Source organism: Rhinatrema bivittatum, chromosome 2 (assembly GCF_901001135.1).
Source record: "Rhinatrema bivittatum chromosome 2, aRhiBiv1.1, whole genome shotgun sequence".
Classification (NCBI taxonomy): domain Eukaryota; kingdom Metazoa; phylum Chordata; class Amphibia; order Gymnophiona; family Rhinatrematidae; genus Rhinatrema; species Rhinatrema bivittatum.
The window spans coordinates 323,322,594-323,394,682 of NC_042616.1; positions in this window are offsets into that span (position 1 = coordinate 323,322,594).

Here is a 72,089-nt window from a genome sequence, read left to right on the forward strand (position 1 = left end):
TCTTACTTAGCATATTTCCTCCCGACATGTATCCATCAAGAAAACTGGGGCCTGTCACACCCTGCTGTATCCTGACTTGTCCCCATCAACAAGACAGTGGCCTGCCACACTCTGCTGCTTCCTGAATTGTTCCTATCAATGAAACTGAGGCTTATCACTCCCTACTGCATCCTTATTTATCACCATCATCAAAACTGGTACCTGTCACACTCTACTGCCTCCCGACTTACCCCATCAACAAACTTGGGACTGTCATACTCTGCTGTCCCCTAAATTTTCCCCATCAACTACTCTGGAGCAGGACCCAGCCTGCTGCCTGCTGTCATGTTCCAAATGACTGCGCAGGGCTCTGACCAATCCTTCTACCTCCTGTGACATCCCCAATGACAACACTGGGGTCTGACTAATTGTGATGTCTCCGGTCACATTCTCAAGAATAACACTGTTATCTGACCAATCCTGCTACCTCCTTTCATGTCTCCTATGAAAACACTGGGGCCTGTCTCATGCTGCTGCCTCCTGTCATGTCCCCAGTAATAACACTGTGGTCTGAAACATCTTGCTGCTTCCTGTCACATCCCCAACAAAAACAATGGAGGCTGACCAGACCTGCTGCCTTCTGTGATTTCTCTAATGACAACACTGGGGAGAGACCAATCTTTCTTCCTCCTGACAAGTCCCCTATGACAACTCTGGGGCTTACCTCAGCCTTCAGCCACCTCTCATGTCCCCAATGACAACACTGGTATCTGACCAATCCTGCTGCCTCCTGACATGCCCCCTATGATAATATTAGGATCTGACTCAGCCTGCTTCTCCTGACATATCCCCAACAACACTGGAGTCTGACCAATCCTGCTGTCTCTTATCATGTCCTTTATGACAATACTAGTGCATTACATCACTAGGGTTTGACCAATCCTACTGTTTTCTGACATGTCCCCTACAACATCACTGAGGCCTGACTCAGCCTGCTGCCTCCTGTCATATTCCCAATGACTGTTGTGTCCATTGGTCTTAGACGGCTTCAACCTCTGTGCCTCACCTTTCTTCCTTCTCTCTCCTCAAGCCTTGGGAAGATGGCTGCTCTCTTCGGTGTCCCTGGATTGGCAACAGTGACGGTGTTTGCCATGATTTTCCTGAGGGCCTCCTAGGGTGCGCGCCCGCATGCATGCCACCCACGTCTTTATCCATGTCATGGTGGGAACCTCGGGGGCATCCCCTCCAAGTGACGTCATCACATCCTGGTATTTATCCTGCCCTTCGTTTGCTATCAATCTGCTCTACCACTTCCCAGCTGCCGCAGGAAGCTCTCTCTGCCCTTCGGGGTATTTCTTCACTAACCTGGGTACCTGCTCCTCAGGGGCCCTTCTGCTTTATTTCAGGTACCTATCTTGGGATACCAGGTACTCGCTTCTCGAGGGCCTGCTCTCCCTAATCTGGTGCCTGCCACTGAACAACTTCTGCCTGCCAGGACTTTCAACAATACAGCTTTCTACTTCAGTGAGTACTAACCCTTTCAGTCTGTCTCACCTTCAGCTCCAGCACTCTTTGTCTACATCTGGGACCTTTCCCTGCTATGCTGCGCTGCCTATCACCTACTCGAGTGTGAGACTGGTCTCCTCTGCTGAGGACCTCTAGACTACTTCTGCTGGGTTACCTTAACTGCTGCCCACTCCTCGGGCAGTACCATCAAGCTGTACAATAAATACAACTTCTCTGTGTCTGCGTGTATAGAGTCTAGCCTAGTAGTGCGGTTCCTCACAGGGCTCCTCCCTGTGGGAGTGGCCATCACCGCAGTACCCAAGAATCCACTCCAACACCTCATAACCATAACAGATTGCTAGCTCCATGGATTCGGCTGAGCTCACCGCTTTGCAGGCCATTCCGGGCCTGGCCCAGAATTCATTAGACAACGTGACTGTTGCCTTTAATCAGCTGCACGCACAGATGAATGCACCAGCTGCCGCAGGTAAAGATGTTATACCGCCAGAAGTGACGGTCAAGTCTATAGTGCCTCTCTCTACTCCGACACGCTTTGCGGGTGAAGTTTGGAAGTGTAGAGGATTTATTAACCAATGTTGCATGCCCTTTTCTCTGCATCTAACCAGTTCCCTACAGCGTATGCCAAGACCACCTATATCCTTTCATATCAGGATGGAAGAGTGCTGGCTTGGGCCTCACCACTGTGGGAGCACAATGACCCTATCCTGAATTATCTTGCCGGGTTTCTTGAACTGTTTAAGTCAGTGTTGACCCTGCCCGGTACTCGATAGCAGGGTCAGCTTTGGTTCATCTAAAACAAGGTAACAAACCTTTACCAGACTTCACCATTGAATTCAAGATGTTGGCTTCTAAATTACATTGGGACCCTAAGTGCCTGAAAACCCTATTTTTTGAACTCCCGGTTGAAAGATGAACTGGTGACTTGTGAAATGCCCGAGATCTTAGCAGAACTTATGAAGTTGTCAGCAAAGATTGATTGCCAAATTTGCGACAAAGTTCAAGAGGTCAAGAATCCCAGAAGACCACTCCAGGGAGAGATTTGTGTCAAGTCTGTACCCAGGCCTACACTCCCAGGGACATCTGCTGGCAAAGAAGAACCAATGCAATTGGGCCACAGTCAGTTGACTTCTAAAGAGAGACGATTCCGAAAGAGGTTGGGACTATGCATGTATTGTGGACAAGCTGGACATGCTGTACAAACATGCCCTATATGTCCGGGAAATTGGCAGACTTAAGTCCTATGGGAGGACTCTTCTTAGGTCTAACTGCGCCCTCTCCTCCACTCTCTCTTCTAGTATCTTTAATCTGCGGGCCTTTGGAATATCAGACCCTTGCCTTAGTAGACTCTGGGGCAAAGAGAAATTTCATTTTGAAGTGTCTAGTGGAACATTTGCGGATGTCTATCACTACTATGATGCCTCCATTAATATTGTCCTCTATTCATGGAGAGCCCTTACCGGGTGAAGTAACTCTGCTTACAGAACCAATGAGCTTGCGTACCGGTGCTCTTAATGCAGACTATTTCCTTCTTTGTGCTAGAGAAGGCCATGCACCCTTTGGTACTTGGCTACAGTGGCTGCAGAAACACATGCCATAATTCAACTGGACTACTTTGGAGCTTTCATGTTGGGTCCAGATTGTCATGGCAAATGCTTAATGGAAGACTCTCCAATACCATGCATGCCAACTACCCCATTGTTGCCTGGGTTGCTGCCTCAATATGCATCTTACCAAGATGTATTCTCAAAAGAAGCTGCTGATGTGTTACCTCCACACAGATCATAAGACTGTGCAATTAATTTGAAGCCAAATATGGAACCACCCAAAGGAGGGGTCTACCCCCTCTCCGTAGTGGAGAATAAGGTGATGTCAGAGTACATCCAGGAGAATCTCCAGAAAGGCTTCATAAGACCTTCTATGTGTCCTGCTGGCACAGGATTTTTCTTCGTGGGGAAAAAGGATGGTATGTTACATTCATGCATTGACTCCAGAGGTCTGAATGAGATCACCCTAAAGGACCGCTACCCTTTACCACTCATCTCGGAGCTATTTGATAGGTTACAGGGAGCCAATATATTCTCCAAGCTTGACATCAAAGGAGCGTATAATTTAGTTTGCATCCGCACTGGCGATGAATGGAAGATGGCTTTTAATACCCGGGATGGACACTTTGAATACCTGATGATGCCCTTCGGCTTCTGCAATGCCCCGGCTGTCTTCCAAAACATGATGAATGATATTCTGCATGATTTACTCTAACAATGTGTCGTTGTCTACTTAGACAACATCTTGATATTTTCTCAGTACCTGCAATCTCATCAGGAAGATGTCAAAAGAGTTCTGCAGAGACTTTGCGAGAACCGCTTGTATGCCAAATTGTCTAAATGTGAATTTCATAAAGAATCCGTGCCCTTCTTAGGTTACATTGTCTCAAACAATGGTTTCCAAATGGACCCTCAGAAGCTTGAGAGTATTCAAAAATGGCCAGAACCCAGGGGCCTAAAAGCTCTAAGACGATTTTTGGGATTTACCAATTACTATCGGACCTTTATTAAAAATTACTCTTCATTGACTGTTCCATTAACAGCAATGACTAAAAAGGGAGCCAACGCTGCTACTTGGTCTATGGAAGCTGTGACTGCATTCCAGAAGTTAAAAGATGCCTTTCAAAGCAAGCCATGTCTCCGCCTGTGATTTCTAATTGGTTCACTTGAGTATCTGAGGTCTTTTCCTCCATTCGAATCATTATAGCACTATTGTGTTACATTTGGAGATACACTTTGTTTCATTATTATATGCTTCATTTTGCCTTCTTTTGCACTTGCACATTTTTCACGGCATCCAATTGCCTCTTACTGGCACTAAAATCCTGGCTAAGGACACAAACACACACACACATACATAAAGGCATCTTTCATACTATTCTCCTCTTCTGCTGCCCTCCCACCCCCATAGCCCATGATTGCAAGAAGTGAAGCATAGTTTGCACTCAGTATGAAATGTATGAACCTTATCACCCCCTTCTACAAATCTTTGTTGTGGATAGCATTCTGGAAGCCCTGCCTCTGCATGCTTCCCCACTTCCTCAGTGAGAGGCAGTCACAGTATGAACCTCCAAGGGATTAGACTCGAGCATAATATCATAAAATATTTCTTCTTGTAATGGATGGTTGTATGCATGTAAAAGCCTTCTGGTGTACACGGTGATGCAAAAGCAGCAATGGAATTGTAGAAAGCATGGGATAAGTACAGCTCATCGCTAGTTGTGGAAAAAATTAAGGGGAAATTAGAGAATAACTGGAATTTAAGGCATTATACTGGGAATTAAAATTATGCGGAGTAGATGGGCCTTACTGTTACTTGCTATTATATTTTATGTTTTACAATGTTTTGTAATGTGTGCCCAAAGGAATCAGAAATGTATATGCTTCTGTTTTCAGAAACTGCTAAAGGAAATGTTAGAGTTAAGCTTAGTTATCTTTATGTATAAAACAGCACCTATTGTTCTTGCTGTCATTTTCATCTCTGGAAAGAGAGAATGTCTTATATAAATTCTTTATTCTAATTTGAAACTCCAGAATCTTATTACAGTAGGTTAGGTTTGCATTCATGTTCTCCAATGCAACCCTTTCAAAAGAAGTATCCAGTGCACTTGTTTTTTAGCACTGTTGGACTGTGTGCTCTTTAATCAAAAGGCTCATTCCTCTGATGCAGAAAGAACAAGATGTCAGTATATAGGGTTTTTAACTTTCATAGGGAATTAATCTATTTCATATGTCATAAAATCAATACTAAAATGATAGAATCTAAAAGCCCTATAATTATTCTTTACAAGTCTAGCAAACTGTGCAGTGAGCACATTTAACATATCTGTATCATATTGAATTTCTTCTCTCCTTTGATGTCACACAGTCAATGTCAACAATGTTAAATTTATAAGAATCCATTCAGTTTTGAGATGTGTGCAGAAAGAACCTGAACCCATGACATTTGCAATTGTTCATTTCTGCTGATATGTGCAATAGGTAAAACCACATAGTGAAAACACATTTGTTTAAAAGGAAAAAAAAAAATATAAAGTTCATAACAGATAAATCAGTTACACTAAATTAATGGAGGTAAGAAAATTACAAACACCTTCCATGCCATCATTCATAACAATGTCATGTCTGTTTTATCTATACTGTAGATACACTGATCGTTATACATATCCTGTAATGTTATTTTAAATATCCTAGATGCTCACTTATGAAGTTAAGCGCCATTGCTGATCATTGTCAGGCTAAGGACCTGTGTTTGATTCTCAGGTCAGGTCTTATGTTCCCTGGACAGGCTTGGAGGAAAGGGCGAGCTACAGCCATCCTGCAGTGGTGTCAACTAGTGGCTGAATAAAAGTTCCATGTCAGCTATATTCTGGAAGGAGCCCTAGTTTGTGGCCTCTGGATTGTCACTCCAAAGACTGAGCTGAGCTGAGCTGGGGAAGTTATGAAAAAAACAATGAAAACATCCTTGGATAGTTAGAAATGAAAGTTCAGAGTACAACAGCACAATAGAGGTGCTTTGGTTGAACTGAAAGTCCAGTGAAGATGGAGGAAACTGGTGAGGGGGGGGGGGGGGCGGGAAATAAAGAAGTGGGTTTATACTGTAAATCTGCACGGGGAAAAAGAGTCATGTCTACTCCTCAACTGCAGTCTACCCCATTGGATGTTTCCAACTTTTCCCCTGAGCCACAGAGTGAGTCTCTTTACTTGCTGTCAAGCATGCTGAGAAGGCCTGCATATCTGCTTTCACCCAGTGCCTGTTGGGGGGGGGGGGGGGCACTGAAGACAGCAGTCAAACCATATTGGACACTATGACTGAGGGGATTGCTGAAGCCATGCCAAACCCTAAGGTCAAGGAGGGCATTCCAGCCATTGCTGAAACTATGCTAACAAGGCCTGCTTCTATTCCAGGGTCATGCCAGACCCTGATCCCATTCCTTTCTCTGTGCTAGTCTTCCATACTGTGGCTTGCAACTTCACAAAAGCACTGATTTTTAAAAAGAATATGGCAAAGGCAATTGTAATCAAGGAAGGGGGAGGGGATTATGGCTGCTATCCCATCTCTCCATCTCTTGTTTTCAATCACTCACTCACTCACTCACTGGAATCCACTACAGCTTCCCTTCTATTCTCTCATCCCCTCCTCTTCCCCTCCCTTCTCTTACTCCCCTCTCTCACCCCCTTTCCCTGCACTTCCTTCTTCTCTCACTCTTCTCTCACCCATTCCCTTCTCTTACCCCTTTTCCCTTTCCTTTCACCTAAACTCCACTTCTTTAGATTTGTCCGCCTCTGCATGTAGGCAACCCCCCCCAAAAACAAACAAACAAACAAACAAACACCAACTTGTGGCTGAGAAACACCTCGAGCTGCAGACAGGAAAATCTGGTGATCCAGAAAGACTTGGTCTGCAGGCCATATCTGACCCACAGACCATAATTTGGAGACCCCAGTTTAAGGCATATGTTTGAGCATGCATTCCAGTCTGACATCATCCCATGCCAGCTCCATGACTGCATGATGCAGGTGACTGGACAGGCACTATTATTTTATTTGTATGTATCAGAGATTTGTAACATTGGGCCTCATTTTCCAAGCACTTTACCGCGTGCGATAAATTCGCAAATCGCGTTAACAGCTGTTAACGCGATTTGCGAATGCAAATTAGTAATTTGGCATGCAGGGGACGGAGTTGGGGCGGAGCATATGTAAAGCGGGAACCTGTTTATCGTGTGCGGCGAAACAACCCTCAAATTTGCGTTATGGACTGCACTACGGGCCAGAAAAGGATTATCGCCATCTCTCTCTCTCTCTCTCTCTCTGAGCCTATCGTGGCCCGCGATGATTGAAGTGCAAAAACCGGCAAATATCATGCACTGCGATGAAACACTGAAAGAATCATCGCACACTGGGAAAACATCACGTGCGGTGCTAATATTTTCGCGAATGGTGGAAACATCGCGTGCGGCGATGTTTCCCCACTGCACGAACGAAGCCTCATTTGCATTGGTAACGCCCCCTACTGCGTTACCAATGCGATATTGGAAAATGAGGCCCATTGTTAGTTAGTAATAAACTGATGTGCTTTAGGGGTGGGAAGAAGAAAACATTTAGTTCTGTTTTTCGTTATGTGTTTTGTTTTGTTTTGTTTTTTTTGGGTTTTTTTGGGGGGGGGTTCCCCACAAATTTCATTTTGTTTAATCTTTATTTCAATTATTTACAAAAAAAGAAATAAACATTTTAAAAAATGGAAGAAAAAAAAAAAAAAGAAACGGGGTCTTCTGACCCACCCCACCGTTCAAAAAAATGCCAGGGCCAGGAATCTCCAGGGCCCTCACTTATCTGGTTTGGGGGCTCCAATGCCAAGGTCTAGGCCCAGGCCAAAGCCTAGACCTTGCGTAGGGCCTAGGCCAAGATCACGACAACCTAATGCAACCTAGGCCTGTGCAGACCAAGGCTTCGGCCTGGGCCTAGGCATCAGGACCAGGCCTCAAAGTTTGGTCCCTGATGTTTATTTTTTTTGTTAACCTTTATTTCTGTGCATTCAGGTAGAGTAACAAAGCAGCTACTGTACTTTGTCCACAGTCTAAGAGGACAGTGTGTATTCAAAACGTTGCATGGATGACCATATAATTTTATTTAGTTCTCTTTATCTAAAATTTCATCTGAACCTAACCAATTATTTGTTTAGTTGAAAAATCAGTGAAATCTAGTCATTCTGCTATAGGAGATCCAACATCTGCAATTTGCATACAATTGTAGCTATTCTGCTATCACCATTGAGATGTAGATCAAGCACATGCCCATCTGGAAAGGAAAGCACAAGCCACTTCACAACCCCTATTGTTAAGACTGATGGTAATTGTGAGAAATTAGTACAGAATGAATCTTAGCTGTTTCAAATGATCAAAAACATAATTGTCTACTGAATTAGCTCTGATTTGCTGCCCTTGTACTGGCACTGTACATTATAAAACAGCTGGTTTCAGATGCTGCTTTCTTGACTGAGCAAGGGCCCTGGAGAAAAAAAAACAGATCCAGTGCCACTGTCAGTCCTCGATCTTTCTTGCAACTAGGACTCCTGGATCATTACTGGTGTGAATGCTATAAAGGGAAAAAAAAAAAAAAAAGCAGCTGGAAAGATTGCCAAAATGGAGCTTTGGGGATCTCTGTGCTTAAATGTTCTTAATTTATTCCCTTCAGCTGGGATATGAAAAAAATAAAAGGGCAGAATGTGGCATGATTCAGCTCCCATAAATGTTCACGGGAGGAACAGAAAATAAATGTGGTAAATGTCTTCCAAATGAACATAATGGGAACTGTGTGTGTGTGGGGGGGGGGGAGGAAACAGTTTTAAGGCCCATTTCATGACCGAGAACTCCAAGAGGCAGATAGAAGCCATGTTTGTGAGGGTTTGACAGCTTGGGGTGATGGTATGGGGGGATTCTCACTACTGAATCAGGAGGCTCCTAATGGACCATCTTTGGTTCTTACCTCTTGCATACCACTAATGCCTTCTTATTTGTAGGTGTTTATCAGTGTCAAATATTTCCCCAAAATTCCTTTTATGATGAATGTTTTTCTGACAATTTCAAATATCTGCCCAAGAAAGGCCCACAAGATTAGAGATGAGTTAACCCTTTTGAGTTTCAGTCTTTATTTCCAGGCCTGTTCATCCTAAATTTGTTAAATTAATTTATGCTTAAATAAGATAGAAAAAGGTAATTTTCCAACGGCCCGCAGAGACCCAAGTCTGCAGGTACTTTTTAACTTGCAGACTTTAAGTCCAATTTTCAAAGTGGATTTTGGTGCACAAAAATTTGTGGGTGAGCGCAAAACCTCCTTTTGACATCCATGAACAGAGTTGTACCTGCCTGAGCAGATGCAACGCTGTGCATCTGGATTTGCACGCAAACCTTTGAAAATCAAAAATATGTGTGAAAACCCTTAGCCCCCCACCACCACCACCACCAAATTAACCTATTTAGCATATTCATTAAAGCACAAACAAACTTGTGTTCTGCATTTTCTTTTCTGCACACACTCTCTAGGCCTGTTTTCAGAGAGCCACATACATGCATAACACTGAATAAAAGCCTTTGAAAATTACCCCAATGTGTTCTGATTTTGTAATTGCATCTCTAGAACTAGATTCCTAAAGATACAACTTTCCACTGGGCACTTGCACATGGTATGCATGCTCTGTTCTCACAATGCAGTAAACATAAACACTATTAATCCAGGATTTAAAAAAAAAAAGTACTGATATTATAAATAATCCCAGTGGCTCATGGAACTTTTAACTTGCTTAACCCATGTAGTGTCAAGGCACAAACATATTTTTCAATGACAGCAAAATGTGATTACTTTCCCAACTGGCATTTATTGTAGTTTATACTTTGCAACTGCTCATTTTTCTATGTATAATCTAGTTCCTTTGCTTCCCTCCTTTGAAGGAAACTTCAAGATTGTTCACTTTATCAATGCAAAGGTTATTGGAATCAGTTTTCACATTCCTAGCAATGGAATATCAGGTATATCCATGCAGAACATAATACCAATTATGTTATCTTGATTGATGTTCTTCTTTGTTTAAAAAAAAAATCTAATTTCAGATTGGAATCATCCTTCTTCAAGAACTTCAATATACAATTTAATCTAATAAGTTTAAAAAGGAACAAAAAAAAACAAAACATTGAGGGGAGACAATTTTCAAGCTGTCCGCATTGGGTCAAAGTCAACAGATACTTCTAACCAGCAAACTTTCCACAAATTATAAAGAAAAATCCAGTGGGCACATCTACTTTGAAACTTTCTGTGGATGCACAATATTGGTGAACATTTAAACCAGCTTTCACCTAAATTTTAAAAAGGTCCTGCACGTAAAATCCGGTGGATACACACTAGGGATGTGAATCGTTTTTTGATGATTTAAAACAATCGTCAGATATTTTTAAATCATCAAAAATCGTTAGAGCCGCGATACAATAGCAATTCCCCCGATTTATCGTCAAAAAATCGTAAATCGAGGGCGGGAAAACCGGCACATCAAAACAACCGTAAAACCAACCCCGACCCTTTAAAACAAATCCCCCACCCTCCCGAACCCCCCCAAAATGTTTTAAATTACCTGGGGTCCAGTGGGGGGGGGTCTCGGCGCGATCTCCCGCTCTCTGGCCATGGCTGCGTTAATAGAAATGGCGCCGGTGGCCCTTTGCCCTTATCGTGTGACAGGGCAAAGGTAGCGCCGGCGCCATTTTGGTTCCTGGCTTCCGACATCACGAGTGCAGGAGATCGCTCCCGGACCCCCGCTGGACCCCCAGGGACTTTTGGCCAGCTTGGGGGGGCCTCCTGACCCCCACAAGACTTGCCAAAAGTCCAGCGGGGGTCCAGGAGCGACCTCCTGCACGTGGGCCATATTGCCAATATTCAAAATGGCGCCGGGGCTACCTTTGCCCTCACTATGTCATACGAGCCAACGTCGCCCGTATGACATAGTGAGGGCAAAGGTAGCGCCGGCGCAACCTGTTAGTTTACCGCTACCCTCTACTTGGTGTTAGTGTGGTGTTAGTGTGGTGTTCGAAAATTAAAACGGGAATAAAGTGTAAAAATTACAAAAAACATGCACATTAAAATTGATACATAAAATAAATAAAACAGTAAACGGCAATTTTCCTAGAACAAAAATAGCAGTAAAACATGTAAAAACTAATACTAATAAACTTGATTAAACAAAGCTGCTTTTGCTTTCTTTTGAAACTTCAAAAAATCCTGCTCACTATCAGGTCGATACTGTAACGTGCGGTTGAAGATTTCCCGTCTGTAACGTGCTGGGAGCGCACAATTCAGAGCGTAAGGCAATTCAGCGATACAGTCTCCAGTTTCACGCGTCCTTAGCGCTTCTTAAAACAGACGCATAACCCTTTCCGCACACAGCATGTATATGATATGTAAATGAACGAATTAGCTATATAATGAAGGAATTAGCTATTCCCCTACGATACTGTGACGCGCGCTCAGATTATCTCCTTTGTAACCCGCTATTTTGCCGCGTCCTTAACCTGTTAGTTTACCGCTACCCTCTACTTGGTGTTAGTGTGGTGTTAGTGTGGTGTTCGAAAATTAAAATGGGAATAAAGTGTAAAAAATGGTGTAAAAAAAGTGTAAAAACATTGCTTACCTGCCCTGGCCCCGTCCAGTCTCCGGTGCAGCCCCAGTCCTGTCCCCTCCTCCCGAAGCAAAAAAAAAAAAAAAACCGAAAAAGTAGCAAGGCTCGGGCCTGCTACGGTAGTCCCTTCTCCCTTCTCCTCTCCTCCCGATTTCGGCGCTCAAGGCGGCCGGGTGGGCGTGCATTCATCCAGGCAGAGGGAGCCGGCAGCCTCCGGCTCCCTCTGCCTGGATGAATGTATGGCCCCCGCCGGCAGTACATGAATGCCCGTGCGATTTCGGCGCTCATGCCTTGAGAGCCGAAATCGCACGGGCGTTCATTCGCTGCCGGCGGGGGCCGTGCATTCATCCAGGCAGAGGGAGCCGGAGGCTGCTTTCGCCGCCGGCTCCCTCTGCCTGGATGAATGCACGCCCACCCGGCCGCCTTGAGCGCCAAAATCGGGAGGAGAGGAGAAGGGAGAAGGGATTATCGTAGCAGGCCCGAGCCTTGCTACTTTTTCAGTTTTGTTTTTGTTTTTTTTTGCTTCGGGAGGAGGAGACAGGACTGGGGCTGCACCGGAGACCAGACGGGGCCAGGGCAGGTGAGCGGGGGCTGGGGGATAGTTTGCCGAGCATCGGGGAACATAACAGTCAACTTCCTGGTACCTGTCATTTCAAATGTCATTTGAAATGACATTTGAAATGACAGATACCAGCGCGGCCGTGAAGCGTTAGGCCCGCGAACCCAGGATACTGTATAGGCGCTCTATACAGTAAAATGGGTTGCGCGGGCCTAACGCTTGCTTAAGGCTTCGCAGCCGCGGCATGCATTTGCATGCAATTAGAAGAGAGTATAGAGCGGTAGGTGAAGAGAACTGTGCGTGCGGGGAACGAGGGTGCGCCTGACACTGCCGCACTGTTTCTACCGCGGCCTTAGAGTATCGACCCGTATGTACCTCATAAGCGGGTCGATACTCTAAGGCCGCGGTAGAAACAGTGCGGCAGTGTCAGGCGCACCCTCGTTCCCCGCACGCACAGTTCTCTTCACCTACCGCTCTATACTCTCTTCTAATTGCATGCAAATGCATGCCACGGCTGTGAAGCCTTAGGCAAGCGTTAGGCCCGCGCAACACATTTTACTGTATAGAGCGCCTATACAGTATCCTGGGTTCGCGGGCCTAACGCTTCACGGCCGCGCTGGTATCTGTCATTTCAAATGGACAGTTATGTTCCCCGATGCTCGGCAAACTATCCCCCAGCCCCCGCTCACCTGCCCTGGCCCCGTCTGGTCTCCGGTGCAGCCCCAGTCCTGTCTCCTCCTCCCGAAGCAAAAAAACAAAACAAAACTGAAAAAGTAGCAAGGCTCGGGCCTGCTACGATAGTCCCTTCTCCCTTCTCCTCTCCTCCCGATTTCGGCGCTCGAGTCGGCCGGGTGGGCGTGCATTCATCCAGGCAGAGGGAGCCGGCGGCGAAAGCGGCCTCCGGCTCCCTCTGCCTGGATGAATGCACGGCCCCCGCCGGCAGCGAATGAATGCCCGTGCGATTTTGGCGCTCAAGGCGTGACGTCACGTCATGTGACTGCCTTGAGCGCCGAAATCGCACGGGCATTCATTCGCTGCCGGCGGGGGCCGCTGGAAGAATGCACGGCCCCCGCCGGCAGTAAATGAATGCCCTTGCGATTTCGGCGCTCATGCCTTGAGCGCCGAAATCGCACGGGCATTCATTCACTGCCGGCGGGGGCCGTGCATTCATCCAGGCAGAGGGAGCCGGAGGCCGCTTTCGCTGCTGGCTCCCTCTGCCTGGATGAATGCACGCCCACCCGGCCGCCTTGAGAGCCGAAATCGGGAGGAGAGGAGAAGGAAGAAGGGACTACCATAGCAGGCCCGAGCCTTGCTACTTTTTCAGTTTTTTTTTTTTTTTGCTTCGGGAGGAGGGGACAGGACTGGGGCTGCACCGGAGACCGGACGGGGCCAGGGCAGGTAAGCAATGTTTTTACACTTTTTTTACACCATTTTTTACACTTTATTCCCTTTTAATTTTCGAACACCACACTAACACCACACTAACACCAAGTAGAGGGTAGCGGTAAACTAACAGGTTAAGTACGCGGCAAAATAGCGGGTTACAAAGGAGATAATCTGAGCATGCATCACAATATTGGAGGGGAATAGCTAATTCCTTCATTATACAGCTAATTCGTTCATTTACATATCATATACATGCTGCGTGTGGAAAGGGTTATGCGTCTGTTTTAAGAAGCGCTAAGGACGCGTGAAACTGGAGACTGTATCGCTGAATCACCTTACGCGTCCGAATTGTGCGCTCCCATCACGTTACAGACGGGAAATCTTCAACCGCACGTTACAGTATCGACCTGAAGGTAAGGAATTCCACAGTTGAGGTGCAACTATTGAAAATGCTTTATTTCTTGCTTCCTGAAACTTTAATTGAGACATTGAAGGAACCACTAACAAATTTTGGTTCTGAGATCTCAAAGAATGTTACAAAGTATATTTTGAAAGCCTTGGTTTTAAACAACAATCTTCTTTGAAAAATGCCTTCTGAATCAATGATAAAACTTTGAATTTAATCCCTTCAGCCATTAGAAGCCAATGCAACTCTTTTTTATAAGGGTTAATTCTAGTACCCCATGGCAATTCAGAAATTGCTCTACAGCTACATTTTGAACCAAATCAAGAATATGGATAAGACATTTAGGTAAACACATATAAAATGAATTGCAATAATCAAGATTGCAAGTGACCAATGATTGAATTAAAACATTAAAACCCTGAAATGGTCCATACCTTCATTAAAGGTAAACTTAGGGAAGTTTAAAAAATATATATTTTGACGTCTTTCTGATTTGAGACTTTAACATTAGATGGGGATTCAGGAGCTACCTAAATTTCACACGTCTTCTTTTAATACTATTGGCACCCCATCAAATACAACATGCGGTTTCTTCAATGTTGCTCCAGCTTTTCCTAACTGAAGAATCAATGTTTTATTACATTTCAACACTAATTTGTTCATGGCCATCAATAACTTGATCATATTCCTTCCCTTAAAAAATATTTTCGCTGGAAAGGAAGTAGCTTCACAACTAGGAACATAAAACTGCACATTGTCAGCATATAAAAAACCTAAAGAAGATAAAAGCTGCCCTAGCAAATACACACACACACACACGCATATATATATATATATAATTATATATATATAATTATATATATATATATATATATATATATATATATATATATATATAATAGGCCTAATGGGAGATTTCAATTACCCCAATATTGACTGCGTAAATGTAAGATCAGGACTTGCTAGAGACATAAAGTTCCTGGATGTAATAAATGACTGCTTCGTGGAGCAATTGGTTCAAGAACCAACAAGAGAGGAAGCTATTTTAGATTTAATTCTTAGTGGAACACAGGATTTGCTGAGAGAGGTAATGGTGGTGGGGCCACTTGGCAACAGTGATCATAACATGATCAAATTTAAACTAATAACTGGAAGGGGGACAATAAGTAAATCTGCAGCTCTAACACTAAACTTTCAAAAGGGAAACTTTGATAAAATGAGGAAAATATAAAAAAAACTGAAAGGTGCAGCTGCAAAGGTTAAAAGTATTCAACAGGAATGGACATTGTTTAAAAATACAATCCTAGAGGCGCAGTCCATATGTATTCCACACATTAAGAAAGGTGGAAGGGAGGCAAAACGATTACTGTCATGGTTAAAAGGTGAGGTGAAAGAGGCTATTTTAGCCAAAAAAAATCCTTCAAAAATTGGAAGAAGGATCCATCTGAAGAAAATAGGATAAAACATAAGCATTGTCAAGTTAAGTGATAAGACAGGCGAAGAGAGAATTTGAATTGAAGTTGGCCATAGAGGCAAAAACTCATAATAAAAACTTTTTAAAATATATCCGAAGCAAGAAACCTGTGAGGGAGTCGGTTGGACCATTAGATGACAGAGGGTTTAAAGGGGCTCTTAGGTAAGATAAGGCCATTGCCGAAAGACTAAATGAATTCTTTGCTTCCATGTTTATTAATGAGGATGTTAGGGAGATACCAGTTCCAGAGATGGTTTTCAGGGGTGATGAGTCAGATGAACTGAACAAAATCACTGTGAACCTGGAAGATGTAGTAGGCCAGATTGACAAACTAAAGAGTAGCAAATCACCTGGAGCAGATGGTATGCAGCCTAGGGTACTGAAGGAACTAAAAAATGAAATTTCTGATCTATTAGTTAAAATTTGTAACATATCATTAAAATCATCCATTGTACCTGAAGACTGGAGGGTGGCCAATGTAACCCCAATATTTAAAAAAGGATCCCGGGGTGATCCGGGTAACTATAGACCAGTGAGCCTGACTTCAGTGCCGGGAAAAATAGTGGAAACTATTCTCAAGATCAAAATCATAGAGCAAATAGAAAGACATGGCTTAATGGCACACAGTCAACATGGATTTACCCAAGGGAAGTCTTGCCTAACAAATCTCCTTTATTTTTTTTTATTTTTATTTTTTTAATTATTTATTTATGCATTTCAATATAATAACAAACCAAAACCCATAATGAATATAGATAGTCTTCAAATAGGAATCAGGTAACAATAAACTATTATTAGTCCTATCTAATATTCATAAGTCATTATTTAATGAAGAAACATCTCATAAAGTTATTCTTATTAAGAGCAATATCAGAGGAAATTGAACAATTGAAATAATGAGTATTGGATTTGCAGAAGACGTTTGACAAAGTCCCTCATGAGAGGCTTCTAAGAAAACTAAAAAGTCATGGGATAGGAGGTGATGTTCTTTCATGGATTACAAACTGGTTAAAAGACAGGAAACAGAGAGTAGGATTAAATGTTCAATTTTCTCAGTGGAAAAGGGTAAACAGTGGAGTGCCTCAGGGATCTGTACTTGGACCGGTGCTATTTTTACCTTGGAAAATTATGAATATCTTTTTTCATGTACAATCTGTTGTTATAAATGCACAGTTTTTAATTCTGTGGGGTGAGGGTTAGCGTGTAAAGTTCACCTAGTCCACCTGATATCTCCTTTCACCGACTTGCGAAGAGTGTGGCACACACTGAACCCCCCACTATTCAACCATTTCCCACTTCCCCAAGGGGAAAATGCTGTGGAAATGTGGGAGGCAGGTCGTAGTGTTCCTGGAAGTGTAGCAGGGTTGCCATCTTCCAAGAAATATCATCAACGATACACAATCTTTATTTATTTTATTTATTTAATGCTTTTTTATACCGACGTTCGTTGGCACATCACATCAGTTTACAAAGAACTCAGTAGAAACATAAAAATAACATAAGATAAGAAATTACATCTCAAAAATATCAAACATCTCAAATGTAAAGCATTTAATCTGTAGGTAGTAGAGTAAAACGATAAGGTAAGCAATGAAAGATAATATAACTATCTGCCATTTCTTTGGAAATTCTGACCCTTCCTTTCCCCCTTCTGTAGCATTTTCAGTAACCAGAAGGGCCAGACTCTGAGGAGACTCTCTGTTCCCCATGACCTTCTCAAAGATTTGACCTGTGCTTTGCCTTTGGGGCAGGCGGGGGGGGGGGGGGGGGGCAGGGCATCTCATCTCTTGCCTCAGGCAGCAGATTGCCTTGAGGTGCCCCTGTTTAGTACCTGCTAAATGAGTCCTGAGTGTTACAATTCTGTTTCTTCCTCCTGAGTATTACAATTCTTATTCTTCCTCCTCCTCCTCTTCCTCTTTGGACGAGTTGGTGTTATCTATGAACAGAGCAAAAGCTATGTGTCAATGAATCTCACATGGTGCAGGGTGTGATGTGCATGATCCTGCAAAAAGTTATATGGCATTGCATTAACGGGAGAGATGGAGTTGGCAAGGTTCGGTAGTGTTTGGTTCTCGGAGGTTGGGTCAATGTTTAGGTGGTTTGTGTTGGGGTGTGCCCTAGATGGCAAGACCTCAAGGGTCAGGATGCTGCCATTAGTGTATGAGTGATTACTGAATGAGAGAAATTTAAGTTTTCTTGATAAGAGTATAACGTCCTCCTGAGGTCAATATTAGTCCTGTAGTTGCATTGCAAGTACTACTTCATGACAGCACTCCCCATAATCCTGAGAATAGGGAAATATGAAGTTAATGGGTTGCTTGAAGCAGTATGCTGGATCATATACAGCAATAGTGGAAACAATGATACAGGATGAAAATTTAAAAAATTGTAGAGATCTTCCTGGTAGTAATGGTATTAAGTTACCTCCATGCTCCTCCTTCCAGGCACACACCTGGTCCAGTCACTCACTTTTCTTTCATTAGAGCTCCCAGGCCATCTTTTTGAGGTCCTCAATCTATACAGAGAAATAGGAATATAAAGTAATTCATTCTCTATTGCCTACCAATTTCCCCATCAACCCACCCCAACCCTGTATTGACCCCATTGCACCCCTATTGTAACACCTACCCATTCCCTATTCCTACCCCTAACTCCCTATTGACCCCTCAAAAGCTATCCCACATCCACCACAACCTCCTACCCTGACCCATATTCCTACTTTCCACAATGTACCGCATGGGGATGATTTGCTCTTATATTGTTTTTGGCCTGGAACTTCCTCCAGGCACTTCTTAGTCTGGCTTTATGCTGTCTGCCCCCCCCCCCCCCCCCCCCCAGTAGGAAAAGTAATTCCTTCATGTTTCACTACCAGGGTTGCCAGTTAGTACACATCCCTAGATGTAAAATTGGGCTGCCTGACAAGAATCAGAAGATCATGTGTTTGAGGGAAAAATGTACATGCATATGTTGAGATTTAGGAAAAATGTATGCGCATACTCAAGAACATTTATGCATTTAGTTCACATGCTCGCATATATTTTCGATAAAATATGCACATATTTTATAATATGCAAATGTGTACATGTGCAGATTATAAAATGCTAGCATACTATTGCTTGCCACCATATGCGTGCGTATATGGGGATGTGCACATTTGTTTGAATGTTATCCTCCTTGTCAATGAATGGAGAATATATGAATGTGATGTGTGCAATTCATAGTTTGAATTCAGAAAATAGTTTATGTAGTTTTAGGATGGTTAGCTTTTGATTGACTGTTTAACTCTGTGAAGTAATCATTTCTTTTTTTGTACTTGAATTGTCATTGCTTTCTTCTTCTAATGATGACGTCGGCTTCAAATTAACTTTAAAAAATTAATTTCAAAATATGTGAACTTCAAAAAAATGCACTTGGTACAGTAAAATAAAATTAGAGAGTACATCATCAAGTTGCAATGCAAGGGTATCTGCTTATAGGCAAGGTCAGTATATGCCAACCTGCCTACTGTTAGCACCTGTTCCTGCTTACACATTCTATCCTTCCTTCACAGCTGTCCTGGTCTTACTACATTTCATGGATATCCCCCAAAGACCTGATTGAGAACCACTAGATTATAGCACTTACCTACCAAGGAAATGTTCTGCAGCTCTGCAGAACAAGAGCTTCAAGCTGTCTGTTGCCTGGAAACTCTGGCATGAAATATTACCAGAATAACGAGGGCATTTTGTGAAGTGTTCTCTTACAGAAAGCACAACTTTTCCAGTCTACTCTGCAATAAAAGACTCAATTTCAGAGGAATGGATCTGCAAAATGTCTATAGGATCCATTCCAAAAAGCATTTTAAAGCAAAAAAGGCTATGGGATGACCCCGTGGCTCAAAGGCAGTGCTGTGGATTACCATGCTGAAGAGGAAATCAGTTCCTAGGCAAGGAGGGAAATTCAGTATTCACACAAAAGCCACAGCTAATGACCAAAATCAGGATCTACTAGAGATGTGATTCGGCCGAACCTTTTGGTTTGGCCTTCGTTATTGGCTTGCCGTGGGAAATTTTGTTTCCCGCGGTTCCGGCCGATCTTTTTTTGGCTGTCCCAAACGGAAAAACAAACAAACACCCAAACCTTTCAGATTTAATTAATTACAATCCCCCACCCTCCTAACCCCCCAAAAACTTGCCTAAAGTCCCTGATGGTCCAGCAGGGGTCCCGGGAGCAATCTCCCGCTCTCGGGCCATCAGCTGCCAGTAAACAAAATGGCGTCGGTGGCCCTTTGCCCTTACCATGTGACAGGGGCTATCGGTGCCATTGGCCAACCTCTATCACATGGTAGGAGCAATGGACGGCTGGCATCATCTTAAAAAATAGGAAATATCATCTATATTTCCTATTTTATCGCAAATTGAATGCACATTCCTAGGGTCTACATTAGCCAGGTTCTGGGGTGACCCATAATTTGTGGTCCTTGGCCAAGGTCTGTCACTGCAATGGCTGTAATGAGTTGGGATATCACAATAGGATATCACAATGGATATCACAATAGGAAATCATGCCCCCTCAGTACATGTGAATAAAGGCTCATGGTATTATAACTAGTAGAGACCAGTTCTGAATGAGGTGGAAGCCCAGAGGATCTGGATAAGAAATAAAAGGCAACCAAGGAGGCAAATGGAGACTCAGATTAAGGCTTCAAACAGAGATTCTACATTTTGTAATTCCCCAGTAAAAAAAAACTGTCGGTTAGATTTTGTAAGGTGCATGCGTACGTCCATGTGCGCTCACTCCCCAGCGTGCACACATGGATGCACCGATTTTTTAACATGCGGGCACGGGTGCAGGCATGTTATAAAATCAGTGGGCCGGGCGCACATGCGCGCCGGATTTTAGAATCTGTGCACGCATGTGCGCGTGGCGCATGCAAGGAGGTAAAATTGTGCAAATTTGCATGGCGACACATCATGGGCTTCCCCAGTTTCCTTCCAGTCTGCTTCAATTAAGGAGCAGACTGGGAAGGAACTTCCCTACCCTCTACCCCTTACCCTAACTGACCTGCCCCTTCCCCTCTCCTCCCCAATCCCTAAATCTAATTTTTTTTTTTTTTTTTACCTTTTTTGGTCAACTTATTTCAATTCCTGAGCTGAAGTAAGTTGCATGCGCTGGCAGCCGGTTGAGAACAATAGCGCTGCCCTTGCCCTGCACCTCCCCAACTAAAACATGCCCTCCGGCCCACCCCTTCCAAGAGGCCCAGCACTTGAGCGCGTCCCGGCCTTTATGCGCCTGGCCGGGCCTTTTGGAAGATTCGCACGGCATGTGTAAGGCCCGGCCATGTGGGTAAAGGAAGGAATTTAGGCGCAACAGGCATTTACAATCTGCCCTTATATAAATAGGTGATGTTACATCTCTTAGGGGGTCTATTTAGCAAACAATGTTAAAATTGTTCCTTACTAAATGACTGTAATGTGTACTTTAGCAGCACTTTCAATGACTGATTTACTAAAGGATATGTCTAGATAATGTTGCATTAAAAACAGTACTTTACATTAAGTAATGCATTTGAATTAAAGCCACTATTAAAACAAGCACTTAACTATACCTGGTTAATACAGATTGCACTGCATTTAAATGAGGTTTGCATATTTTGTATTTTATAAACTCATTATGTTTTTTACATGTTAATCTGCATTAATATTTGGAACATGTTAACATTAACACAAACACAGAAACACCACTTTAAAGTGAATTAGGCATGGTCAAAGTGCATTAACGCTTACAGTAGCACTAACAAACATTGATAAATTGACCCCTTAATGATTCAATAGACAGGTATATGCACTTGCTTTTAAAGAAGGAATATGAGATGAATGGTGGTGCTGTGCAATCTGGCATCCAAACAGAGGATTTCCTTCAGGGCTTAACATGATTTATCAAAGGCTATAAAACAGCCCTCCACAGTAGTACAAAAACATGGGTGAGCTATCTAGTACTATTCTGCAAGTTCTATACCCTCTAAAATTATTGCTGACGCAAGTTATGACATTATGGGGTCTCTTTATTAATAGATGACAACTTGTTAATTTTGAATCTAGAGTTTAGATGTGACAACATTATTGTCTTACATATTAAAAATTATTACGGTCTTTTTCGCACTTAAATCCTATTTAAGGAAAAAGGAACGCAGTTAGAGGGCAATTTTTAAATCTATGTCCACTCACAGGACATTGTTTTACATGAAATCACTTTGAAAATTAACTCCCCTGACAACATGTAAAAGTGCCAGTATAACTTGCTATTATGTACAGGAAACAGAGGTGTTCTGGGGGAGGATTCTGTGTGGGGTTAACACTTGTACAGGTACCTGAGCACCCCATGCATATGCATTTGTGCCCACATAATTTTTGTGTCCATACAATTGGAAGGTGCAGGCCTAGACCAGTCCTTTTTTTCGACAGGGTTTTCCAATTGAATGTTTTCCCTTTGAAAATTGACATAAAGTTAGTGCATTAAAAATATTATCAGATGCTATGCTTCTGTGCAAATTTTGAAAGTTGCCCTCATGGAAGGTAATGCTATATCGATAATGTAACTTGAAACACTTAAGCCATGCCAATTTTCAAAGTGAATTCATACATATAAGTTAGCTGTGCAAATTATCCCTAAGAGCATGCACAAACTAATTTGCACATTACACTGTTCTCGGCAGGGTGCAATGTGTGAAGTCTCATGTATGTGCTTACCTTTTAACGTCCAAAGTATGCCTGTAAATCCCAGCTCTGCTCCCCCAGAATGCCTATTTTTTTTGTGTGCATAAAGTTACGCATGAAATCAGGTTATGTGCATATTGTTATGCAGGGAAAATGCAGGACAATTTTATTACAAGCCCTTTCTGAGCATAATACAGTGAATTTTCAAAATCTTTCGTGCAGTTTCCCAGTTTCCATGTGTAATCTGTATTTTATAAACATGTCACATGCCAGCATATATGAGCCTTTGCACATAGATGTAAGAAAAAGGGGAGTGATAGAGGCCTACCGTGTCGTTGTTAGCACGTACGCGCTTAGGGGTAAATTTTAAGACCCGCAAACGCATCCAGTAGCTAAGCGCATGTTAAAAAATATGATGTCCATACGCACATGCACACCGGATTTTAACATCCACGCGCACATGTGCAGGCGTTCCGTGACTTGCGTGCGCAGGGAGTGATTTTCAAATTACGTGCGCTGATGCGATCACCCTTTTTCCCAGTTGTTACGACTGTCGCTGCCTGACGTTGGCACTCCGCCCTCCTTACCTCTTTGGCGACTCCTCCCGCTGTTGATGGACGCCTGGCTAATGCGGCGTCTGCCTGCCGTCCTCTCCGGCGTCCCCGGCTAACATCCTTGATAAAGAGATGCTCTGTCAATTTCATCTCGCGCATCCTTTGAAGCCTAAACCTGGTACACGCAGAGGAGACCGCCCTTTGAAGGGGGGTACTGTTACGACTGTTACTGCCCAATGTCTCCACTCCACCCTCCTTACCTCTTTGGCGACTCCTCCCGCGGTTGATGGACGTCTGGCTGCCGCGGTGCCTGCCTGCCGTCCTCTCCAGTGTCCCCCGTCCAACTTGGGCACTGCATCCCGCCATGTTGTACAGCTTCCAGAGGGCACACGCGCCGTGTGCCCCTGCTTCTTATACCTTCTTTGGCGCGAAACCTCAAAAGCGTCTCCCTGTGATGACGTCATGCATCCTGAATACAAAAGCCTACTCAGCTAGCTATTTGAGTTAGCAAGGGACTCCTTATGGATGGGCTTCGCTCTCTGTACCTAGCTACTCTGCCTCTCCTTAATTGGACTTACTCTATCGGGATACTCGCTCCTTGGGGGCCTCTCTCTTTTCTTTCAGGTCGCTGTCTGGAACCGGTACTCGCTCCTGGAGGGTCTATGTTCCCGGACTCGCTACCTGAGCTCACTTCTGCTTGGAAGAAACCGCTGCCTACACCATCAGTGAGTTACCATCTATACTCTCTCAGAGCTGTTCCCTGGAACCAGGTACTCACTCCTCGAGGGCCTGCCTCTATTCCAACTTCTGTATTACCTTCCGGGAGAAACCGCTGTGTGAGTAATCAACCAACGAGGCTCTATACCAGAACTCTGTGTATGCTCCACTGTACTCACTATCTCAATTTCTCTCCACTACAGCACAGCTATTGAGGGATCACTGTTCCAGTGTCCTGAGGGACTACAAGCCCAGTTGGGCTTCATCTCTTCTCACTACTGTTATCTCTGGTGGCTTCTCAACTCTGTTTAATAAAAGATAATTCTGTGTTGTGTGACCTAAAGCTGAGCCTGACCTGTGGCCCCTCATGGGACTTCCCCATGTGGGCATGGTCAGCTGCCACAATGTCCAAGGGTCCACCCAAAATCTTAGAAACAATAACACCAGTTCCCTCCAAGTCCACTCCAATTAAGGAGCAGACTGGGAGGGAACTTCCCCAACCCTAACCCTATCCTTCTTCCCTCTTCTCTCCTCCCCGACTGCTAACCTAACCCTACCTAGCCCCAATTATTTTATTTTTATACTTACTGATCCTTGGGATCAGTAACTATGGAAGAATTTAGGATGGTGCTGCAAGCACTAATATTTACGAATATAGACTATTGCAATTCATTACTACTTGGCCTCCCAAAGTCTTCAATTAGACCATTGCAGGTACTGCAAAATTTGGCTGCCAGGTTAATCTCTGGCACAAACAAAAGCGATCACATCACTCCTGTCTTAGCTGCTTTGCATTGGCTGCCAGTTGAATACAGGATTAAATTTAAGGCTTTATGTTTATTACATAAAGCGATTTACGCAGAACAAGTAGACTGGATGAACGCAGTCATACAAATATATACACCACAACGAAATTTGCGTTCGGCTGGAAAGGGATTTCTCACCATTCCCTCTATCTTGACGGCCAGACTTACTTCCGTCTGGGAAAGGGCCGTCTCTTTGGCAGGCCCAGGTCTTTGGAATGCATTACCTAATGAATTAAGACTCCAGAGTAATATGAAAGAGTTTAAGAAAGCATTGAAAACCTGGCTATTTGCACAAGCATTTCAAGTGGAAGCCAGCCAGAAATCTATTATGATATGTTATTAATTATGTTTAACTTTTTACTTTATTTTAATTTTTAAGATGTTATTTTATTAATTATGCACATAACTAATGTATATTTAATTTTAAGTTAGATTTTAGGATTTTAGGATTGTTTTCTGTGTTTTTATGAATTATTGTATGCTATGTTGAATTTATTGTAAAGAAACATTGTAAACCGGTGTGAAGGTTCATACCAACATTGGTGTAGAAAAACCAGGAAATAAATAAATAAATAATACAGTAAACCCCATGCCCCTTCCCCGCCCCTCTCCACCCAGACCCTGCCCCTTTTGAAAGGTTCGGCAGTTCGGTGCGTAAGCCCGTAATTCTCAACTGCAGGGCTTTTAAAATGTACTTGTTAAAAAGCTATTTTAAAAGTGACTTATGCATGAATGTTATCAAAACCACACAGGAACATTTACTACTGCTCATTTATGCACACAACTCAAGCTTTCATGTTGTTTTGCCTCTTGGTGTTAGATGGGCTGGCGTTTCCCAGTGAGTGGGCATAGTATCAGGCTAGGAAGTGGCAGTGAGTGTAACTGGGATAGACAGGGCTATGCTGGGGTTAACTGGGATAGACTGAGTTATACTGGGGGGGTGGCTGTGAGTGTTAGAGAATTCATATTCAGAATGAATCTAATGTTCACATGCGAAGTGAAAATAACAGAATCAATCAGCAACATAGCAAGGGAGAAAAATTGGAAAGCTATGACTACAAATGCTCACAGTTTGGGCAATAAAATCCCAGACCTGTAGGCCTTAATGGTGGAGGCAGACCTGGACGGTGTTGCTGTCAAGGAGACATGGTTCACGGATTCTCATGACTGGAATATGGCCATACCAGGCTATAACTTGTTAAGGAATGACAGAAAGGACAAAAAAGGGGGAGGAGTAGCACTTTAGGTTAAAAATAATATCCAAGCAACTGAACTGCAAGGAAAGTGGGGCAGAGAAGAAGCATTATAGGCTGTCTCAAAATAAGATGACGGTTCATCCATTTTTACTGGAATCGTATACAGGCCTCTGACTCAAATGGAAGAACTAGACAGAGATCTAATCAAAAACATTATAAAGGTGGGAAAGAAGGGGGAAGTGTTGATTGTTGGTGACTTTAATCTGCTGGATGTGGACTGAAGAATCCCTTCTGCAGAAGTAGAGAGATAGTGGATGCCCTGCAAAGGATTCTGTTCAAACAAATGGTAATGGAACCCATGAGGGAGGGAGTTATACTTGACCTAGTGCTTACTAATGGGGCTAATGTCTCTAATGTCTGGGTGGGTGCCCACCTCAGCACCAGTGATCATTGAGCAGTATGGTTTGATATTGCAAATAGAATCCGGAGAAGTCACACAAAAACCAGAGTTTTGACCTTCAAAAAAACAGACTTTGTAGAAATGGGGAATTATATGGAGGCAGAACTTGAAGACTGGGAGCAAATAGGAGAGGTCAAACACCAGTGGGCCAAACTAAAAGGCACAATTACAAAAGTAACAAATCTATATGTTAGAAAAGTAAACAAAAGTAAGAGAAATAAGAATCCAATCTGGTTCTCAAAGGAGGTGGCTGATGTAATAAAAGTAAAAAAAAGCAGCTTTTAAGAAATATAAACAATCCCAAAAACTGGAACACAGGGAGGATTATCAGGCGAAACTGAGGGAGATGAAAAAAGTAATCAAGAAAGTAAAATGTCAGGCAGAGGAAAGGATTGCCAAGGAGATAAAGTGAGGTGACAAAACATTTTTCAGATAAATCAGAAAAAGGAGAAAGGTCCATAGAGGTATAGTGAAATTGAAAGGGGATAAGGATCAATGGTTGGAGAGAGATGATGAATTAGCAGAAATGTTAAACAAATATATCAGTTCAATGTTCACTAAGGAAGACCCTGGAGAAGACCGTCAATTTTTATCACGACTGTAGAAGAGGGTGAGTAGATGAAGCTCCATTTATGGAAGATAATGTATGGAAAGAGCTAAGAAAACTGAAAGTGGACAAAGCCATGGGGCCTGAGATTCTCCCCAGAATACTGAGAGAACTCAGAGATATGATGGCTGGTCCACTGTGATCCCTGGAAAAGGGTGTAGTGCCTAGTGACTGGAGACGAGATGGAGGTGGTCCCGCTTCACAAGAGTGGGAGCAGAGAAGAGGCTGGAAACTACAGGCCATTTAGCATCACCTCGGTGGTGGGAAAAGTAATGGAGACTCTGCTGAAGGAAAGGATAGTGAACTATCTATAATGCAGTGGGTTTCTCAATCAGAAGCATCATGGATTCACATCACAAGGGTAAGGTCCTATCAGGCGAATCTAATTGATTTCTTTGATCGGGTTACTAGAGAACTAGATCAGGGAAGAGCACTCAATGTAATTTACTTGGATTTTAGTAAAGCTTTTGATAAAGTCCCACATAGAAGACTCATCAACAAACTGAGAAGCTTGGGAGTCAGCTCCAAGGTGTTGGCATAGATTACAAACTGGTTGATGGACAGAAGACAACAGGTGATGGTAAATGGAACCTACTCTGAAGAAAGAATGGTGTTAAATGGAGTACAACAGGGATTGGTGTTGGGACCAGTTCTGTTCAACATCTTCTTGAATGACATTGTGGAAGGAATAGAAGGTAAGGTTTGTCTATTTGCGGATGATACTAAGATCTGAAACAGAGTGGATATGCCGGAAGGAGTACAGAGAATGAGACGGGATTTAATGAAGCTGGAAGAGTGGTCGAAGATATTGCAGCTGGGAATCAATGCCAAGAAATGCAGAGTCATGCATCTGGGGTGTGGTAAACCAAAAGAACTGTATGCACTGGGGGGTTAAGGACTGATGTGCATGGAGCAGGAGAAAGACCGTAGGGTGATAGTGTCTAACAACCTGAAGTCGACGAAGCAGTGTGACAGGGCAATAGCCAAACCAGAAGAATGCTAGGCTGCATAGAGAGAGGAATATCTAGTGAAAAAAGGGAAATGATAATTCCCTTGTACAGAACCTTGGTGAGGCCTCATCTGGAGTACTGTGTTCAGTTCTGGAGACATAAGAAGAACATAAGAAAATGCCATACTGGGTCAGACCAAGGGTCCATCAAGCCCAGCATCCCGCCTCCAACAGTGGCCAATCCAGGCCACAAGAACCTGGCAAGCACCCAAAAACCAAGTCCATTCCACGTAACCATTGCTAATGGCAGTGGCTATTCTCTAAGTGAACTTAATAGTAGGTAATGGACTTCTCCTCCAAGAACTTATCCAATTCTTTTTCAAACACAGCTATACTAACTGCACGAACCACATTCTCTGGCAACAAATTCCAGAGTTCAATTGTGCGTTGAGTAAAAAAGAACTTTCTCCGATTAGTTTTAAATGTGCCCCATGCTAACTTCATGGAGTGTCCCCTAGTCTTTCTACTATCCGAAAGAGTAAATAACCAATTCACATCTACCCGTTCTAGACCTCTCATGATTTTAAACACCTCTATCATATCCCCCCTCAGTCGTCTCTTCTCCAAGCTGAAAAGTCCTAACCTCTTTAGTCTTTCCTCATAGGGGAGTTGTTTCATTCCCCTTATCATTTTGGTAGCCCTTCTCTGTACCTTCTCCATCGCAATTATATCTTTTTTGAGATGCGGCGACCATATATCAAAGGAGACAGAGACAGGATAAAGGCAGTCCAGAGAAGGGTGACCAAAATGGTGGGTGGTCTCCATCAAATGACTTATGAGGAGAGGTTGAAGAACCTGAATATGTATACCCTGGAGGAGAGGAGGAGCAGGGGTGATATGATACAGACCTTCAGATACTTGAAAGGTTGTAATGATCCATGGTCATCAACAAACCTTTTCCATTGGAAACAATTTAGTAGAACTAGGAATCACGATTTGAAACTTCAGGGAGGAAGACTTAGAACCAATGTCAGGAAATATTTCTTCACTGAGAGGGTAGTAGATGACTGGAATGCCCTTCCAGAGGAAATGGTGAAGACTAAAACTGTGAAGGATTTCAAAGGGGCATGGGATAAATACTGTGGATCCCTAAAGGATAGAGGATGTGAATAAATAAAAAAGCTTGGGGGTAACATGCACAGAGCAGCAGTTACTACCCTTGACAGAAATATGGGGGGTAACCTGCACGGAGCATCTGTTACTACCTTGGGAAGCTTGCTGGGCAGTCTAGGTGGACCATTTTATTCTTTTTCTGCCATCTTTACTATGCTTCTGTTACTATATGTACTAATGACACAATGGCTGAGGAGGGAGAAAGAACCAAAGATAAGGAAGATGAGATGGGGAAGGAGGAACTCCTTACAGGGAGTATACAGGACTATGGCATACTTTATGGATCTGTCAGAAGAATAAGTCTTGTGTAACCTTTATATATACTATATAACATTTCTGTTTTACTTTATGCAATACTGCTTCAGCTGTAAGGATCAGCTTGTGAAATGTAATCACTAAGAGCAATTGCAGCTCTGCAGTTAACCCAGCACTAAAAATGAGACTACAATTCAATAGTATAACACACCATAACAGTTTACTGCAAGAATTAACAAAACAATCAGTTAAATTTTACAAATATAATGCAATTTATAATATACATGTGAATCCTCTATCTCTTAATGAGCACAGTGCTCATTATGATAGTCTCAGTGCTTAAATGTCTCTGCCCTGAAATCAAAAACAAGACTGCCCAATGTCCTACTGTGTTGTAGATTTGAATATCTTGACTGGCAGGAAAGTCCATTGCTGCTCTCCACACTTCACAATCAAGGTCCCTATACATTCATGAGTTCTATCATTTCTCTGTCTGCAGTGCAAATCCCTTGGTAGTAAATAGATTCAATTAATTTCCACTGACAGAGCAAAAGCAAGCAGCCTGTTGCACTAGAGGTTGTCTCCAATGGTCTTCCTCATGCACACATTTTCTTTTCCTTCATTAACATGTACTCCCATCTTAACATCACATCCTTACAAAGGCAAATATACTATCTCGGCTTAATTATATACTGGCTAATACAACAACAAATAAAATCAATTCTGCTCTCATAACTAATCTCAAAACAGGACCTGCTCTCCAGGTGTTACATTGTCCTCTTGCACTGAATATGAGTCTCTTAGGGCTACTGCTCAGGAGGGAAGGGTTAGGTCACCATCATAGTGGGTGATTCAATTATCAAGGAATGTAGATAGCCGGGTAGCTGACAGATATGAGGATCACCTGGTAGCTTGCTTGCCTGGTGTGAAGGTGGTGGACGTCATGTGTTATCTAGATAGGATTTTAGACTGCTGGGGAGGAGCCAGCTGTTGTGGTGCATGTGGGTACCAACAACAGGAAAATGTGGGAGGGAGGTTCTGGAAGCTAAATTTAGCTTTTTGGATGGAAAGCTGAAATCTAGAACCTCCAAGGCAGCATTCTCTGAAATGTTCCATGTTCCTCATAGAAGTCCCTAGAGAGAAGCTGAGCTACAGAATCTCAATGCATGAATCAGACGATGGAGCAGGAAAGAGGGATTCAGTTTTGTAAGGAATTGGTCAACATATTGGGGAAGGGGGAATCTTTTCCAAAGAGACAGGCTCCACCTTAATCAAGGCCACTGATGCTAACCTTTAAAAAGGAGATAGAACAGTTTTTAAACTACATGATGAGAGAAAGCCGACAGTCATTCAACAACAAATACTTTGAAGGGAAGTATCTTTGAAGGATACTAATGAAAAAGGAGAGATAGGGCATCCCAACAGAGAGATTCCAAAAAAAGTAAAAGTAGTCCATGTGCCTTTAAGTAAAGAGTCATTATAACTAAAAGATTCCAAATTATCCCTGTCAACTGAAAAACTGTCTGCTAATACAAACACAAACAAAAAACACAGTTTGAAATGCCTGTTTACCAATGCCAAGTTCTTGTGGCCTGGTTTGGCCTCTGTTGGAAACAGGATGCTGGGCTTGATGGACCCTTGGTCTGACCCAGCAAGGCAATTTCTTATGTTCTAGGTAAGATGGGAGAGTTTGAGTGTATAGCAATGAATTATTAGATAGATATAACTGGCATCTCAGATACCTGGTGGAAGGAGGATAATCAATGGGACAGTGCTATAACCGTATACAAATTCTATCACAATGATAAAGAGGATCAACTTGGCAGAGGGTTGACACTTTATGTCCAGGATGACCTAGAGTCCAACAACAAAAAGATCCTGCAGGAGACTAAATGCTCAGTAGAATCTTTAAGGGTAGAAATCCCATGTGTGCTGGGTAAGAGTATAGTGATAGGAATATACTACCGTCCAGCTGGTCAAAATGATGGTGGATAATGAAATGCTAAGAGAAATTAGGAAAGCTAACCAATTTGGCAGTGCAGTAATAATGGGCGTTTTCAATTACTACTATATTGACTGAGTAACTGCAATATCAGGATATGTCAGAGATAAAGTTCCTGGATGGAATAAACGACTGCTTCATGGAGCAATTGGTTCAGAAACCGATGAAAGAGGGAGCAGTTTTAGATCTAATTCTTAGTGGAATGCAGGATTTGGTGAGAGGGGTAATGGTAAGGGGGCCCACTTAGGAATAGTGAACATAACATTATCAAATTTGAATTAATGCCTGGAAGGGGGACAATAAGGAAATCTAGAGCTCTAGCACTAAACTTTCAAAAGGGAAATTTTGATAAAATGAGGAAAATAGTTTAAAAAAACACCTGAAAGGTACAGCTACAAGGTTAAGAGTGTGCAACAGGCATGTAAATATACTACCTTAGAAGTGCAATTCAGATGTATTCCATGCATTAAGTAAGGTGGAAGGAAGGCCAAACGATTGCTGGTATGATTAAAATTCAAGGTGAAAGAGGCTGTCTTAGCCAGAACTTCCTTCAAAAATTGGAAGAAAGGTCCATCTGAATAAAATAAGAAGCATAAGAATTGGTAAGTTACATGTAAAACATTGATAAGCAGGCTAAAAGAGACTTTGAAAAGAAACTAGCCATCAAGGCAAAAAGCCATAATAAAAATGTTTTAAAATATATCAAAACAGGAAGCCTGTGAGATAGTTGGTTGGACTATTAGATGATCAAGGAGTTAAAGGAGCACTTAGGGAAGACATGGCCATAGGGAAAGCCTAAATGAATTCTTGCTTCAGTATTTACTAGGGATGTGAATCGTTTTTTGACAATTTAAAATATCGTCCAATATATTTAAAATTGTCAAAAATCGTTAGAGGCGATATATAATAGGAATTCCCCCGATTTATCGTCAAAAATCGTAAATCGGAGGAAGGGGGAGGGGAAGGGGGAGGACAGGAAAACCGGCACACTAAAACAACCCTAAAACCCACCCCGACCCTTTAAAATAAATCCCCCACCCTCCCGAACCCTCCCAAAATATCTTAATTTACCTGGGGTCCAGTGGGGGGGGGGGTGTCCCAGTGTGATCTTCCACTCTCGGGCCACGGGTGCGTTGATAGAAATGGTGCCGGCGCTACCTTTGCCCTGTCATATTGCCGTATTGCAAAATGGCGCCGGCCATATGGCCGTATGGCCGGCGCCATTTTGCAATACGGCAACACGAATCGAGTGCAGGAGGTCGTTCCCGGACCCCCTCTGGACTTTTGGCAAGTCTTGGGGGGGTCAGGAGGCCCCCCAAGCTGGCCAAAAGTCCCTGGGGGTCCAGCGGGGGTCCGGGAGCGATCTCCTATGCTCGTGACATCGGAGGACAGGAACCAAAATGGCGCCGGCGCTACCTTTGACTGTCATATGACAGGGCAAAGGTAGCACCGGCGCCATTTCTATCAACGCACCCGTGGCCTGAGAGTGGAAGATCACATTGGGACCCCCCCCACTGGACCCCAGGTAATTTAAGACATTTTGGGGGGTTCGAGAGGGTGGGGGATTTATTTTAAAGGGTCGGGGTGGGTTTTAGGGTTGTTTTAGTGTGCCAGTTTTCCTGCCCTCCCCCGATTTACATGATATTTAAAAAAACAAAACCGCGACGATCCGATTCCCTCCCCCACCCCAGCCAAAATCGATTGTTAAGACGATCGATCACACGATTCACATCTCTAGTATTTACTAATAAGGATATTGGGGGGGGGGGGGGGGGGGGGGAGATACCCATTCTGGAGATGTTTTTCAAGGTGATAATCTGGATGAACTGAACCAAATCACAGTGAACCTGGAAGATGTAGTAGGCCAGATTGACAAACTGAAGAATAGCAAATCACTTGGACCGGTTGATACATTAAAATCATTCATGGTACCTGAAGGCTGGAGAATGACCAATGTAATCATCACAATATGTATAAAGGGCACCAGGGATGATCCGAGAAACTATAGATCAGTGAGCCTGCCTCCAGTGTCAGGAAAAATTGTGGAAGCTGTTCTAAAGAACAAAATTATAGAACATATAGCATGGATTTACCCAAGGGAAGATTTGCCTCATAAATCTGCTACATTGTTTTGAATGGGTAAATGCACATGTGAATAAAGCTGAAACAGTAGATGTAGTGTATTTGAATTTTCAGAAGCCATTTGACAAAGTCCTGCATGAGAGGCCTCTAACAAAACTTAAAATTCATGGGATAGGAGGCAATTTTCTTTTGTGGATTGTAAACTGGTTAAAAGACAGAAAACAGAGAGTAGGATTAAATGGTCTGTTTTCTCAGTGGAAAAGAGTAGACAATGAAGTGTCTCAGGGATCTGTACTGAAACCTGTGTTTTTTAATATAATTATAAATGATCTGGAAAGAGGTACGATGTGTGAGGTGAAAAAATTTGCAGAAGACACAAAATTATTCAGAGTATTTAAATCACAAGTGGATTAGGATAAATTGCAGGAGGACCTTGGGAGACTGGAAGATTGGGCATCCAAATGGCAGCTGAAATTTAATGTGGACACATGCAAGGTGATGCACATAGGAAAAAATAACCCTTGCTATAGTTACGTGATGTCAGGTTCTTATTAGGAGCTACCACCCAGGAAAAAGATCTAGTTGTCATAGTAGATAATACATTGAAATTGTCAGCTCAGTGTGCTGCAGCAGTCAAAAAATCAAACAGAATGTTAGGAATTATTAGGAAGGGAATGGTTAATAGAACAGAGAATGTCATAATGCCTCTGTATCAGTCTATGGTGAAACCACACCTCGAATGCTGTGTGCAATTCTGGTCACCACATCTCCAAAAAGATAAAGTTGCACTGGAGAAGGTACAGAGAAGAATGGCCAAAATGATAAAGGGCATGGAACGGATCCCCTATGAGGAAAGGCTAAAGGGGGCTGTTCAACTTGGAGAAAAGATGGCTGAGGGAGGGGATATGATAGAGGTCTATAAAAATATGAAAGAAATTGAATGGGTAAGTGTAAATCAGTTATTTACTCTTTCAGACAATACAAGGACTATTATTTTTCCCTGAATGCACTATTTGTTATGCTTGTTGGTCGCAGATGGCTGCGACTGTGAGTACTCACTGCTTTGTCCATACTTCCATCCTCCCTGGGTCTGCTTGCTGCACGGGCCTGCCTGAATCGCCGTATGCCGTGGGCCTCCTCGTGGAGGAATGGACGCTATTACTTCCTGCTCCGATGTCGGGCCCTCCTAGGCGCGCGCGTCGCAAGTCCTGCTTTTGAGGCGGGAACCTTGGGGGCATCCCTGTTTGATAATGTCATCGGACTTCTGTATTTAAGCTCCTGCTTCACCCCCAGCAAGCCAACTTGGCAACAAGTTCCGTATGAGACCAACGCCTGCCTCTTGTTCCTGAGACGTCGCTCCTGCCTGCTTTGTGGACCTTGTCTGGCACCCGCACGTCGGGACTCAGTGTGTGCTCTACGGGGGCTTGCTCCCTGGCCTACCCCACTTCTCGGGCTGGCCCCATGCCTCTTGGGTCTCATCTGGCTTCCTGTTCTATCTCTCAGCTCTCCTTGGGAACTACCGCACTGACTTGTGAGTCCTCAGCTGGCCTTCCCCGCTCCTCGGGGTTGCGCCGTATATTTCAAGGCTGTTCGCGCTTCACGCTCCTCGGGCTGCACTCACCTATTCTCAGATCACCCTGAGCTTCCCCGCTCCTTGGGGCTTGCTCCTGGATATTCTACCATTGACAGTTATCTGCTTCTCGGGTCCGCTTCTCTACTACTCAGCCACTTACCCTCCGATCTCCAGGTATCTGTCTACGTGAGCTGCTGGATTTGGGCTCAGGCTTTCTGCCCTGTGGGTTCGTCTACTCTCTCCCGTCTAAGCCCACTACGCTGTAGCTCTGCCCTTCGGAGTATCACCTACTCGGATGTTCAGGTGCCTACCGCCCTGTGGTCTGCCTGGTGCCCTCTCTCACCAGACTCTCCAACTACTGTCTACTGTCTTCTACCCTACGGGGGTCATCTCTTGGTCTCTGGGGTTCTCCCCACGACTGTGCACAGAGATTCCCTACACTCCAATACCCCGCCTCCTGATGGTGCAGACTTGTGGGGCTCCTCCCCACAGGCTGTGTCAACTCGCACCTCAGGCCAAGGGTCCACACACACACACCAATCATGACGCTATTAAGTTCTGGGATTCATTGCCAGAATGTGGTTAAGGCAGTTAGTGTAGCTGATTTAGAAAAAAGGTTTCAATAAATTCCTGGAGGAGAAGTCCATAAACTGTTATTAATTGAGTTATAGAATAGCCATTTCTTATTATTGGCATTAGTAGCACGGGATCTATTTAATGTTTGGGTACTTGCCAGATACTTGTAACTTGGATTGGCCACTGTTGGAAACAGAATGCTGGGCTTCATGGACCCTCCATCTGATCCAATAAGGCAACTTCTTATGTTCTTAATTTCAATTCTGATGACTTAAAAATAAGAGGCTACACACCTTGGTAGTAAACAGATTCAATTAGTTTCCAGTGGGCAAAAGCAAGCATCCTGTTGTTCTAGAGCAGTGGTTCCCAAACCTGTCCTGGAGGAGCCCCAGCCAGTCAGGTTTTCAGGATATCCACAATGAATATATATGAGATAAATTTGCCTGCAATGGAGGCAGTGCATGCAAACCTTCCTCATGCATATTCATTGTGGATATCCTAAAAACCTGACTGGCTGGGAGGATTCCAAGTCAGGTTTGGGAACCATTAGAGGTTGTCTCCAGTGGTCTTCCTATTCCATCCTCTGTATCATCCTGAAATCCCACTGCTCTAGCAGCTCTTAAAGAGAAAGTGCACTGGTTGCAGAGCTCCACTGTGAAATAATAGTTTACCTCTGCTTATCTTCTTTCAATAAAGGTGGATTACACTTGCAGAGTTTCAGATTTAACAAGGAAACCATGCCTTTCTGTTTAATCATTTTATATTGTTTTATGTTTCTTTTTGTGGTCCGCTTAGCATAAATTATTATTATAGGTGGATAATAAATCATTTAAAATAAATAAATACTATACCTATACCAGCAGTTAGAGCAGGACCTACACCCTTCTACCTGTAGAAGCCATGCCTTGCCAGTACACACCAAGGTCACTACACCCCTAACCTTTTTGGCTACCGACATCTTCCAGATATCTCTAGGGGTTGTGGCTGGAATAAGCCAGAGAAAGTATATACCCCCTGTCCTAGAAAACCCATACATTAGGTTCCACTTCATGGCCCTTGGCACCTTTCCATTTACACCACACCCCAATGCTAACTACCCTGACAGAGCCTATCTCTGAACCTACATTGCTAGCTAGGCACCATGCAGTACAATGCTGCTGATCTGAAACTTCTGTAACTCAAAGAACCAATATATGGCCTTGCCATCACCTATAGAGCATAGATGTTCCAAAGCTAGGAGCACATCCCTTCACCTGCACCTCTCCCGGAAAAGGAATGCTCTCTAACTGCTTGTATGATCATGCACATCACACCCTGAAGCATATGAGAACATGAAATTACATACAATTTTTGTTCACAGATGAAACCACCTCATCAGAGGAGGGGGAGAAAGAGGCAGAAATTGATAGGGTCCTAGCCCATTTTGATACTGTAGCAACTGATGCCACAGCTGGGGAGCAGCAGCCTGCACTACTGCCATCCCCTCTACCACCACTAGTAGGGGAGCAGTCCATCAATTCCCCCCGACCCCTCTCCCCCCCCCGATGGGAAGCCCTAGGTCTGAAGCTCATTATAACCATCCCCCCTTCGCAATAGAGATTCCTCCTCATTCTGCCCTGGGACCTAGGGATGCAGGTCCTCGTCAGTCCAGTCATTGCTGACCGAAGGAGGAAAAGATTCCCTTTGACCCCTCCTGCCATCCTCCACTGAGCTGCCAGGAGCTGCAGAGCCTGCCTTAGTGGCCAGAGCCCTTGCTGCAAGCTAGATGCCAGAAGTTTTAAATAAATAAATAGATATTTTAAAATGGCACTAAAAACACATTTTTTCAAAGAAGCATTTGCAGTCCTACACCAATAACAGCATTATCAAAGCAGAATGATAAAGGCTTACATGTTTGTTTGTTTCTTTTAATTTAGGTTTATTCGATTCTTTGATTTTTCCTTCTGTTTCTGGATTTTTTTAAACAACTAATAATTAGTAGTTTAGGTTAAGATGCTACATTTGATACTAGATTAGTAGAGGGATTTAAACATTGATTGTCTTTTTCTCTGATATTTATTTCCTTTATTTTACTTTTTTATTTTTTATTATATTAATATTTATATCTAGACTTTTTTATTTTAAGACTATACATTTTATTTTTATTATGATTATTTTTTTTAATATTTTTATTGAGATTTGTAAACCGTTTTGATCAATTACATATTGGTATGACTGTATAGAAATGTTTTAAATAAATAAATCTCATAGGAGGCTTTTGGCCAGGGCATTCAAATGATGGTGGAGGAATTGCAAGGACCTCAGAAAGCTGGTTGCAGTGGTAGAACAACTAACCAAGGCTCAAGAGAGCTACATGCAATGTTCCCTCCAAGGAGTGATTAATTGTATGCACATTTTTTTTTTTCATGTGAGCAACAATGTTTAACAATTTTTTGTGGCAGTATTACAGTTGCATTTTTGCATATAGGACAAAGAAAAATGTATGTGAGCAACCATGTAAAACTTGTGAGTGATGCTCTGAAATGTATGAGCAATTGCTCACGTGCTCAGCTTAGAGGGAACAATGGCGTCATGGCTTCTCTTGAGCTGATTGGCATGAGGCTATAATCACCAGTCTCATAGACCTTCAGGACTTGGCCTCCCCATGTCCCAGGGCCATTCTTTTTTTATGTATATAGTTTTATTCCTAGTTTGTCCCATCCATGTCCTTTTTTATAATAGAAATTTTGTAAAAACTTTCCTATTTTTTTAAGATGTTTTAAATATTTTATAAATCAATTTAAATTTTATATTCTGCTTTTGCACTTTTGTTCTTCAAAGTGGATTGCATTCACGTACTGGAGGTATTTCCCTGTCCCCAGAGAGCTTATAATATAAGTTTGTACCTGAGGCAATGGAGAGTAAAATGATTTGCCCAAGATCACAAGGAGTAACAGTGGGACTTTAACACTGGTCTCCTGGTTCATAGCCTGCTGCTTTAACCACTAGGCTACTCCTACACTCCATGTTGTGTGTGCTTATGTTCTTTGTTGCATGCTAATGTTTATTTCCTACAACTGTAAAATCTCTTTAAGGACATCCTATAGCCATAAATCTCTAACTTGCACATAGGCCTGTTAGGAACTGCATTCACCATATGCTGGCTGCTGCTGCAAGGTCTGCTAAGTCACCTCAATGTCCAATAAGCTTCAGATATCACAGAAAAAAACTGCAGTCTTTCTTAACTACAGAAATGAAGGCCTACTGCATTAATACCAGAGTCTGATATATGGGGATCACCAAGCCTACCCTTCTCCATACTCACACTGGCTATTCTTGGAGGTAATGCCCTGCTTCTTTCCAGAAGACTCCCTGGTTCCATCTGCCAATCCCTTCATGGAATTAACTACACTTCTATCGCTTATAGACCTACCTTGAATACCAGATCTTCCAGAAAGAAGACTACATATGCAAATGTTCTACAGTACATGTAGGTTCATGTGCTATTTGAGTACTCTCACACAAAAGCTTCCAGCTGTGAGCTATAAGGGACTCCATGGTGTTTTTATGGCCTTGCCCGCTCACCCACCTCCACCACCAGTAATTTGTATACACCCTCACACTATACCTATTTGAGCCAGTCATAAAAGATTGTCTATCTTCTGAACTTGGTTCAGACTTCTTATTTTCATCACCTGCTTCCCATCTACACATGAATTACAGGACAAAGGATGGGGGGGGGGGGGGATCTCTGCTCTGTTCTGGTTAATTTTTTTAAGGTGAAAGGGAAGGAGAAAGGGGTCTCTCAGACATCTTATCCCGGCCTGGCTACATTCGCTGGGGTTGCCTGAGGGTGAAGATTTTTTTTTTTAAGTGGGGGAGAGTTTAACCTCCTTGGGAAGAGAGGGAGGATGGACTCACCCAGCTGACCTGACCCTGCCTGATGTGACTGAGTAGAGTTTAGGTACCTTCCTCTTTATCATGAGGTTTAACTCCTGCCCTTGACCAGGAGTTAAATTTCCCATGGTATAGGGAGGCATGCTAGGCAGCCTCTCCTTAGTGTATCTCCTTGTATTGCAGGGTAATATTAATAAGGCTTACTACTCTGCAATTAGCATGAGGTGCACTAATCTTGCTGCAGGTTTTAAATCCTGTTTCAGTGTGGGCTTTTCTGGCACTAAAACCCCTGTTACATACTGGAATTAGTTTAACACTTAAAAAACCCACACTAAAACAGGAGTTAAAACTCATGGTAGGGTAACAGCAAATAATAAGTGGAGATGTAGAGCGGTATACTAGGTGGTGTTAACCAAAAAATACCAAATAATATAGTTCTAGACTTTCACGGATCCTTGTGGTAAGCAAATTAATAAATGAAACAAGGAGGTAAGAAATCTAAGCATTTTAGCTTTCTATTGGTGACTTGTTAAGGTTTCAGTCTCATTTGGTATTTTTTGGTTTTCTCTAAAACAGGGTACCATCATGCTAGGGTGAGACAACATAGTACAAACTTTCATCTTTGTTAGACTTTCCTTACTCCAAATGATGTCAAATCTTCACTAAGGTGTTCTGTGTGGTTCGTACGTCTCATGCTACATGCGGAAATGGCCCCTAAACCTTAAACCACCCCTTACACTTCACCTCGACCTATTAAGTGGCCCTCCTATAGAGATTTAAATACTTAAGTACCATGGGGGGTTGTAGATAATCTCTCTCTTTGTCTTTCTCTCCAAAAAGTAGAGTTTATCACAGTCAAATGATACTAATGTGGTGCAGTAACTCCAAAATTTCCCTAAACATGTCCTTTTTTGTTATTAAGACTTTTTTGATGAATCTAGGGGTCTGCTTGGCAAGATATCACCGACTGAAGTGAACTATGGTCTGTCAACTTGACTGAACTTCAGTCAGTTTTATAGTGGTACTGGCAAGTGGTACAATATCAATAAAGTATATTGTGACATTAAAAACCCCCAAAGCAACTTCTAATTCTATCATGCCACTGTGAGCAAAGAGGAAAGAAGGGAATGGCAGGGGAAAAGGATTAGGAGTTCCACATTCAAAGCCATGCAAAGTGTGCAGTGGAGATGAGACTATTTCTTTTTATATTTGTAGCTGCTGCGGTTATATAAGTCTTATCCTAAGCTTCTGCAAAAGAGCATCATAAACTTCAGAATAGATAGTAAATTGTTTTCACAATCTTTAGTCATTTGTACTTTTCTTTTAATTATCTAGTTATCTATTTCTCTTTTAATTACCATTGATTCTTCTGGAGTTGGTGTGCATATGCTTTTTGAAGCCATTTAAATAAAGCAGTTTGCTTCCATAACATCCTGATAGTATAATAACTTCTCTAGCTTAGCAGTAATATACAGAAGTGAAGAAAAGTCTGTACAACCATGAAATTGCACTTTCCATGAGGTACTCTGCCAAACTGATAATAGTTGGAAGAAGTAAAGTACTGTCTGACTATACTGAAGGAGATGAGGAAGTTTGTTCCTCCCAATTTCCTTCATGCTTTACCTATGCTTCTCCCATAACACCAGAGGAAGCAGAGGATTGCCAGTACAAGGCACCTGCTATGAAGTCTGCAGTTTACAGGGAGACCCTATTGCTTCTTTCTTGGTTTGTAATTGCCAAGTCATACAACTTCCTTGCTTACCGAATCATTTATCAAATCACGTTAGGGCCTTATCATGACTCGAGTGCTTTTCTTGGGAAATTTATAGCAAAATGATAAATCTAGGTCTTAGGCCTGGATTTATCAAAATGTGGTAAGTACCGCATGTGATAGCAAAAGGGGCATGTTTTATGCTAATATAGCATTTATTGCTAATTACCTGAGCTAAGTTAGCACAAATTGTGATACCATTTTCAGATTCTGCAATAAGTGCCAGACCTGTTGTATTTCCTTCATTCAACCACCAGGAGAGGGAGAGAGAGAGAGAGAGAGAGAGAGACAGAGAGAGAGAGAGACAGAGAGAGAGACTGAGACTGACCATAATGTTGTGGCCCATAGGTAGGTATTTGTATCCCTATGGTAGGCCCACCTAGTAACTCGAGGTGGGGTTTAGGTAAGAGTGTAGGGGGTTAGGGGCCACTTTGACATTCTACGTGACACCTACGAACAGAACAGTGGTCTCGTGAAGATTTGATGGCCTTCGGTGTGAGGAAACTCACTCCAAGATGAGATTTGGGCAAGGTTCTCTCCACCTAGCTTGATGTTACCCAGGTAGAGAGTCCATCAAGCTAGGTTGAGAGAACCTTGCCCAAATCTCATCTTGGAGTGAGTTTCCTCACACCGAAGGCCATCAAATCTTCACGAGACCACTGTTCTGTTCGTAGGTGTCACGTAGAATGTCAAAGTGGCCCCTAACCCCCTACACTCTTACCTAAACCCCACCTCGAGTTACTAGGTTGGCCTACCATAGGAAGGGATACAAATACCTACCTATGGGCCATGAGATCATGGTCAGTCTCTCTCTTTCACTCACTCATCCCTGAACCCTTCAATTCACCTGAAATAGGCCATACAGGAGACATCACAAAGGGTGATGAAACCTAGCCTAACACAATTCAAATAGGTGTAGTTAAAATCAGCATTACAGCTGCACAATAGCTCTTCACAGACAGGCTAACCCAGCCCACTCTCCACCCCTAACTCCTATTTTCTGAATTTGCATCGCACCATACAATATGGTGCTATCGCATGCGATAAGCCCTTAACGCCTTATCGCATTTTGATAAATGACCCCCCTTAGTTTGTGAATTGTTTTTTTATTCTTTGTTATCCCATTTACTATCATAAAAGATAGCAAAGGGGGAGAAGTGGCCTAATGGTTAGAGAAGTAGGCTAAAAACTAGAGTTCAAGTCCCACATCTCTTACTGATTTTCCTTGTCATCTTGGATGTTGCCTTATTTTCCATTCCTTCAAGTACTCACCTAGGGGTAGATTTAAAAAAAAATATGTGCACCCGTCCATGTGCATGTGCTACCATGGACACGTGATTTTATAACAATTAAGGAGCAGACTGGGAGAGAATTTTCCTAATCCCCTTTCTACCCACCTTCCCTCTTCCCCTCTCCTCCCCGATCCCTTAGAAAGACCTACCTTTTTTTTTTTTTTTCTTGTTTTGGAACTGATGCCAGCTCCTGAGCTGGCGTAAATTGCATGCACCGCCAGTCTGCCAGTGCATAATCCCCCAGCACAGTGGCAAATGACCACTGTACCGGCTGCTTCCAGCTCCGCCCCACCTCCCTGGACCACCCCTCCATGCCCCCCTGGACCATCCCATTGGCCCGGATCTTGTGCACATAACAAGGGTTACGCGTGTGGCCGAGCCCCTTTTAAAATGTACGCAGCACGTATAAGGTCCAGCCGCATGCGTAATCCCCATTTTATATGCGCACCAGCTATTTAAAATCGGTCCGTTAGATTTTAAACTCTTTCAGAAAAAAACTTATTCTACCGAAATTGTAAAAAATGATGTAAATGACCATGAACATTACTTGGAAAGGCAGGCTAAAAACCCCCCAAAATATAATTAATTATTAACAAATATATAAACATGGTGCCATGACTTATACCAGAAGACATCTTTGAGAAAGCAAACAGAACAAATGTAAATTTCCTCTGAGACGGTAAATGAGCTAACTTTCTTTTGATTTTTTTTTTTTTTTTGTGTGTGCAAAGTTCTAAGGAAAGGATAACTCTGCCTTTTTTTTAATAATTGACATTGGATGTCCCAGCTAAGGACAACAGCACAGTAGTATGGAACACTTCCAGAGTCATTGGATTTGAATGGAGAATCATTATAGCTGACTATAAATTTGTGCAAATTCTTTGTTTTTGATCTTATTAAGACAGGAATAGATTGGGGGGCGCTCTTGCGCGGAAACCAAGATGGCCACCTAAAGCAGAGCTCCGGGAGATTTCGCTCGACATTGAAGGGAATTTTGCTATTCTGGTGACTCCTTCTCCTAATAGATCTATTGGACTTTCTTGTGACGATGTCAGCCACCAAACCAGGCAAAATTGAGGCGGCGTTTGCAGCTGGAGCGGGCGCGAAACGATCTAAATCAGACCCACTCTCGCCTGACAAGGCCGCTCCCACGAAACAAATGGCGTCGGCAGACCTCGTCTTGGCTGAGCTCAAGACGTTAAAAATTATGCTACAAACCAACACTGATAACACTATCGCGATTCGAGCGGACTTACAGACCTTGACTGGCCGATTCGATCAGCTTTCTCACCGCCTCGACGACGCTGAAACCCAAGTGTCTTCCCTGCTGGTTACGGCGGCGTCACTTCCTAAAATGGAGAAAGATCTAGAGGCTCTGCGCCGCGACTTTGAAGACCTTTCTAATCGCAACAGGCGGAATAATGTCCGCATTCTGGGTATCCCCGAAGGCATGGAAGGTACGGATATTTTTGCTTTTCTTTCTCACTTGCTCCCGGAGGTTCTCCAACTCACATTCTCCCCCCATTGGAAATCGAAAGGGCGCATCGAGTACCATCGCGTCCCCTCCGGTCCTCAACCCTTCCTCGCCCTATTATATTTAAACTTTTGCGCTACCCCCAAGCTTTACAAATTTTTTCTGCGGCCAAATCCAAATCTCCTCTCCAGCTTCAAGGTTCTACCATTCTCTTTGTGCCGGACTTGGCGAAAACAACTGCAGCCAAGCGTAAGGCCTTCTTGGCGATGAGACCCCGTCTCCATGCTCTCGGGGCCAAATTTGGTCTCTTATACCCTGCCATGATGCGAGTTACCTACCAGAATAGCACTCAGTTATTTCATGCTCCAGAGGACCTGAATGCCTATCTACAATCCGTTGAGGGTTTACAGGAAATGGTCACCTGAACATGTTCTGGACTCAATCACTGATTTTTGACTCTTAATTTCTTCAGTTCCCGTGGACACAATCATGCATTATTACTCCCGTGGAAGCTCTAGGCGGCCTTTGGCCCCCTTGAGACCCTATTTTTGCTATGGGCGACGAACACTTAATATCGGTGTTTGTCTGGTGCCTTTTTTTTGCACCTTTTTCCAGCACGATGACTGCCAGTGCTTGGACACTAATTGTTTCCCCCCTCCTTCCTCAGATTTTTACCTTTTTTCTCTCTCTCCCCATGCATCCTTGGACTTCACTGTTTTACCTGTTTGCAAGTCACAAGCCACGCAGTGTAACATCTCTGAGTTGGTCTGACCTTTCTCAATTTACTCAATGGCATCCACCATAGACTCCATTACGATGGTATCGCTCAATGTCAATGGGTTTACCCATCCGATTAAGCGCAAGAAAATTTTGACTTATCTCCAAACGCTACATACTGATATTGCACTGTTGCAAGAAACTCACCTAACGGTGGCAGAATCCCTTAAACTCAAACAACAGTGGGTTGGTCATGTTTTTTTCAGCCCGGCCCACAAAAAGAAACGTGGTACTGCTGTCTTAATCCACAAACGCTTGGACGTCTCCGTCTTGCACCAGGAAATGGATATAGACGGCAGATGGAACATCTTATAATTTACGCTACAAAATGGTTCCTACACCATTCTCAATCTCTATGCTCCGAATGCGGATGACCCAATCTTTTTTCAAGATGTTTTTGCGAAACTACTGTCCCTGGAACCTTTCCCGATTATCATTGGAGGCGATTTCAACCAGCCCCTGGATCCTCTCCTGGATAAAAAAACCGAGGTCCGATACACGACTTCGAAGGCAACTACTGCTTTGAATTCTCTCATATCCCAATTCGGTCTCCTTGACCCCTGGCGACTCGCGCACCCCACGGATAAAGACTTCACATTCTACTCTGCCCCCCACTCGTCGTATTCCAGACTGGATTTTTTCCTCACCTCCAGCTCACTTCTGGCCCACATCAACAACACTGCAATCTACTCCATCTTGGTCTCGGATCATGCTGCAGTCACCTTCCAGCTTCGACTCGCTTCCCCAATACGTTTAGACAGACAATGGAGACTCAACGCCTCTCTTCTTTCTGATTCTGAATTCTGCACCTTTCTTGATGAAAAAACCTCTCAATACTTCGCTGCCAACTCCGCTATGGCCCCTTCCCCTGAAATATTGTGGGAAGCGTACAAAGCCACCATTAGGGGAGATATCATCAGCTATTCCTCCTACAAGAAGCGTATCCATAGACAAGTTCTTCAACGCTTACAGTCTTCCACCGAACAATTGGAACGCTTACATTCCCAATCACCCTCGGCTTCTACTTTAACACAGCTACTTAAGGCGAGATATGAATACAATAAGCAACTGAGTGCACAGGTTCATCTACATCTTTTTCACTCCAAAACGCAATACTACGCGGAAAATAATAAATGTGGCAGACTGTTGGCTTCATACCTTAAGAAGAAATCTGAGAGATCGCGAGTCGCCAAGATCATCACTCCTGCCGGTGGCCCCGCCATGACTGATAAGGACATACTGCAATCTTTTCGAGACTTTTATGCACAGCTATACCAATCGGAAGTTAATCCACCCCCAGAAGCTTTTGACTCTTTCTTTGCTACCTTAGATCATCCTCACCTAACAGATGTGCAACGTCAACTTCTAGATTCACCGATTAGCGCTGACGAAATATCAACCGCTATCATGTCGCTACCTTTGAACAAAGCACCAGGCCCGGATGGCTTCAGTACTGACTTTATCATGCCTTTAAAAAGATTTTATCTCCTCATCTACTGGCCTTTTACTCCTCCCTTTCATCTGCAAGTACTGTCTCTTCTACTTTCACTGACGCAAGAGTGGTGGTGATTCCAAAGCCAGGTCGAGATCCTACCTCCCCCGCTAATTATAGACCCATTTCACTTTTAAATGTTGATTATAAAATTTTCACTAAATTACTCGCTACCCGCCTTTCCAAGGTTCTCGGCTCCCTTATTCATACGGATCAAACTGGCTTTCTTCGGAACCGGCTCATCTCTAACAACACTCGTATGTTTTTGCATATCCAAGATTCTTTGTTTAACACTCATGAACCGGCCATTGCCGTCTCACTAGACGCAGAAAAGGCATTCGATCGTATCGAATGGCCTTTCCTTTTTGAAACTCTGTCCAGATTCGGCTTTGGTGCAGTTTTCACCAAGTGGATTCGATTAATCTATACCTCCCCCCTTGCCTCCCTCTTTGTCAATAATCAGTTATCTCCGCCATTCTCTCTACATAGGGGAACCCGCCAGGGATGTCCCATCTCCCCCCTCTTGTTTGACCTGGCTCTGGAACCGCTACTCATTGCCATCCGACAGTCTCCTGTGATTTCCGGTGTTACTATTGGTGATGGGGAATATAAGCTTTCTGCCTATGCAGACGATGTTTTACTCTTTCTGACCCACCCTGAAAAATCCTTGATTCAGCTCTTTTCACTCATTGACTCTTACTCTGTTTTGTCTGGATACAAAGTGAACTGGAGTAAAACTGAATATCTGCCCTTGAATAACCTCTCTCGTACCCTCGACTTCTCCTCCTTTCCCATACAGAAGGCGAAGTCAGGACTGAAATATCTAGGTATCCGTTTTTTCTCAGACCCTCAAACTACATTACTTACATGTGAACAATCCACCTTACAACATATCAAGGATGTTACCTTTCATTGGTCCCCCCTGCACCTCTCCTGGTGGGGCAGATTAGACACTATTAAAATGACCCTCGCCCCGCAAATTACCTTTAAGTTAGCTATGCTCCCTATTTTCTTCTCTACTGATTTTTACAAACGGCTTGACGGTGTCCTACTTAAATTCCTCTGGAAAGATAAGGTACCTAGGATTGCACTCCGTAAACTAAAAGCCACAAAGGATAGAGGAGGAGTTAACTTTCCTGATTTCCGCAAATATCACTTGGCCTTCATTTTGCAACAAAGCTCACACCTTTTTAACTTAGAAGTTTCTAACCCGGATTCACCCAGTTGGTTGCACATTGAGCGCTCCCTTATATGTCCAACTCCCGCCCACGCTTTCCCCGGTGTATTGTTCTCCTCTCACTCCATGAATGATAGGATTTTGCACTCCTTACATCAAGCCCTCAAGGAATTTGACCAACTATGTCCTAAAGATAAACCTACTTGGCTAAACTCTAACTCACTCCCTATTTGGAACACGCACATAATTCGGATTGCTGGTCGCCCCGTAAATTGGCCCCTATGGCGAGATAAAGGGATATGGTTTCTTTCCTCTATTGTTTCCCATGGCACCCTCCTCTCATTTTCTTCTTTACGATCGTCATTTCAACTTCCCTCTACTCAATTCTATGCATGGCTCCAACTTCGGGATGCCCTCAAAGAATTGAACCTCTCCGCATTGAAATTGGATCAGCCTCCTTATTTGCTCTCCTTTTTTGCAGAAGTAGGCACCCATAGACATCTTGCATCTAAATTGTATAAACTGCTCTGCACTCTCTCCCACTCCAACTCGATCTCAGCTCTCCAACACACGTGGTCTGCAGACCTTGCTGTTTATCCCTCGCCAGTGGCATGGAAGTATGTTTGGCAATCTTCCATACGTATATCCTTATCCACTGGTTTATCTCAGACCGCCTTCTTTATTATGCATAGAGCCCTCTGGACCCCGTGGAAACTTCACAGGGCTACACTCCTCCCTTCCCATCAATGCTGGTCGTGTCATAATGTGAAGGCTACCCTAGAACACATGCTTTTTACCTGCCCGTTTGTTTTTGAATTTTGGACGCAAGTATGGACTAGAATATCTTCCTTACTTCCTATTTCTAGGTCGATCACCTATGATTTAGTAATATTAAAAGGAGCGCATCACACAATTGACCTCCCACTCCCGCAAAGGAAGCTCCTTGATTTCCTCCTCCTCGTAGGATTACACACCATTACCTCTAATTGGAAAAGAAGTGATTTCCTTTCCGAAGCTCTATGGTGGAACACCGTATGTTTATACAGTAAATATGAGAGGGCGATGGCCATTAAATATAATCGATTAGCAAAATGGGATCTTATGTGGAAACCCCTTGACGACTACACCTCCTAATTTGCTCATGTCTGGCCTTTCCTAATGTTACTAGCTACACACTGTCAATGTTGGACTCTAAGGATGGATGTTTCTCTCTCTCTTTTCTTGCTCTTCTCTTCTTTCCCTTACTGTAGCCTTTCCCTTTCTTCTGTCCCCCCTGTTGTTCAATAGCCGAAGTGTCCTGCATAACTTCATGGTTTATCGCTTTGCGATTTACACGCGTTATTACGCTGTTGCTACGTTAATGTTTGTTCCTTTTTGACATGCTGTACTCGACTGTCTCTGAGGTCCTGTATGTACAATTGAAAGAATTGTGTTTTTCTTCTTCCTCAATAAAAAAATATTTCAACGAAAAAAAAGACAGGAATAGATTAAAATCCTGTTGTGTAACTTACATTCCAGATCAGGTCAAAAGTTCCTTATAAACTATGCCATTCACCGTTTCCTTTAACTCACTAACTCCAATATGCCTCAGCCTGCTATTCATACATAAAGTGGAAATCCTTGCTTGTGCACTCTTGCAGGGAACCCTGCCAAAACCTCTTCTTTTTTTGCAAAATAAGCTCTGCTGATAGGGATGAGATTCTGCATGTTCTGCAGGAAACAGCACAGTTGATGTTCATGTCTGCTAATACAGCAGTCTATCTGAACTTCAACAGCGAGAATGAAAATCAAAGGCATTCATTTCTTGAGGTCAAGCAGGTCTTGACAGACTATAATATCAAATATGTCAGTCTCTATCCTGCTCACATAAAGCTGGAATGGGAGAATAAAAGTGAGCAGTTTTCAGTTCCAGATAAGACTGTGAACTTTCTAGAATGCACAGTGAAGCATGCAGACCAAGTCTTTCTAAGCTAGATGACTAAAAAACTATTTTTTAAGGCCTTACATCATTTGTTAACTCTTGATTCTTCAGCCTTATCAATTGCAGGAAAGAGCTAAAATAACTGAGAAAAATTGTTAATGAATGCAGAGGTGAGATGATGTGAGGAAGAGGGAATTTTTGTTTCATGTTGTTCTCACTGTTACATTTTACTGGGTACTCCTTCCTGCATGTATTTCAGATTAAAAAAAAAAAAATTGCTAGGACTGATCTTGTAGTTCAGGCAGTAACTCTTTTATTCTGCCACACAGAGGATTCCCAGTTCAATCCCCAAGTCAAATCTATAGTTACATGGGTCAGATGGGGCTAGAGATGTTGCCAAGGCAGCATTCACAGCCCCTGGATAAGGAAGAAATCATGATCATTGCTTAAGAATGATACAAGCTGGTAGGATTCAGAGTACAGGATTGCAGAATTCTAAAGGTAGCCCTGATGGATAGTCCCTAGTTAAGGACCATTGTTGCAATGATCATAATAGGTATTTTTTTGTAACAAGGGGGATTAGCCATGAGGAAAAATTTATTTATTTATTTATTCTATTTATTAGTCACTTGTCTAGTCTCAGTCCTAGTGACTTTTAACACATTGACACAAATACAAGTTCAATATTTATGGGTGACCTTAAGTTTTTAAAGATAGCCTTACATACTCTAGCTAGAGTTATGCTTTCAGCAGAGGAATCTTATCCGATCATATGTCCACATAATGAGGTAAAGTATGTGAAGGCAAAGAAAAGAATCTTTTTCTTTTGTGGGCAGGTTATATGGAACTCTTTGCTAAAGTATATTTGGTCCTCTGCAGACTTGTTGAAGTTTCAGAACAACTGTTAGGTTTGGTTCTTTACGAAAGCATTTGGACTGATGGGCTAGAATTTATTGTTTGCTCAAGGATGCACCCATTTTATAACTAATTTTCTGGTCTTTTTATGTTTATTAATGTATAGTTTGTTCTATCTGATTATTACATAACTTTATTAATACTTTAAAATACGCTCTAAATTACGCTGGAAGCCAGTGTAATGCATCTAAAAGAAGGAAAATATGGTTTCTCAGTCTTCATCCCATAAGAATCCATGCAGACATATGCTGGATGAGCTGTAATCTCTTTAATTGCTTTTGATGTAAACCAGAATATAATGAATTGTAGTAGTATTACTACTTTAGTTCAGTATTCACTAATGAAGACCCTGGAGAAGGACCATTGCTGGTTGACAAGACTGTAGAAGGGAATGGGCTAGATACAACTTCTTTTACAGAAGAGTATGTATGGGAAGAGCTAGGAAACCTGAATGTGGACAAGTCCATGGGGCCAGATGAGGCACATCCCAGAATCCTAAGAGAACTCAGAGATGTCCTGGCGGGTCTGCTAAATGACATGTTCAATAGATCCCTGGAAAAGGGAATGGTGCTGCAAGACTTCGTAAGAGCTTCGTAAGAGCTTCGTAGAGCTTTGTAGAGCTTCGTAAGGTGTGTGAAGGTAGGCCTGCGCTTTCGGCGCCTAGGACCCGCCGGGGTAAGGCCCAGTAACACACTTACCCGCAGCTTCCCAGGCGCCGATCGCGAGGCTCAACTCCGCCCGCCGGCCTGAACTCCGCCCACCGGTCTGCCGCGTCCCTCCCACCAGCCAGGACAGCCAACCAGCAGCCGCCCGAGCCAGCCTTTAAATTACACGGCACTCCGGTGCCGGCCATCTTCAGAGATTTGTAGAGCTTCGTAGAGCTTCGTAGAGCTTCGTAAGGCATGTGAAGGTAGGCCTGCGCTTTCGGCGCCTAGGACCCGCCGGGGTAAGGCCCAGTAACACACTTACCCGCAGCTTCCCAGGCGCCAACCGTGAGGCTCAACTCCGCCCGCCGGCCTGAACTCCACCCGCCGGCCTGAACGCACCACCGCCCATCGGCCTGCCACGTCCCTCCCACCAGCCAGGACAGCCAACCAGCAGCCGCCCGAGCCGGCCTTTAAATTACACGGCACTCCGGCGCCAGCCATCTTCAGAGCTTTGTAGAGCTTCGTAGAGCTTCGTAAGGCGTGTGAAGGTAGGCCTGCGCTTTCAGCGCCTAGGACCCACCGGGGTAAGGCCCAGTTACACACTTACCCGCAGCTTCCCAGGCGCCGACCGCGAGGCTCAACTCCGCCCGCCGGCCTGAACTCCGCCCGCCGGCCTGAATGCACCACTGCCCGTCGGCCTGCTACATCCCTCCCACCAGCCAGGACAGCCAACCAGCAGCCGCCCGAGCTGGCCTTTAAATTACACGGCACTCCGGCGCCAGCCATCTTCAGAGCTTTGTAGAGCTTCGTAGAGCTTCGTAAGGCGTGTGAAGGTAGGCCTGCGCTTTCAGCGCCTAGGACCCGCCGGGGTAAGGCCCAGTTACACACTTACCCGCAGCTTCCCAGGCGCCGACCGCGAGGCTCAACTCCGCCCGCCGGCCTGAACTCCGCCCGCCGGCCTGAATGCACCACTGCCCGTCGGCCTGCTACATCCCTCCCACCAGCCAGGACAGCCAACCAGCAGCTGCCCGAGCTGGCCTTTAAATTACACGGCCCTCCGGCGCCGCGCGCCGGGCGTCGCGCGCATGAAGGAGCGCAACAAAGGGGCCGCCCCTTTGTGCACCCCTGAGGAAAGCCCACACGCTCTCATCTCGCCTGACTCAATAAAATCCTCTGGGAATTAAATCACCTCATCCGACTGTTACCCAGTAACCTCTTCTCCATTAGACTGCTCCCGGCATCCACGTGCTACCTTCCGGCCACCTACTGCATCTTACAACCCAGCTCCTGCTGCTAATAGCACACAGACTTTCAGCTCAATCTCGTCTTAAGGTGAGATTGCCAATTCCCCCGACCTCTAAATTCCACTATAGAACAAGACATCCACTCGCAACATCCTTCCTCGAATCTCCGCTAGCAACTCCTAATAAAAGAAGGGTCTCCATCTACCCCATCAAGATGTACCCACTCCCCATACCCACAATTCCATACACTCCCAAGCTCAAGACCAGCAAACCCAGGATACTAGGTATACGTCATCAAAGACTGCTCCCAATCATGATATCCCCAATCTCCCAAATGCTCGGGCTCACTCTTTTTACTCTAACCCTATTCAACGCCCAATCCATCACAAAAAAATCCATCTCCTCAATGACCACCTGACTGACAACAACCCTGACCTCTGCGCCATTACTGAAACGTGGTTGAAACCCACAGACTCGGTTCTACTAAACCACCTCCCCAACCAACTTTATGATATCCACTCAATCCCTAGAATCAAAAAAAGCTGAGGAGGCCTACTACTAGCTGCAAAAAAGGGACTTGGACTCTCCCATCAATTATCCACCAGAATTAGTAATCTAGAAATAGCTTTTTTCAACTCGGACCATCTCCAAATTGCTCTGGTCTATTCACCCCCAGGAACTTTAGACTCCAATCCATCTCCACTAATCGAATTCACAGCTAAACATCTCAAGAGGGACAAACCAGTCATTCTGATGGGAGATTTTAATCTCCATGTGGACACTTTTCCACTATCCCACAACTGCGACATCTTACTCACAGCTCTCAACCACTTGGGCTTCAGCCAGATTGTTAAAGGTCCCATGCATAAAGCGGGACATTCCTTAGATCTGATTTTCCTCAATGACGGTCTATCATCTGCCGCCGTTCCTTCTTGTGTCCCAATTCCATGGTCAGATCACCATATTATCTCCGCCGAGCTTCAAATTATTGACCATCCGCGGCCTGTCCTCCCTACAACCACATTACAATACAGGAAACCGTGCTCCACAGATCACCTCAGCAAACTGCTTTCAAAAGAGCTGGATCAACTTGATCTATCTGACGCCCCCTTGGCTATTAACTCATGGATCAAGATAACCAGTGAGGTTGCCGACCAATCCTGCCCAACGATTACTAAATCCTTAAAACCACCCCAAGCTAACAGGAATCCGTGGTACACCCCGGATCTTAAAAGCATCAAGCAAAAACTCCGTAACAAAGAGCTCAAATGGCGCAAGACCCCCATCTACCGATACACTTTTAAACTACAAAGCCCACCTCAATGCATACGGATAGCCATTCTCAAAGCCAAAAAAGACTTCTTTGCCAAAAAAATCCACAACTTCTCATTCGACCCTAAAGCTTTATTCTCAATCGTATCATCTCTTACAAAACCCTCGCCCCTATTATCCCTGATGAGCAAGCTTCCAACAAAGCCAATGAACTCGCTATCTACTTCGATAAGAAGATAACCAATCTCCTCAAGCCTATCTCCACATCTCAACCAACAACCCTTCCTTCCAGCACTGCTCCACCTACTAGGAGTTTTAACCTTACATCTTTTGAGACCCCATCCTCAATGGAGATCGAAACCATCCTCAAAAAGCTAAAACCTTCTTCTCACCCGTTGGGCGCCATACCCTCCAATCTTCTCCTCTCCATTCCTAACATGATATCTCAATCATTAGCAGATATCATCACCTGCTCTTTAACACAAGGCAAGGTTCCAGACCAATTAAAACTAGCCATCCTAAAACCCTTACTAAAAAAAACCTAACCTTCCAACAACTGACCCTGCCAACTACCGTCCAATAGCCAATCTTCCCCTGATCTCCAGAGTGATGGAAATATTTGTAAACAAACAACTGTCCGATTATCTTGAGGAGAACAACATACTCTCCCCCTTCCAGTTCGGATTCAGAAAATCTCAAAATACTGAAGCTTTACTTTCATCGCTATCTGACACCATCCTTCTCAACCTGGAAAGAAAACAACCTTACCTTCTCGCCCTTCTCGACTTATCCGCCGCCTTCGATATGGTTAACCATTCCATTCTACTGGAACGCCTAGCAGATTTCGGCATTCAAGGAGAGGCACATGGTTGGTTTAAATCGTTCCTTGAGAATAGATTCTACAAGGTCAGAATTAATAATAAAGAATCTCTCCCAATCAAATCAAATCTGGGAGTCCCACAAGGATCATCCCTCTCCCCCACGCTTTTTAACAGTTATCTGCTACCTCTCTGCCATCTACTCTCTAACCTCAAACTAAAATACTACATATTCGCTGATGACGTTCAAATTCTTCTTCCAATCACCGAATCTCTGCAAAAAAAACCTGGGCATGCTGGAATTGCTGTTTACAGTCCATCACTAACCTGCTTACCAGCCTGAACCTCATCCTTAACTCAAACAAGACCGAAATCCTCATCATCTCTCCAGATGAAAAACACAATCTCCTCAATTCACAAAGCGCATCCCAATTCGCAAAAACATTCATCAACCACACCTCTTCTGTCAGAGACCTTGGGGTTCGGCTCGACAACCTATTCAACTTAAAATTGTTCATCCACAACACAACTAAGGAATGTTTCTTTAAACTTCAAGTTCTCAAAAATCTGAAACCTCTCCTATATTTCAGCGACTTCCGGCTAGTAGTACAGTCTATCATCCTCACAAAGTTAGACTACTGCAACTCTCTTCTCCTAGGCCTCCCTGCAATAACTACCAAACCCTCACAGATGGTCCAGAATGCTGCAGCAAGGTTACTCACCAATTCAAACAAAAGAGATCACATCACACCCATACTACACGGTCTTCACTGGCTTCCCATAAAATCCAGGATCACCTTCAAAATATTAATGATGATTCACAAGGACATTCACGGCATTGCCCATCTCAAACTAAGCTCTCAACTCTGCACACACACGTCTGCCAGACCAATCAGAAATGCTAATAAAGGATCTCTATACGCACCACCGGTCAAAACCACTTTAAGAAAACGCGCCATTTCCACAGCCGGGCCCAGCCTTTGGAACTCGCTACCTCCTGAGCTTCGCCAAGAACCCTGTCTCCAAACTTTTAAGAAACACCTTAAAAGATGACTCTTCAGACAAGCCTTCCCAGAGTCTCAACAACACTCAGACACTGGTCAAAAGACATAACAGGTCACCAGGGAGCCACTGGTCTAAAGACATATCAGGACATTAGGGAGATACATGATCACCCTCAACTTCCTTAGCATATTCCCCTGACCCTGATTCAATGCCACACATCCTTCCACTCCTCCTCCTCCTCCTTCCCTCCATCCTTCAGCCTGATCCTCCTAGCTCTCTCTCCCCTCATTGCTACCCTATGCCTTTGGGCCCCCGCCACGCCTTATTTATTCCTCAGACTCATAATGATACTCTATTAGACGTATTATTTTATGTAACGCCCACATCCACTGTTGTTTGTTGCTCTATTTATTTTGTTATTCACTGACAAATTGTTTTTTACAGTTGTTTGTTATTTGATGACTTGTTCAATGTTCATTGCTCAATGTTCAATGTAACGCCATAGCCGCGACTGCTCTGTTTAAATGGAAACCAATATGATTTGATATCTTTTTCAAGAATGTCGGTATATAAAAATTCTAAATAAATAAATAAATAAATAAATAAATAAGACTAGAGAAGAGTGGTTGTGGTCCCGCTTCATAAGAGTGGTAGCAGAGAGAAGGCTGGAAACTACAGACTGGTTAGCCTCACCTCAGTGGTGGGAAAAATAATGGAAACACTGCTGAAAGAAAGGATACTAAACTATCTACAATCTTGTAAGTTGCTGGACCTGAGACATCATGGATTCACCGGAGGAAGGTTCTGTCAGACAAATATGATTGATTTTTTTGATTGGGTGACTAGAGAATTGGACTGAGCAAGAACACTCAATGTCATATGCTTAGATTTCAGCAAAGATTTTGATACTGTCCAGCATGAGTGGTTTGGAAGTGAGTGCCAAGGTGGTGACATGGATTACAAACTGGTTGACTGATAGCAGACAGCATGTAATGGTAAATGAAGCATACTCTAAAGTGAGAGCCATGTTAAGTGGAGTGCCACAGGAAGTATTGGGACCAGTGCTGTTCAGTATCTTTGTGAGTTACATTGTGAAAGGGATAGAAGGCAAACTTTGTCTATTTTTAAATGATAACAAGATCTGCAACAGAGTGGACACGCCTGAACAAAAGAACATGCCATACTGGGTCAGCCAAGGGTCCATTAAGCCCAGCATCCTGTTTCCAACAGTGGCCTGCTAGGCCATAACAACCTGGCAAGTACCCAAACACTAAGTCTATTCCATGCTACTGTTGCTAGTAATAACAGTGGCTATTTTCTAAGTCAACTTAATTAATAGCAGGTACTGGACTTCTCCTCCACTAACTTATCTAATCCTTTTTTAAACACAGCTACACTAACTGCACTAACCACATCCTCTGGCAACAAATTCCAGAGTTTAATTGTGCGTTGAGTGAAAAAGATCTTTTTCCGAGTAGTTTTAAATGTGCCACATGCTAACTTCATGGCGTGCCTCCTAGTCTTATCCAAAAGAGTAAATAACTGATTCACATTAACCCGTTCTAGACCTCTCATGATTTTAAACACCTCTATCATATCCCCCCTCAGTCATCTCTTCTCCAAGCTGAAAAGTCCTAAACTCTTTAGTCTTTCCTCATAGGGGAGCTGTTCTTTTCCATTTATCATTTTAGTTGCCTTTCTCTGTACTTTCTCCATCACAACTATATCTTTTGTTGAGATGTGGCGACCAGAATTGTACACAGTATTCAAGGTGCGTCTCACCATGGAGCGATACAGAGGCATTATGACATTTTCCATTTTATTCACCAATCCCTTTCTAATAATTCCTAACATTCTATTTGCTTTTTTGACTGCCGCAGCACACTGAACCGATGATTTCAATGTGTTATCCACTATGACGCCCAGATCTCTTTCTTGGGTGGTAGCTCTTAATATGGAACCTAACAATTTGTAACTATAGTATGGGTTATTTTACCCTATATGCATCACCTTGCACTTATCCACATTAAATTTCATCTGCCATTTGGATGCCCAATTTTCCAGTCTCAGAAAGTCTTCCTGCAATTTACCACAATCTGCTTGTGATTTAACTACTCTGAACAATTTTGTAACATCTGCAAATTTGATTACCTCACTCATCGTATTTCTTTCCAGATCATTTATAAATATATTGAAAAGTACGGGTCCCAATACAGATCCCTGAGGCACTCCACTGCTCACTCCCACTTAGAAATGAAAAGTGATTTACAGAAGTGATTTACAGAAGCTTGAAGATTGAGAATGGCAAAAACAGGCTCTTTAAATCAGTGTCATCCATTCTACTCTCTCATTCATTTCAGATGGAAATTCTGATGACAGATTATAAATCTAAAGAGCCTGTTTTTGCCATTCTATTGGTTCTGGTAGATTGTTTTCATTTGTCAGTGATTGGTTGACTGTTGAGCCATAGGGGGGTTTAAAAGCCTAGTTAAGTAAGATGGCAGATCCTCTGGAAATGCTATGGCCACTGTTTGAAATAGGAGCAAGTATATTGGAACCAAGACACGTATGTACAAAGATAGTTTATTAGATTATCATATTGGGTTCATTTAGACACTCTAATGTTATATTTTGTTGATTTTTTTAGAATAGTGCAAATAATTGTTATTAACGCCCCTGAAGAAACAAATAGTTAACACCATTTAAATAGGAGAGGTGGCGTTAAGGGTAGTAAAGTGGAAAGTCCAGTGATTATATTTTAGAGCGGGTATATAATCACTTTGGTAACATATGAAGATATTGGTTTACCATAATAAGTGAATGCTCTATTGATAAAGCTCTTTATACATAAAAAAAAGAGTGATACCCTTGGCTCACTTATGAGGGTTTCTCTACTTTCTAAATGATTATATGTTTCCTAACATGTGATTTTCCATTTTAGGAATATTCATCTGCATAGCTGTGTAACTAAATATCCCAAGTTATCCAGAAAATTCAATCCAGTTAAAGTAGCTGGCCGGCTGTTCTTTCAAGATCTACCCGAAAACGTGGGCAGAATTAGGATGAGGAGGGAAGTATACACAATGATTGCATTTTCAAATCTCATATACATTTTCTGGCATATGCTTTGCCTCTGTTTCCATGTAAATACAAGTGAATATGGCTACCAGGTTTTATTGTAATCATTGATATTTACAATACTATCAGCTCCTGAATGTTATTATTGTTAATATCATGTTTTTGATTTTTTTTTTTATACATTTTTAGGCCGCACCATTGTTTTACTTTTATTATTTTAATCCCAACCATCTTTATTTTATGAGTTAAATGATATGAAAGCAAACATCTTTGTCTCAGCAATTGTGCCTGTTTTTATTATGTTGTGAACCGTTATGATGGCTTGACTTAGCGACGGTATATAAAATCTAATACATAAATACAATAAATAAAAATACTAAAGCACCTATGTAAAGTGCACTGCCTAAATTCTCAAAAGAAAACACTTTGAGGACTTTCCTCTTTCATAATTTGCTTGCAGGCTTGTAGGTACAAAGTACCCAATGGTCTGCAAATTGCCCGAGGGGGTTTAAAAATTGCCCTCAAAATAATTAAAATAAAATAGTCTTTTCTTCGGTATATCAAGGGTTGTAAATATTAGCTCTTATTTGCAATTGTACGAATTGATAATATTGAATAAAAGTAAAATGCCACAATTTGTTAAGATCTGAGATATTTTTTTTAGATGATATGTAGAGATTTTCTACTCTTACGTGACCTTTTGTTTACAGTCTTTCAAGGTTATCTTGATTTTTAATGTACATTTGCTTTGTCTGCATAGTATCTACATTGTATCTCCTATAAACCTTACCCTTCTCCCTTCAATGTTCTCCTGCATTCTATTCATTATCAATTACTCTGAGCACTGGTATAGTTAGAGCTGTTTTCTGTTTTGAACAGAGAGCAGCTGAATTAAACAGCATGAAAACTGTGGGCCCTGTGGAGAGCAGAGCTCTTCAGAGTGACAGATATTATACAGAATGTCCCAGTGGTTTAAAAAGAAAAGGCAAGAAATGATGAGGAAAGGGGCAGGCAGGATGAATGTCTTGGCAATAAAAAAAAAGATGCTGCTGGTGTGAAAAAAAAGCTTCAAAGCTCATTACATCGCAGAATCCCTAAAAGGACAAATATAGGAGAGGATTTTAAAGTAGAAATATTTTCCTAACCCATTTAAAATTGAGAGCATATACAGGGAGAAAGCCCTGAATGTAATTTTTGGATCTAAAATAGCTACAGAGGAAATAAAATCTAAAATAGATTGCCATCACTGGTATATCATTCGAAAAGAAAATTTCCTGAATCATAAAATATGACAGCAGATAAAGAAAATAAAGCCCATCCAGTCTGTCCATTTTACTTCCTGGTGCATGCCATAGACTTCAATTGATCTCTGATTTCCCCTTCACCTTTTACAACTAAGGATCTTCTAGCCTATTCCCATGCTTTCTTGACTTCTGTTAGGGCTCGATGCAATAGAGTGCGCTCAGCCGAGCACACTGTTTAACCTCCAGTTGGATGTGGGTTGTGTAGGCACAACCAAATCCCCTTATGCAATAAGGGGATTTGCACCTCCACAATCCATGTCCAATGCACGGGGAAATCAAATTAATAGTGCTCATTACATGCAAATGCATGTGAATGAGGCTATTAGTTATTCACTCCCAATGCAAAAAAAAATGTGCGTCCAATATGCACATTTTTGCATTCAGAAATTAATGCCTGCTCAATGCACGTGTTAATTTCTGAGCTCCCCGAAAAATTGTACAGAAAATCAGAAAATACTACTTTTCTGTACTTCCTCTGACTTAATATCATGAGGACATTAAGTTAGAGGAACAAAAGACAGGAAAAAAATATCTCCCTCCTTGACAATGATCCATGTCTGACCTGCCTGAAGCTCCCTACCCCCCAAGGGACCTTAGGACAGGTCAGAAGGAGTGAATATATCAAAATTAAGGTGTCGGGCACTTAATATTAATTTATTCACTCCTTCACTTATTGTCCATTGGTCCTTTTCGCTGACATTTGTCAGCGGAAAGGACCAATCCCCTTTCAGGACAGCCTTCTGAAAGGTGATTTATCCTTTCACTGACATGTGACATTGAACCGACCAATCGGCAATAAGTGAAGGAGTGAATAAATTAATATTAAGTGCCCGACACTTTAATTTTGATAAATGCATTCCTTCTGACCTGTCCTAATGTCCCTCGGGGAGAGGGAGCTTAGAGCAGGTCAGACACGGTGCCAGCAGTTAGGTTCGGAAAATGGTTGCTGAATTTATCAGCGTCTGTTTTCCTAATCCATGGATGTGCGCTGGTTAGGAAAATGGACGCTGATAAATTCAGCACAACCCTGTGGCACCCCTGTTTTTATTTTGTGCCAAGAAGAGGTACTGAAATCATTCCTCATGCCGAATCTCATGCCGAATATCATGGGACACATAAGATATAAACCATGGCAAGACTGTATCTGTAATGCTGACTTGCATTAATCTGGATATTAAAATGGAATGACTAAGGGTATCAAAGGCAGCAGATATTTCCAAAAGCACCAGGAGGTATTCAGTCCCTGCTCCATCTATCTAGCTAACCGTCAACTATCATGTCCAGAAAGTGAGACCCTTGTATGTTGGGCTGTCATGTTGGTTATGTTAACTTCTCAGGGAGGCTAGACAAGGATGCTGTTTGGACTGTATGAAGGCAGGATATGGAATCAGATGGTGTCACCTCACAATTTTCAAGAGAAGAGTATAGTTTCTAAAGACTCCAGTAACACCCACATGTCTCCTAACAAAAGCTTACCCTCATTGAACCCAGTGTAAAGGTGTGTTAGAAGCTATTTGCCTGGCCTGACACGTCACAGGTAGCCTTTTTCAAAGATAGAGATGTGATGAGGCTGCATGGACCTTGGCCCATACAATGCATGCTAGGGGTGTGCATTCGTATTGAACATAAATGTAAAACGCTACTTATTTTTTATTTTAACTTAAAAAAGTGATGAGACATAAACGATCGGATTTCCAACTTATTCAACATAGCTATGTTGAATAAGTTGGAAATCGCGATTGTTGATCCAAAATAAAAATTTAAACCCCTCACCTTCCTTAATCCCCCCCCAAAGACTTACCACAACTCCCTGGTGATCCAGCGAGGAGTGAGGACGCCATTTCTGAAATTCTTTGCGAGGAGCACGTGACGTCGGCGCCACGTCGGAGTGACGCGGCGTCACGTGATTCCCCGCGGCTTCGCGCCGGAACGCTTGTTCGGCCCAAAAGGAACTTTTGGCCAGCTTGGGGGGGTCAGGAGGCCCCCCCAAGCTGGCCAAAAGTTCCTTTTGGGCCGAACGAGGGTGCCGGAGGGAACTCGCGGGGAATCACGTGACGCCACGTCACTCTGACGTGGCGCCGACGTCACGTGATTCCCTGCGGGGTCGCTTCCGGGATCCTCGTTCGGCCCAAAAGGAACTTTTAGCCAGCTTGGGGTGTCAGGAGGCCCCCCCAAGCTGGCCAAAAGTTCCTTTTGGGCCGAACAAGGGTGCCGGAGGGAACTCGCGGGGAATCACGTGACGCCGCGTCACTCTGACGTGGCGCCGACGTCACGTGATTCCCCGCAGGGTCGCTTCCGGGATCCTCGTTCGGCCCAAAAGGAACTTTTCGCCAGCTTGGGGGTGTCAGGAGGCCCCCCCAAGCTGGCCAAAAGTTCCTTTTGGGCCGAACGAGGGTGCCGGAGGGAACTCGCAGGGAATCACGTGACGCCGCATCACTCTGACGTGGCGCCGACGTCACGTGATTCCCCGCAGGGTCACTTCCGGGATCCTCATTCGGCCCAAAAGGAACTTTTGGCCAGCTTGGGGGGGCCTCCTGACACCCCCCAAGCTGGCCAAAAGTTCCTTTTGGGCCGAACGAGGATCCCGGAAGCGACCCCGCGGGGAATCACGTGACGCCGCGTCACTCCGACGTGACGCCGACGTCACGTGCTCCTTGCAAAGTTGGTCAGAAATGGCGTCCTGACCCCGCTGGACCACCAGGGAGTTGTGGTAAGTCTTGGGAGGGGGGGATTAAGGAGGGTGAGGGGTTTAAATTTGTATTTGCACATATGGACATATACTCAACTCATTGAATTCTGTTTATGTCCATATTGACCGCAAATGGGACCCCCTTTGGACATATGGACATATGAACTTAAACTTTTGCTTTGCACATCCCTAATGCATGCTTAATCATCATTTGCTGCTGAATGTATATATCAATAAATTGAGTTGTGTGTTTGAAGCGATAGCAGTAGAGTAGGGCCGGAAGGCTCATCTGCATACTGCTCCCAGCATCCCCCGGGAGAGGAGTCCAGAGGTTATCGCAAGTGATCCAGGGAGTGACTTCCACAGTACCAGCTTCCAGATGCCCCGCACCCTTTGCAGTAGAGGAGGACTGGAAGGCTCATTTACATACTGCTCCCAGCATCCCCCGGGAGAGGAGTCCAGAGGTCACCGCACGTGATTCAGGGATTAATTTCCACAGTTCCAGCTTCCAGATGCCCCGCACCCTTTACAGTAGAGGAGGACCGGAAGGCTCATCTGCATACTGCTCCCAGCACCCCCCGGGAGAGGAGTCCAGAGGTCACCGCAAGCGATCCAAAGCCCCAGCTTCCAGAGGCCCCCCACCCTTTGCAGTAGAGGAGGACCGGAAGCGTGCACCTAATGGTGCGTGAATCTCAAACCCTTCCATTAACTGAGTGAATATTAATTTAACGGTGGTTAAAGAGGATTTTTAAGTATAGCTTTCAGAAATGTTTGGGCTTATACAAGTTTGGTGAAAGGTAAAATTAAGGGATATATTCTTTAGAGTTTGTGTGTGTCTGAGATAATAAGCAAGCCAGAGATAGTTAATTCTAGTGTCTGTCTTTCCCACCCACTCAAGCCTTGATTTTTAGGCACGGGACACTTTCTTATTAAAAATCAATCAGGGTCTTATCTAAATCATACTATTGTACCAGCCTTTATTGAACGTTTAATCATCCCCTTGTAGGGCGCTAGCTGATTAATTAGTAAATTCACCTGTAAATTTAAAGTACTCTCATTTCAACTCCCTTAGTATCCTAAACTTAACTATGAACTCAATAAAGCTAAGATGAAGGCAACAGTCCAGCAGCAAGATGGGGGCTTTTCAGTCTTTTGCATTAAGTGTCACATGTATGATTTTTTACACACCGGTGAGAGATTGTATGTGTGCACTCGGTGCAAACAGCTCCTGGCTCTCAGGGAAAGAATATGATCTCTGGAGGCTAGAGTAGCAGACTTGGAGGAGCTGAGGCAGACAGACAGCTACATTGATGAGATCTTCAGGGACATAGTAGCCAAGTCCCAAATCCAGTCTGGCAGCCCCAGTGCTGTCTTAGATCAGAAAGGTCTCCCAGTAGGAGAACATCACCCTGGTGTAGCAGGAAGTGATTCTGTAGCAAGGACCTGCTCTCCAGGTGATGTATTGTCCTCTCGCAATGAGGACACATCTCCCAGGGCTTCTGCCTGGGAGGGAAAGTGTTAGGTCAGCCATCATAGTTGGTGATTCGATTACTAGAAATGTAGATAGCAGGGTGACTGGTGGATGTGAGGACCGCCTGGTAACTTGCCTGCCTGGTGTGAAGGTGGCAGACCTCACGCATCACCTAGATAGGATTATAGACAGTGATGGAGAGGAGCCGGCTGTCGTGGTACATGTTGGCACCAACAACATAGGAAAATGTGGGAGAGAGATTCTGGAAGCCAAATTTAGGATTTTAGGAAGGAAGATGAAATCAGAACCTCCAGGGTGGCATTCCCTGAAATGCTTCCTGTTCTAGGTGCAGGTCCCCAGAGGCAGGCAGAGCTTCAGAGTTTCAGTGTGTGGATGAGATGATGGTGCAGGGAAGATAAATTCAGCTTTGTAAGGAACAGGGGAAACTTTTGGGGAAAGGGGAGACTTTTCCAAAAGGATGGGCTCCATCCTAACCAGAGTGGAACCAAGCTGCTGGCACTAACTTTCAAAAAGGAGATAGAGCAGCTTTTAAACTAGAACAAGGGGGAATGCCGATAGTCACTCAACAGTGCATGGTTCAGAGAAATGAATACTTGAAGGATAATAATGAATCAGGAGAGTTAGGGCATCCCAACAGAGAGGTTCCATTAAAAGCAAACATAGTCCATATATGTAAAAAATCACCGAAGCTAATAATTTCCGAATTATCCCTAACAACTGAAAAGCACGTTTGTTAATACAAACAAAAACACACTTTGAAATGTCTGTATGCCAATGCCAGAAGTCTAAGAAGTAAGATGGGAGAGTTAGAGTGTATAGCAGCAAATGATGGTACTGACATCATTGGCATCACAGAGAGTTGATGGAAAGAGGATAACAAATGGGACAGTGCTATATCAGGGTACAAATAATATTGCAATGATAGGGAGGATCAACTTGGTGTGGGTGTGGAACATTATGTCCGGGAGGGTCTAGAGTCCAACAGGATAAAGATCATACAAGAGACTAAATGTTCAGTAGAATCTATATGGGTAGAAATCCCATGTGTGTTGGGTAAGAGTATAGTGATAGGAGTATACTACTGTCCACCTGGACAAAATGGTCAGACAGATGATGAAATGCTAAGAGAAATCAGGGAAGCTAACCAATTTGCAGTGCAATAATAATGGGAGATTTCAATTATCCCAATGTTGACTGGGTAAATGTAACATCAGGACTTGCTAAAGACATAAAGTTCCTGGATATAATAAATAACTGCTTCATGGAGCAATTGGTTCAGGAACCAATAAGAGAGGGAGCTATTTTAGATTTAATTCTTAGTAGAACGCAGGATTTGGTGAGAGAAGTAACGGTGATGGGGCCGAAACCACGCTCACGTCGCCACCCCCGAAACGCCGCGTCACGCCCCCGAAACGCCGTGTCATTCGGCCACACCCCTGACATGCCCCCTCCCGCCCCTTTTAAAAAAGCCCGGGACTTACTCGCATCCCGGGGCTCTGCGCGTGCCGGCGGCCTATGCAAAATAGGCGCACCAGTGTGCGAGGGCACTGCGCGCGTAAATCCGCCTGGATTTACGCATGCAGGGCATTTAAAATCCGCCCCTTAGGGAATAGCCACTGCTATTAATTGCATCAGTAGCATGGGATCTTCTTAATGTTTGGGTAATTGCCAGGTTCTTGTGGCCTAGTTTGGCCTCTGTTGGAAACAGGATGCTGGGCTTGATGGACCCTTGGTCTGAACCAGCATGGCAATTTCTTATGTTCTTAACTCGTTATGCTATCTGTGGGTACCCTTAAAGCGCATAGCCTGAGGTCTCCTGGGGTGAACAGTGTGCAGGAAGGTCAGTGCACAAGGTGAGTTATCCCCATTCAAGTGATTTATAGTTAGAGGCCCTTGCTGGTCCACATGACAGCCCAGACTTATGGCCCCCATGGAAGGGTAGCTATTTTATGGTCTGTGTCTTATGTGGTGACACTGTTACAGTTAATGGTGATCAAGGCAGATGTGCTGATAGACTCTCAGTCATCAGTTCTGAGTATAGCATAATGGCTAGAAAAGATGTAATCAGCTGAGGACCACAAAAGCCTACAAGTTGCCTCCATAGGCCTACTGCTCCCAAAAGACTCATGTGATTGACACGATGGCTTATGCTCTTTCTGTGTTGGACTCTTGCAAGACATGCAATTAGAGCCACCTGTGGCCTTGAGGGGCCAATGTCGGTACCTCAGACAAAGTACATTTCATATATGCTTCTGACAGATGTCTTTTATGCAGACAGGTGTAGATAATCTTCTATGCCGAGTAAGGACTTGGAATACTTCATTAGCAGTTAGGGACTGGCTGCCACAGACATCAATGATGTTTGATGACAAATAGTCCAGGAACATACGCATTGCCCATTTGTAGGTGTAAGAAGTGCTGCAAGTCATCAGTACCCAACTGATATGTGTGTCAGTGTGTGGTAGAGATGTGAATTTTTTTTCGTGCGGCCCGATCGGGTTTTTTTTTATCGGCTGCGCCTGAGCCAATAAACAAAAAACCCACCCCAACCCTTTAAAACAGCTCCTTAGCTTCCCCCACCCTCCCGCCCCCCCAAAAAAAAGTTTTAAAATTACCTGGTGGTCCAGGGGGGGTCACGGGAGCAATTTCCCGCTCTCGGGCCGTCGGCTGCCACTAATAAAAATGGCGCCGATGGCCCTTTGCCCTTTCCATGTGACAGGGTATCCTTGCCATTGGCCAGCCCCTGTCACATGGTAGGAGCACTGAATGGCCCGCACCATTTTTAAAGATGGCGCCGGCCATCCATTACTCCTACCATGTGACAGGGGCCGGCCAATGGCATGGATACCCTGTCACATGGTAAGGGAAAAGGGCCATCGGCGCCATTTTTATTAGTGGCAGCCGACGACCCAAGAGTGGGAGATCACTCCCGGGACCCCCACTGGACCCACCAGGTAATCTCAAAAGGTTTTGGGGGGGTCGGGAGGGTGGGGGAAGCTAAGGGAGCTATTTTAAAGGGTCGGGGTGGGTTTAGGGGTTGTTTTTGAGTGCCGTTTTTCCCGCTGTCCCCCAAAACGATAAGAGAACCCCACAAACAATTTTGTTTGGTTTTCCTATCGGTTTCGGGGAGCCCCTGATTTCTGATGACTTTGAAAATATCATACGATATTTTCAATCATCAGAAATACGATTCACATCCCTAGGGTGTGGCTCAGTTGGTGACATGCTGTGTTAGCCTCTGTCAATCTCAGTGTCCAGGGGTCATATTGGACTCATAGTTTCCTCCCCTATCACAGCAGTGCAAACAATGTGTGTGCATTCATTTTGCTCTCACTGCCTTTGGACAGCAGTGATTCAGTGCTTCCACTCTTGTGAAGGGATACTTCAGAGAGGTGGCAGTATAGAATTCTGTATGAATGGGCTCACGATTAGTAGTCTTACATTCCCCCTAGGTTGCTCACTATTTATACCTTGCGTTGGAGGGGAGGAGAAATGTTGAGTGAAACTTGCCCGTGTCAGACCTCAAATATGCAGTCTTACATTTCGGGATGAGTAGATATATCCCTGTAATGCATATCTTCTATCCCCCGGCTCTGAGATTTTTAAACCTAATACCTAGAGTGGGCCTAGCAGTTCAGTTAATTGTGGGTGAGCAGGGTTCACAGAGCTTCAGCTGCCAGGGAAGCTTAGCAGTTTTGGGAGAGGGTTTGTGGATCTGCCAAGTGTTTTGCCCCCCCCCCCAGGCTTACTGGAAAACAACATATCACCATTAATTGAATTCTTCTTAGCAAACCTCAATCATAAGAAAACCACTATAATTCTCAGAGACTTCAACCTCCACATGAATGACCCACACCCATCACACTCCTGCCAAACACTGATCGATACCCTATCAGCTATTAACCTCTCACTTGCGATCAAAGAACCAACCCACAGAGCTGGACACACATTAGACCTCGTCTTCACCAACAACATTTACTTATACAATACATTAATATCTTGCTTACCAGTTCCCTGGTCTGAAAACTACCTCCTAAAATGCCAATCTGGAATACACATGAAAAACACGACAAACGATCTCAACACCACCATATTCAAATACAGGCCTCCTTACAACATTGAAGTACTACAGCAAGAACTTGAAAAACATCTCCCCCACATGGACTTTTCAAATACCGACAACGCCACTGAATCATGGGCTCAAATAACATCTGAAGTCGCCAATAACATCAACCCAGAAAAAAACAAATGTCTCAATAACAACCGAACTAAACCAAACCCATGGTTTAATAAACAACTGAAAGATACCAAGACCACCCTAAGAAAAAAAGAAAAAGAATGGCGAAAAAAGAAATGACAGGCTTCCCTTGCCAACTACCGTACATACATAGCCTACTATAAAAACATACTAAACAAGACAAAACGAGAATACTTCAGCAAAAAAATCCAAAATTTTTCCCACAATCCAAACACCCTATTCGATATCGTGAACAAACTCATCTTGGACAATAACCCTACAGCCACTGTTATAAACACTAACCTGAGCCAAGAACTAGCGATCTTCTTCAAACAAAAAATCAGCAAAATAACTACGAACTTAAACAACTTCCCACAACAAAACATCACATATATCAATAAAGGCACTACTCTCTGGTCTACCTTTCAGCATATCTCCTGCACAGAAGTAGAGAACCTAATTAAAGCCTTCAAGCCTGCCAACCACGACCTCGACAAAATTCCAACCAGCACCTTAAAGAAGTCTCACAGACCATTTCCCCTACAATAGCTAATATCATCAACAAATCTCTGGAAGAAGGAACCCTCCCCGATTCATTAAAACTGGCCATAACTAAACCCATCCTAAAAAAAAAGATTCTAGACCCATCCAATCTTAATATCTACCGACCTATCTCTAATCTATCTTTTCTTGCCAAAATAACAGAAAAAGCAGTTCTCAAACAACTGAACCAACCTAAAAATGAACAACATCCTATACCCGACACAACACGGACTCTGTAAAAACTTCAGCACAGAGACACTACTTATTGCCCTTTCCGACACAATTATAAGGGGTTTTGATAAAGGTTAACACTTCCTCCTTATCCTCCTCAACTTATCGACCATAATAACTTAATAAGTAGATTTTGCATTTGTGTCTGTTCTTGCCCTCGTTCCACCCTCTCTACCTTTGTGGCGACTCCCTTTGGGTCTGATGGACAGATGCTGCCGCGGCTTTTCCTCGCCGTTTCTTCCTGGAATCCCCGGGATGGCCTGATGCTGCGGATCCGCCATGTTCCTGATGATGTAAGAGCACATGCTCCAGAGTTTGTACTGGCAAGGGCGCGAACCTCGGGGGCTTCCCCCTGTAGTGACGTCATCCGCTTCCACCTTAAAAGGTCTTTGCTTGCAACTATGAATCGAGTTAGCAAGGAGAATTCTTTCTCCGCTGCTCTGCCTCCATAAACTTACCTAATAGGGTACCCGCTCCTCGGGGGCCCCGCTCTCTCTTCTTGATTTCATATTGCTAAGATGGGATCCGGTACTAGCTCCTCGAGGGCCTACGTCCCTGAATGCTCAGAAGACTCCTTACTACCTGGAAGCGATCACAGACGTGAACACAGTGAGTTCTATTACAGATAGGAACCGGTACTCGCTCCATGAGGGCCTATGTTCCTAATCTCCGAAGACTCCCTTCTGTCTAAGACGTTATCGCAGGTACAGAGATCATGAGTCATTATTGCAGATTGCAGATAGGAACCGGTTCTCACTCCACGAGGGCCCATGTTCCTAAATCCCTTCTCAACTCTCTTCTATATCAGAAGCTATCGCATACATATATCTGGTGCACTAGTATTTCATATTGCACATAGGAACTGGTACTCACTCCATGAGCGCCTATATTCCTAAAACCCTCCAAAGACTCTCTTCTATTCCAGAAGCCAGCTCATACACAGATATTGTGAGTTCTCATTCCAGACTGCATATAGGAACCAGCACTCGCCTACGGCTCCTGTTCCTGAATATACTGAAGACTTTCTGTTGCATAGAAGCCATTACAGATATCTACAATTGTGAGTGTATCATCTACAACTGGTTATGTATCCAGCATACCCTGTCTACTCACTACCTATAGTCTCTCTCTATAGCTCTGAAACCCAGAGAATGCAATTCCAGTATCTGATAGGGATGTGAATCATTTTTTGACGATTTAAAATATCGTCCGATATATTTTAAATCGTCAAAAATCGTTAGGGCCACGATACAATACCAATTCCCCCGATTTATCGTTAAAAAATCGTAAATCGGGGGAAGGGGGAGGGCAGGAAAACCGGCACACTAAAACCCCCTAAAACCCACCCCCGACCCTTTAAATTAAATCCCCCACCCTCCCGAACCCCCCCCAAATGCTTTAAATTACCTGGGGATCCAGCGGTGGTCCAGAACGGCGGCGGTCTGGAACGGCCCCCTCAATTGAATCCTGTTGTCTTCAGCCGGCGCCATTTTGCCACTTTTGGCAAGTCTTGTGGGGGTCAGGAGGCTCCCCCAAGCTCGCCAAAAGTCCCTGGGGGTCCAGTGGGGGTCCGGGAACGACCTCCTGCACTCGAATCATGTTGCCGTATGACCGGCGCTATTTTGCAATATGGCTGGCGCCATTTTGCAAAATGGCGCCGGCCGTACGGCAACACGATTCGAGTGCAGGAGGTCGTTCCCGGACCCCCACTGGACTTTTGGCAAGTCTTGTGGGGGTCAGGAGGCCCCCCAAGCTGGCCAAAAGTCCCTGGGGGTCCAGCGGGGGTCCGGGAGCGATCTCCTACGCTCGTGATGTCGGGGGACAGGAAGCAAAATGGCGCCGGCGCTACCTTTGCCCTGTGATATGACAGGCGCCATTTCTATCAACGCACCCGTGGCCCGAGAATGGAAGATCACAATGGGACCCCCCCACTGGACCCCAGGTAATTTAAGACATTTTGGGGGGGTTCAGGAGGGTGGGGGATTTATTTTAAAGGGTCGGGGTGGGTTTTAGAGATGCTTTAGTGTGCCGGTTTTCCCGCCCTCCCCCTTCCCCTCCCCCCTCCCCCCTCCCCCTTCCCCCGATTTATGATTGTTGACTATAAATCGGGGGAATTCCTATTAAATATCGCCTCTAATGATTTTTGACGAATTAAAATATGTCAGACGATATTTTAAATTGTCAAAAAACGATTCACATCCCTAATACCTATATCTGGTGCACTACTAGTTCGTATTGCAGATAGGAACTGGTAGTCGCTCCACGAGGGCCTATGTTCTGGCGGGTCCGTATTGCAGATAGGAACTGGTAGTCGCTCCACGAGGGCCTATGTTCTGGCGGGTCCGCTGTGTGACCTGTTCAATAGATCCCTTGAAACGGGAGTGGTGCCGAGTGATTGGAGAAGAGCGGTGGTGGTCCCGCTTCACAAGAGTGGGAACAGGGAGGAGGCTGGCAACTACAGACCGGTTAGCCTCACTTCGGTGGTGGGAAAAGTAATGGAGTCACTGCTGAAAGAGAGAATAGTGAACTATCTACAGTCTGGAGAATTGATGGACCAGAGGCAACATGGATTCACCAGGGGAAGATCCTGTCAAACAAATCTGATTGACTTTTTTGACTGGGTAACCAAGGAATTGGATCGAGGAAGAGCACTCGATATCATATACTTAGATTTCAGCAAAGCTTTTGATACGGTTCCGCACAGGAGACTGGTCAATAAAACGAGAAGCTTGGGAGTGAGTGCCGAGGTGGTGACCTGGATTGCAAATTGGTTGACGGACAGAAGACAATGTGTGATGGTAAATGGAACCTTCTCTGAAGAGAGAGCGGTTTTAAGTGGTGTACCGCAAGGATCGGTGTTGGGACCGGTCCTGTTCAATATCTTTGTGAGCGACATTGCGGACGGGATAGAAGGTAAGGTTTGTCTTTTTGCGGATGACACTAAGATCTGCAACAGAGTGGACACGCCGGAAGGAGTGGAGAGAATGAGACGGGATCTAAGGAAACTGGAAGAGTGGTCGAAGATATGGCAGCTGAGATTCAATGCCAAGAAGTGCAAAGTCATGCATATGGGGAGTGGAAATCCGAATGAACTGTATTCGATGGGGGGGGAAAGGCTGATGTGCACGGAGCAGGAGAGGGACCTTGGGGTGATAGTGTCTAATGATATGAAGTCTGCGAAACAATGCGACAAGGCGATAGCAAAAGCCAGAAGAATGCTGGGCTGCATAGAGAGAGGAATATCGAGTAAGAAAAGGGAAGTGATTATCCCCTTGTACAGGTCCTTGGTGAGGCCTCACCTGGAGTACTGTGTTCAGTTCTGGAGACCGTATCTACAAAAAGACAAAGACAAGATGGAAGCGGTACAGAGAAGGGCGACCAGGAAGGTGGAGGATCTTCATCGGATGACGTACGAGGAGAGATTGAAGAATCTAAATATGTACACCCTGGAGGAAAGGAGGAGCAGAGGAGATATGATACAGACTTTCAGATACTTGAAAGGTTTTAATGATCCAAAGGCAACAACAAACCTTTACCATAAGAAAAAAATCAGCAGAACCAGGGGTCACGATTTGAAGCTCCAGGGAGGAAGATTCAGAACCAATGTCAGGAAGTATTTCTTCACGGAGAGGGTGGTGGATGCCTGGAATGC